A 72,089-nucleotide genomic window follows, 5' to 3' on the forward strand; every position below is an offset into this window, starting at 1 on the left:
TCTTTATAGTATTCTGAAAATATTTAGAAAATCAACAGTATGAAATAACACATGGAATCATGTAGTAACCAAAAAAGTGTTAAACAAATCAAAATCGATTTTATATTTGAGATTCTTCAAATAGCCACCCTCTCAACCAGCTTTATGAGGTAGTCACCTGGAATGCATTTCAGTTAACAGATGTGCCTTGGTAAAAGTTAATTTGTGGAATTTCCTTCTTAATGTGTTTGAGCCAATCAGTTGTGTTTTGACAAGGTAGGGGTGGTATACAGAAGATAGCCCTATTAGGTCAACAACCAAGTCCATATTATGGCAAGAACAGCTCAAATAAGCAAAGAGAAATGACAGTCCATCATTACTTTAAGACATGAAGGTCAGTCAATAAGGAACATTTCAATAACTTTGAAAGTTTCTTCAAGTACAGTCGCAAAAACCATCCAGCGCTATGATGAAACTGACTCTCATAAGGACCGCCACAGGAAAGGAAGACCCAGAGTTACCTTTGCTGCAGAGGACAAGTTCATTAGAGTTACCAGACTCTGCAGCCCATATAAATGCTTCACAGAGATCAAGTAACAGACACATCTCAACACCAACTGTTCAGAGGAGACTGTGTGAATCAGACCTTCATGGTCAAATTACTGCAAAGAAAACGCTACTAAAGGACACCAAAAATAAGAAGAGACTTGCTTGGGCCAAGAAATACAAGCAACGGACATTAGACCGGTGGAAATTTGTCCTTTGGTCTGGAGTTCAAATTGAAGATGTTTGGTTCCAACCGCCATGTCTTTGTGAGATGCAGTGTGGGTGAACAGACGATCTCCGCATGAGTATTTCCCACCAGCATGGAGGAGGTGTTATGGTGTGGGGGTGCTTTGCTGGTGACACTGTCTGTGATTTATTTGGAATTCAAGGCACACTTAACCAGCATGGCTACCACAGCATTCTGCAGCGATACGCCATCCCATCTGATTTGCTTAGTGGGACTATTATTTGTTTTTCAACAGGACAATGACCCAAAACACACCTCCAGGCTGTGTAAGGGCTTTTTGACCAAGAAGGAGAGTGATGGAGTGCTGCATTAGATGACCTGACCTCCACAATCCCTTAACCTCAACCAAATTGAGATGGTTTGGGATGAGTCGGACCTCAGAGTGAAGGAAAAGCAGGTAACAAATGATCAGCATATGTGGGAACTCCTTCAAGACTGTTGGAAAAGCATTCCAGGTGAAACTGGTTGAGAGAATGCCAAGCGTGTGAAAAGCTGTCATCAAGGCAAAGGGTGGCTACTTTGAAGAATATAAAATCTAAAATATATTTTAATTTGTTTTGCACTTTTTTAGTTACTACATGATTCCATATATGCTATTTCATAGTTTTGACGTCTTCACTATTATTCTACAATGTAGAAAATAGTGCAAATAAAGAAAAACCCTTGAATGAGTAGGTGTTCCAAAGCTTTGGACCGGTAGTGTATATGTCTACCTAGTTCTATCAAATAATTAACCCAATATTTAACCCACGTCTGTGAAATTGAGGATGGCTATAGTTCTTGAAAATGTACTTAAAATAATGTGAACATTGTTAAAATATAGATAAAACCTTGTTTTTGTCTTAATATTGTGGGTTATTATGTAGATATGTGCAGGTGCACATATTTTCTATCGATCTCAAACGTTTAGGAAAATTTTTAGTTAAAGCTTCTCAACCTGCCACTGATGTTAGCCTAATAGCACATTCTTTAGGAAGGGTTGCTTCAAAACCCACATGAAGTCACTCCTTGATTAAAAAGCATTCTCAATGTAGAATCTCCATTGGAAGTGTGTGTTAGTTCAGGAATAGGCCTAATCTGGGTCTGGGAGATTTAAGACTGTAGAGTCAGCGTGTATAGACAGAGCAGAAGGTGGACGGCTGCCTCTCCTCCCGACAAACAGTTTTATATGATGTCAGATATTATTACTGAGAAGACGTAGGAAACCCACCTAGAAGCACAACTTCTGACTTTGAAAGTCAATTTTGTTCTATGTTGCCAGGTTGCAATACAATACAATAGTGATTGATGATATCAGTAGACTACAAGAGGGCAGAGCCCCACAATAGGTTATAGACTAACCAACAGCCTGAGGCTATCCTACTCACCTAGCTCATCAGAGCTACAGTATTGTTTTCATTCTATTTTATTTTTCTTCATCATCAAAATTGTCTGTAATGTAAAAATCTGCAATTTACCTGTACCTCAGATTTACTACACCCATTATCATAGTTTGAATGGGATTCTGAGAATGTTGTATAATTTGATTACATCAATATAGGTCTGCTCCATGCAATATCCACTTCAATCATATCATGTTTTGTATCAGTTTTATCAACAGAATAAAGACTTTTCGTCTCAATAATGTAATATGGTATCTGAGTGAAGGTCCCTGGATGATTTATTTATGTGGGTGCCATGTTGAATTGTGTTCTTTATGTGAACTTTATAACACTACTAACCACATGACAGTGGGTAGTGCACTCAGAGATTAGGGGTCAGACACCAGGACGTCTTTCTGAGGTGAATGTTTGGACGCTACAAGGCTCCAGGCAGCAGAAGCAGGCCTTTGTCGCCACTTGAAGACAATGTTTCTTACCGGAAGGAAGGGAGCTAACGTAAATAAACATGTATTTTCCCGCACAGGCAATGAAATTAAAAGGTATTTGTATTTTGCAGAACAATATACAGGCTCTTTACTTTTAAACCAGCCTCTGTGTGGTTTGTTTGACTCCCATGACTCCTGTTTCTGTTCCTCCAGCATCTCACAAACTCCACAGCACCACATTCAGACCGCATCTGATGTACCTGGGCCGTATCCACAAAGCATCTCAAGAGTATGAGTGCTGATCATACTTTGTGTGTTATTACATATAGCCGGGAAGAAGAAGGGTGGGGGTGTATGTTTCATGATTAACTACACATGGTGTGATTGTGATAACATAAAGGAACTCAAGTCCTTTTGTTCACCCGACCTAGAATACCTCACAACCAAATGCCGACCATATTTCTTCCCAAGAGAATTATCTTCGGTTATAGTCACAGCTGTGTATATTCCCCCTGTTACACCTGTTCAGTGTGCATTTACAGGTGATTACAGGCCATTTTAACACTCGTTTACACCTGTCCAGTGTGCATTTACAGGGAATGTTAATGTAGCCTAGTGGGTAGAGCGTTGGACTAGTAACCGAAAGGTTGCAAGATCAAGTCCCCGAGCTGACAATGTAAAAATATGTTCTGCCTCTGAGCAAGGCAGTTAACCCACTGTTCCTAGGCTGTCATTGAAAATAAGGTCACTGTTCCTAGGCTGTCATTGCCTAGTTAAATAAATGTACAAAAATAAATAATAATAAAATGCTCTGACTCAGAGACTCTTGTTCCAGAGACTGGGTGGGCTTACCCCTGGGGACAGCCAGCTCCCTTCCCCAGGGATATGGCGGGAGGAGCCAGAGAGGCTGACCCAGGGAGGGGGGCCCGACCCCTGGAGAGGGGCGCCCACCTCCACTCAGGGACACCAGAGGGCGCCCCTACAGTGCCTTGCAAAAGTATTCATCCCCCTTGGTGTTTTCCCTATTTTGTTGTGTTACAACATGTAATTTAAATGTATTTTTATTTGGATTTCATGTCATGGACATACACAAAATAGTTTTGGTGTAAAAAACATATTTGGTGAAGTGAAATGAAAAAAAAAACTTGTTTAAAAAATAAATAATTTTAAAACGGAAAAGTGGTGCGGGCATATGTATTCACCCCCTTTGCTATGAAGCGCCTAAAAATGATCTGGTGCAACCAATCACCTTCAGAAGTCACAGAAGTTGTGGAGAAGCACAGATCAGGTTTGAGTTATAAAAAAATATCCAAAACTATGAACATCCAACGGAGCACTATTAAATCCATTATTAAAAAAATTGAAAAAATTGGCACCACAACAAACCTGCCAAGAGAGGGCCACCGACCGTAACACACGGACCAGGCAAGGAGGGCATTAATCAGAGAGGCAGCAAAGAGACCAAAGATAACCCTGAAGGAGCTGCAAAGCTCCACAGTGGAGATTGGAGTATCTGGCCATAGGACCACTTTAAGCCGTACACTCCACAGAGCTGGGCTTTACGGAAAAATAGCCAGAAAAAAGCCATTGCTTAAAGAAAAAAATAAGCAAACACGTTTGGTGTTCGCCAAAAGTCATGTGGGAGATTCCCCAAACATATGGAAGAAGGTACTCTGGTCAGATGAGACTAAAATGTAGCTTTTTGGTCATCAAGGAAAACGCTATGTCTGGCAGAAACCCAACACCTCACATCACCCCGAGAACACCATCCCCACAGTGAAGCATGGTGGTGGCAGCATCATTCTGCGGGGATGTTTTTCATTGGCAGGGACTGGGAAACTGGTCAGAATTTAAGGAACGATGGATGGCGCTAAATGCAGGGAAATTCTTGAGGGAAACCTGTTTCAGTCTTCCAGAGATTTGAGACTGGGACAGAGGTTCACCTTCCAGCAGGACAATGATCCTAAGCATTTTGCTAAAGCAACACTCAAATGGTTTAAGGGGAAACATTTAAATGTCTTGGAATGGCCTAGTCAAACCCCAGACCTCAATCCAATTGAGAAGCTGTACTATGACCTAAATATTTCTGTACACCAGCTGAACCCATCTAACTTGAACGAGCTGGAGCAGTTTTGCTTTGAAGAATGGGCAAAAAATCCCATTGGCTAGATGTCCCAAGCTTATGGAAACATACCCCAAGATACTTGCAGCTGTAATTGCTGCAAAAGGTGGGTCTACAAAGTATTGACTTTGGGGGGGGTGAATTGTTATGCATTTTTTTTGTCTAGTTTCTTGTTTGTTTCACAAGAAAAAATATTTTGCATCTTCAAAGTGGTAGGCATGTTGTGTAAATAAAATGATACAACCCCCCAAAAAATCTATTTTAATTCCAGGTTGTAAGGCAACAAAATAGGAAAAATGCCAAGGGGGGTGAATACTTTTGCAAGCCACTGTTGCTCCCTACAGAGGGCCAGAGAGGGATGGGGCCTAACCAGGGAGAGGGGGGCCGAACACTGCCAACAACCTACCCTCGACCCCCTAGGCGGCGTCACTACATCCACCCTGCTCTTTTCACCAGGAAGAAAGGGGGGAGACGGCCAGAGAGGGATGGACAAACCCAGGGAGGGGTGTCCGACCACCGGAGAGAGGTCCCGGCCCCTGCCTGTGGTTCTGTTAAATTCCCCCAGGGAGCCGGAGCCGACCCCTGGACAGGGGCTCCGATCCCCACTGTAGCCACTTCATCCAGCCAGCTCCCTGACCCAAGAAGAAGAGGGCAGAGTGCCCAATGTGGGCCAGCAGGGGGCGCCACTTCATCCATCCAGCTCCCTGTTCTAGCTAGGTCATGTTATAAGCCCGTCTTAACTTCAGACCTTATTTTTGGCGTTTTGTCATATTTCTACCATTATTACATTTACATTTTAGTAATTTAGCAGAGGCTCTGGTAATATTTTACTAAATACATATACTGGGACATCTTTTAGCACTTTCCTCACACTAACACATTTTCAGTCCATTTCAGTCTTATTACACCAACTATTTATTAATTTATGCCCTGAAAATCTATTCAGTTCCTCCACATTGAAATGAATGGCACCAATTTGAAAATAGGCTGTTGTGATTGATTTTACATTAAATCTATGATGACTTTATGAAACTTTTCCAATGGGTCTCCTTGTTCTGTGGGAGGTTTGGTGTAGTTATCCTCTATGGTACGATGTGATAATAAAGCACATTCCAATACTGCTCATTCTGTCTCATCAATATACCACAAAATGCATACAGGTATGACCCTTAACCCCCCAAGGTGGACCCATGGAGATGTCGTTAACATTCCAATTATTTTGTACGTTATTTCATACCTCAAGTTAATAACATCAATTGCCTTATTTTGCAAAGATTGTTCCCTGATAATACAAAATTACATTGCAAATCCTCAATCCTGTTGGTCCAATTAACCAATGCCAGTGATCCACATTTAGCTACCTCCTATGAGTGGTTATCATACCAAAACATAACCCACAGACATGGACCTTAATGACAATTGTCATTAGACTTTGCCATGCCAAAGTGGAACAATTTGTGAAATTTGGCCATCTGGGCCATGGACTAATTTGGGATGCATACTGTGTCTTCAATCATTGTGTAATCAATATTTGGATCTTATTGTGTTTTTTTAATGCTATTTTTATTATGTTACAGTGCCTTGCGAAAGTATTCGGCCCCCTTGAACTTTGCGACCTTTGCCACATTTCAGGCTTCAAACATAAAGATATAAAACTGTATTTTTTTGTGAAGAATCAACAACAAGTGGGACACAATCATGAAGTGGAACAACAATTATTGGATATTTCAAACTTTTTTAACAAATCAAAAACTGAAAAATTGGGCGTGCAAAATTATTCAGCCCCTTTACTTTCAGTGCAGCAAACTCTCTCCAGAAGTTCAGTGAGGATCTCTGAATGATCCAATGTTGACCTAAATGACTAATGATGATAAATACAATCCACCTGTGTGTAATCAAGTCTCCGTATAAATGCACCTGCACTGTGATAGTCTCAGAGGTCCGTTAAAAGCGCAGAGAGCATCATGAAGAACAAGGAACACACCAGGCAGGTCCGAGATACTGTTGTGAAGAAGTTTAAAGCCGGATTTGGATACAAAAATATTTCCCAAGCTTTAAACATCCCAAGGAGCACTGTGCAAGCGATAATATTGAAATGGAAGGAGTATCAGACCACTGCAAATCTACCAAGACCTGGCCGTCCCTCTAAACTTTCAGCTCATACAAGGAGAAGACTGATCAGAGATGCAGCCAAGAGGCCCATGATCACTCTGGATGAACTGCAGAGATCTACAGCTGAGGTGGGAGACTCTGTCCATAGGACAACAATCTTTGTATATTGCACAAATCTGGCCTTTATGGAAGAGTGGCAAGAAGAAAGCCATTTCTTAAAGATATCCATAAAAAGTGTTGTTTAAAGTTTGCCACAAGCCACCTGGGAGACACACCAAACATGTGGAAGAAGGTGCTCTGGTCAGATGAAACCAAAATTCAACTTTTTGGCAACAATGCAAAACGTTATGTTTGGCGTAAAAGCAACACAGCTGAACACACCATCCCCACTGTCAAACATGGTGGTGGCAGCATCATGGTTTGGGCCTGCTTTTCTTCAGCAGGGACAGGGAAGATGGTTAAAATTGATGGGAAGATGGATGGAGCCAAATACAGGACCATTCTGGAAGAAAACCTGATGGAGTCTGCAAAAGACCTGAGACTGGGACGGAGATTTGTCTTCCAACAAGACAATGATCCAAAACATAAAGCAACATCTACAATGGAATGGTTCAAAAATAAACATATCCAGGTGTTAGAATGGCCAAGTCAAAGTCCAGACCTGAATCCAATCGAGAATCTGTGGAAAGAACTGAAAACTGCTGTTCACAAATGCTCTCCATCCAACCTCACTGAGCTCGAGCTGTTTTGCAAGGAGGAATGGGAAAAAATGTCAGTCTCTCGATGTGCAAAACTGATAGAGACATACCCCAAGCGACTTACAGCTGTAATCGCAGCAAAAGGTGGCGCTACAAAGTATTAACTTAAGGGGGCTGAATAATTTTGCACGCCCAATTTTTCAGTTTTTGATTTGTTAAAAAAGTTTGAAATATCCAATAAATGTCGTTCCACTTCATGATTGTGTCCCACTTGTTGTTGATTCTTCACAAAAAAATACAGTTTTATATCTTTATGTTTGAAGCCTGAAATGTGGCAAAAGGTCGCAAAGTTCAAGGGGGCCGAATACTTTCGCAAGGCACTGTATCTCAATGACCTCATTTATATTCCTCATGTCTGTCAAATCAAATCAAATTGTATTGGTCGCATACACATGGTTAGCAGATGTTATAGCGAGTGTAGCGAAATGCTTATGCTTCTAGATCTGACAGTGCAGCAGTATCTAACAGGTAATATCTAACAAATTCCACAACAAAACCTAATACACACAGTCTAGTAAAAGAATGGGATGAGAATATATATGTATAAAATGTGTGGATGAGCAGTGACAGAGCGGCTAAGATGTATTAGAGAGTAAAGAATAGATAGTGAAGGATACAGTATACATTATATACATATGACATGAGTAATGCGAGATATGTAAACATTCTTAAAGTGGCATTATTAAAGTGACTAGTGTTCCATTTCTTAAATTAGCCAATGATATCAAGTCTGTAGGTAGGCAGCCGCCTCTCAGTGCTAGTGGTGGCTGTTTAACAATCTGATAGCCTTACGATATAATCTGTTTATCAATCTCTCGGCCCCAGCTTTGATGCACCTGTACTGACCTCGCCTTCTGGATGGAAGCGGGATGAACAGGCAGTGGCTCGGGTGGTTATTGTCCTTGATGATCTTTTTGGCCTTCCTGTGACATCGGGTGTTGCAGGTGTCCTGGAGAGCAGGTAGTTTGTCCCCGGTGATGCGTTGTGCAGACGGCACCATCCTCTGGAGAGTCTTGCGGTTGTGGGTGGTGCCGTTGCCGTACCAGGCGATTATACAGTCCGACAGGGATACTCTCAATTTTGCTCCTATAAGAGTTAGTGAGGATTTTCAGTGACAAGTCACTTTTTTCCAGCCTCCTGAGGCTGAAAGTCCTGAATAGTAGTAGTAAAGTAGCCTTCCTGAAGTCCACAATCATCTCTTTTGATTTGCTGACATTGAGTGAGAGGTTATTTTCCTGACACCACACTCCGAGTGCCCTCACCTCCTCACTGTAGGCTGTCTCGTCATTCTTGGTAATCAAGCCCATTACTGTTGTGTTGTCTACAAACTTGATGATTGAGTTGGAGGTGTGCATGGCCACGCAGTCATGGGTGAACAGGGAGTACAGGAGGGGGCTGAGAACGCACCCTTGTGGGGCCCCAGTGTTGAGGATCAGCAGAGTGGAGATGTTGTTTCCTACCCTCACCTCCTGGGAGCGGCCCGTCAGAAAGTCCAGGACCCAGTTGCACAGGGCGGGGTGGAGACCCAGGGCCTCCAGCTTAATGACGAGTTTGGAGAGTACTACGGTGTTAAATGCTGAGCTGTAATTGATGAACAGCATTCTTACATAGGTATTCCTCTTGTCCAGATGGGTTAGGGCAGTGTGCAGTGTGATTGTGATTGCGTTGTCTGTGGACCTATTGGGGCTGTAAGCAAATTGGAGTGGGTCTAGGGTGTCAGGTAGGGTGGAGGTGATATGATCCTTGACTAGTCTCTCAAAGCACTTCATGATAACGGAAGTGAGTGCTATGGTGCGTTTAGCTCAGTTACCTTAGATTTCTTGGGAACAGGAACAATGGTGGCCCACTTGAAGCATATGGGAACAACAGACTGGGATAGGGATTGATTGAATATGTCCATAAACACACCAGCCAGCTGGTCTGCGCATGCTCTGAGGGCGCGGCTGGGGATGCCGTCTGGGCCTGCAGCCTTGCGAGGGTTAACAAGTTTAAATGTTTTTTCTCACGTTGGCTGCGGTGAAGGAGAGCCCGCATGTTTTGGTAGTGGGCCATATCAGTGGCACTGTATTGTCCTCAAAGCGAGCAAAGAAGTTGTTTAGTTTGTCTGGGAGCAAGACATCGGTGTCCTCGACGGGGCTGGTTTCCTTTTTGTAATCCGTTGAATTGCGACTCTACTTTGTCTCTATACTGATGCTTAGCTTGTTTGATTGCCTTGCGGAAGGAATAGCTACACTGCTTGTATTCTGCCATGTTTCCGGTCACCTTGCCATGATTAAAAGCAGTGGTTCGTGCTTTCAGTTTTGCACAAATGCTGCCATCAATCCAGTTTCTGGTTGGGGAGGGTTTTAATTGTCACCGTGATTACAAAATCACCTATACACTTGCTAATTAACTCGCTCACCGAACCAGCGTAAACATCAATGTTGTTGTCTGAGGCTATCCGGAACATATCCCAGTCCACGTGATCGAAGCAATCTTGAAGCTGGAATCAGATTGGTCAGACCACAGAGACGTGTCACTGCCCACCAACCTCAAACTGAGGATAAAATGGACTAAGCTGACCTCAGAATACCTCAAAGAGGTGTGTTTCTACAATAACCTATGTCATAAAATAGACCAGGGTAAAACTTGAATCAAACCTCCTTTTCCATCCATATAATGCAAGAATTTTGGTCAGAGTCAGATACTCTACAGGTCTGTTCAAAAGTATTGCAATATGGGGGATAGTCTGTCATAAAAGAGACCAGGAAGTATCCATTGGTGCCAACTGATGACATCAATTACAAATTATTCTTCATCTTGTTCTAGGGGGATGTGTTTGTTGCCATGGGTTTCCACAAGCGGAGTTACGGACATTTCCATGGACGCATCTACTTACAGGACTCGGCTCCTACCGATGCGTCGCTGGTCATCACAGAGCTCACACTGGAGGATTATGGGAGATATAAGTGTGAGGTCATCGACGGGATGGAAAACGGCACGGGTGTGGTGTCTCTGGACCTGCAAGGTAACACATGCTCGTAGACACACACACACACACAGACACTGAAAGTATGCCCTCACACAGCATTTAAAATGCACTCCGATCACTTTTGAGGTATGGAAATGTTTGACTAACTTTGGGAGAACCATCATTTTAAGTGACTGGGCTGTGGTAAAGAGACTGTGTCAACTCCGTAGCAGCCTGTCCTTGTCTAGCTGGCTCAGGGTTCTGGCTATATATAGCACCACGAGCTGAGACTACCCAGGAGGACTGTCAGGGGCACACACACGCGCACAAACACGCACGTGCACACTCACAGGCAAGCGCATGCAGGTGCACACACAAGCACACTCATGCAGAAGCACACACACACACACACACACACAGAGTCAGGCCAGAGTAATGGAGTTCATCAATTATATTTCCATTCCTGGCTCTCCTCCATGGGACAGGGTATAACTCCATACATCACCCAGCCAGACCTGTTTTATTATATATGAGAATGATCAACCATTGCCAATCTAAAGCCTGGAGTTACAGGCCTACAGCCACCACACACAAACACAACACTGGAATAGAAATAGTAGGATTTGATAAAAGGCTATAAGCTAATGGGGTTTTAGCTATTACAGTTCGTTTTTGTTTACAACTACTGTTTTGTTTAAAGAGAGATTAAGTGAAGACATAAAACCCGAAGCAAATTGATGTGTTATTTATTGCTGTTATGGTATTGATTTTTTCCTGTCTCTCCCTCTCTCTCCCTCTCTCTCTTCTCCTCTCTCCTCTCCCTGTTATCATCTACCCCTACTTCCCTCAGCTGGTTCGTTACAACCTGAACTTCTTTGACGCTGAGTGGGCATGTTCCGATCAGGACTCCATCATGCGTCGTTTGACCAGCTGTATGAGGCTTGGCATGGGGGTTTGGACTGGTGCAACGCAGGGTGGGGGAGTGATAGGTAGGTTCTCACACACATTGAGAACCTATTACATTTACAGAGAAAAGAAGGGGGAGGGGGATGTGGGAGAGGAGATAGGAGAGAGGGAGGTCATGTGGAGGAAGTTAGTGGTATCACTAAAACTGTGATGTTTTATTTTTAGATACTGTAAAACACGAGGTGTGAGACAAAATCCATGTTTTTTTGTAATCTGGGACCTGAAATTGTACAGGCATAGTTTACGCCTGTACAATTTAAAGTTAATTTGATTTAATCTGTTATTTCTATGCAGGAACAGAAAGGGAAGATGGATTTGAGGGAGGGAGGGAGGGAGGGAGGGAGGTGATGGCACATATTCCCAAAGTGACATTGTTAGTGGATTATTCATGCCATAGCCCGAAGGACGTGCTTGGACTGAGAACAACCTGGTACAACTTCTGATAATTGGACTGATACCTTTGGACACTTACCCGTTCTGTGGATATAGTAGGTAGATAGGATTCAAGGATATAGTAGGAGTATGGGGTAGAGGATATAGTAGGAGGTGTCATGACGTTGGCCTGTGGGTGAGGTTTATGACCCCTCCCATAAATTATTTTCTCCCTTTCCTCTCTCTTGACTCTACAAAAGGATTCTTGAAATGCCTTTGTTTAACATAGAGAGTCTGGGAACATCAAAAGGTGGGGGGAAAGGAACCATATTTCGGTAATCCAACCAGCTGAAAATATGCGTTTGTACTAAATGAATATGATGCCAGATCAGTTGGCTTCTGAGACATTATTAAAAGGTAATTTACCACCTTCACAAGTGCAGTCTCAGTGCTATGATGGTGTCTAAAACCAGACTGAAGCGTTTTGTATACATTGTTTGTTTTCAGGAAGGTAGTGAGTAGCTACTCAACAGCTTTTTCAAACATTTTTGAGAGGAATGGGAGTTTCAATATAGGCCGATAGTTCTTTATATTTTATGGGTCAAGGTTTGGCTTTTTCGAGATAAGCTTTATTACTGCCACTTTTAGTGAGTTTGGTACACATCCGGTGGATAGAGAGCCGTTTATAATGTTCAACATTGGAGGGCCAAGCACAGGAAGCAGCTCTTTCAGCAGTTTAGTTGGAATAGGGTCCAGTATGCAGCTTGAAGGTTTAGAGGCCATGATTATTTTCATCATTGTGTCAAGAGATATAGTACTAAAACACTTGAGTGTCTCTCTTGATCCTAGGTCCTGGCAGAGTTGTGCAGACTCAGGACAACTGAACTTTGAAGGAATACGCAGATTCAAAGAGGAGTCCGTAATTTGCTTTCTAATGATCATGATATTTTCCTCAAAGAAGTTGATGAATTTATCACTGCTGAAGTGAAAGCCATCCTCTCTTGGGAAATGCTGCTTTCTAGTTAGCTTTGCGACAGTATCAAAAATACATTTTGGATTGTTCTTATTGTTCTTCTTAAATTGAAAACATAGGATGATCGAGCAGCAGTAAGGGCTCTTCAATACTGCACGGTACTGTCTTTCCAAGCTAGACGGAAGACTAGCACAACAGTTTGTTGTGGCGCCATTTCCGTTCCAATGTTCTGGAAGCTTGCTTCAGAGCTCGGGTATTTTCTGTATACCAGGGAGCTAGTTTCTTATGACAAGCATTTTATGTTTTTAGGGGTGTGACTGCATCTAGGTTATTGCGCAAGGTTAAATTGAGTTCCTCAGTTAGGTGGTTAACTGATTTTTGTACTTTGACGTCCTTGGGTAGGCGGAGGTAGTCTGGAAGGGATTCTAGGAATCTTTGGGTTGTCCGAGAATTTATAGCACGACTTTTGATGTTCCTTGGTTGGGGTCTGAGCAGATTATTTGTTGCGATTGCAACCTTAATAAAATGGTGGTCCGATAATGCAGGATTATGAGGAAAAACATTAAGATCCACAACATTTATTCCATGGGACAAAACTAGGTCCAGAGTATGACTGTGACAGTGAGTAGGTTCAGAGACATGTTGGACAAAACCCAATGAGTCGATGATGGCTCCGAAAGCCTTTTGGAGTGGGTCTGTGGACTTTTCCATCTGAATATTAAAGTCACCAAAAATGTGAATATTATCTGCTATGACTACAAGGTCCGATAGGAATTCAGGGAACTCCGTGAGGAACGCTGTATACGGCCCAGGAGGCCTGTAAATAGTAGCTATAAAAATGGATTGAGTAGGCTTCATAGATTTCATGATAGAAAGCTCAAAAGACGAAAACGTAATTTTGGGGGGGGGTAAATTGAAATTTGCTATCATAAATGTTAGCGGTGTAACCAGAAGGTGAGGCCTCATTTAACACAGTAAATTCATCAGGCTTAAGCCATGTTTCAGCCAATCACATCAAGATTATGATCAGTGATTAGATCATTGACCATAACTGCCTTGGAAGTGAGGGATCTAACATTAAGTAGCCCTATTTTGAGATCTAAGGTATCACAATCTCTTACAATAATGGCAGGAATGGAGGGGGTCTTTATTCCAGTGAGATTGCTAAGGCGAACACTGCCATGTTTAGTTTTGCCCAACCTAAGTCGAGGCACAGACACCGTCTCAATGGGGATAGCTGAGCTGACTACACTGACTGTGCTAATGGCATACTCCACTAAGCTGGCAGGCTGGCAGGCTGGCTAACAGCCTGCTGCCTGGCCTGCACCCTATTTCATTGTGGAGCTAGGGGAGTTAAAGCCCTGTCTATGTTCGTAGATAAGATGAGAGCATCCCTCCAGCTAGGATGGAGTCTGTCACACCTCAACAGGCCAGGCTTGGTCCTGTTTGTGGGTGAGTCCCAGAAAGAGGGCCAATTATCTACAAATTCTATCTTTTGGGAGGGGCAGAAAACAGCTTTCAACCAGCAATTGAGTTGTGAGACTGCTGTAGAGCTCATCACTCCCCCTAATTGGGAGGGGGCCAGAGACAATTACTCGACGCCGACACATCTTTCTAGCTGATTTACACGCTGAAGCTATGTTGCACTTGGTGACCTCTGACTGTTTCATCCTAACATTGGTGGTGCCGACGTGGATAACAATATCGCTATACTCTCTACACTCGCCAGTTTTAGCTTTAGCCAGCACCATCTTCAGATTAGCCTTAACGTCGGTAGCCCTGCCCCCTGGTAAACAGTGTAAGTCCAATACTACGGGTAATGGAGTCGCCAATGACTAGCGTTTTCAATTTGTCAGAGCTAATGGTGGGAGGCTTCGGCGTCTCGAAACCCGTAACGGAAGGAGTAGAGACCAGAGAAGGCTCGGCCTCTGACTACGACTTGCTGCTTAATGGGGAGAACCAGTTGAAAGTTTCTGTCGGCTGAATGAGCGACACCAGTTGAGCATTCCTACAGCATTTCCCTACAGAAGCCATGAGAAAGTTGTCCGGCTGCGGGGACTGTGCGAGGTGATTTATACTAACGTTACTATCTGTACTTACTGGTGACACAGACGCTGTTTCATCCTTTCCTACACTGAAATAACCCTTGCCTAACGATTGCGTCTGAATCTGGGCTTGTAGCACAGCTATCCTCGCCGTAGGGTGATCGTTCTCCTGTATATTATGAGTACAGCGACTGCAATTAGATGGCATCATGTTAATGTTACTACTTAGCTTCGGCTGTTGGACGTCCTGACGAACCACGTCCAGATAAAGCGTCCGGAGTGAAAAAGTTGAATGAAAAAAAAGTGGAGTGAGGGAAAAAGCAAAAATATAAACGGTAATTAAAAAGTAAAAACAGTCAAGTTGTCAGGTAGCAGAGTAAGGTTAGCAACAAAACGCACAGCAGCACCTAAACAAGTCTGCAAGTTGTGACCGGAAGTCAAAGATGCGTTCGACAGCGACACCTGGAGGGGGTGTAAGTAAGAGGATGGGGAAGAGGATAAATTAGGAGGACGGGTAGGGTATACAGAAGGAGGGTTAGAGGTAGGGGATATCGTAGTAGGATAGGGAAAAGGATATAGTAGGAGGATAGGGGTAGAGAATATAGTAGGAGGATATGGGTAGAGGATGAAGTAGGAACATAGTGGCAGAGGATATAGTAGGACGATAGGGGTAGAGGATGTAGTAGGAGGATATAGTAGGTGGATAGAGGTAGAGGATATAGTAGGATGATAGAGGTAGAGGATATGGTGTGAGAATAGGGGTAGAGGAAATAGTTGGAAGATGTAGTAGAGGATATAGTAGGAGGATAGGGGTAGAGGATATAGTAGGATGATAGGGGTAGAGGATATAGTAGGATGATAGGGGTAGAGGATATAGTAGGAGGATAAGGGTGGAGGATAGGGGTTGAGGATATGGTAGGATGATAGGGATAGGGGATATGGTAGGAGGATAGGGTTAAAGGATATAGTTGGTGGATAGGGGTAGAGGATATAGTAAGAGGATAGCGATAGATTTAGTCAGAGGATACGGGTAGAGGATATAGTAGGAGGATAGGGTTAGGGGATATAGTAGGAGGATACAGGTAGAGGATATAGTAGGAGGATAGGGTTAGGGGATATAGTAGGAGGATAAGGGTGGAGGATATAGTAGGAGGATAGCGATAGATTTAGTCAGAGGATACGGGTAGAGGATATAGTAGGAGGATAGGGTTAGGGGATATAGTAGGAGGATACAGGTAGAGGATATAGTAAGAGGATAGGGTTAGGGGATATAGTAGGAGGATAACAATATATTTAGTCAGAGGATACGGGTAGAGGATATAGTATCAGGATTGTGGTAGAGGATTTGGTATGAGGATAGGGGTATTGGGTACCAACACACACATGCAGGCCCTCAGTAATGTACGTGTTTCCAAATGTGCGTGTTTTCCTGCCAGTTTGAGGAATTACAGAAGTACACAGGTGTCTTCTCGTGGTATTCCTGTTCTATTCCTTGATCTTGTTACTGAAAAATGTCTTTCAAAGCAGCAGATTGTTTTAGAAGCTGGATGACGTCATGAGGGGGGTTGGTTTGCTGGCAGCGTTTCCTATTTTCATGCTGGTTTCCAGAGCAAAGGGCTATTTTCATGTCCCCCACCCAGCCTTCAGCTGTTACCAGGACATACAGCAGGGCTTGACCGACAGACAGACTGGAAAGAAAGACTCATTCACTCACTTCAGTCACTTATTTGTTCATTCACTTTGTGAGAATACATCATCCCTCTTTAAGCATTAGACATTAGAATGCATCCCCACTCTCTAAAATAAAGTGCAGTGGCTCCCTCTGTTGGTAATCAATACTTATTGCAGGTAAAGGCACTATTTGTATTATTTTCAACACGCTCCAGTGCATGTAATGACTCATCTTCTGCATTGAGATATGAAGCGAGAGAACATTGATACACATGGATAAAATCCGTTATAATATTTTTATTGCACACACAGCAGAAGTTGCGATGGAGCAGAGGATGGTGTATAGGTACATTATTAGTGGGTCTTTGGCGACATACACAACGTAAACATAAGAACAGACAAAGTATTCTCTGATAAATCACATTCCCTCTGCCTCCTCTGATACAGTATCCCCAACACTCCCTGGGTAGAAACAGACATGATAAAAACAGAGCAAACAGAATGTATGAAAGCAGTAAACAAAGAAGACAAATGCTGCAGAATCTTCTAACTGAGGAACAGCGATATTAGCCGATAAACTGTCAATACAGTCTCCTCTTTGTACTGTTGTTCATGCTTAATCAGGAGCAATTGATTTTTACAGATATTTTACAGACGATAGCAACAGGATATACTGAAAAAGTATTTGAGCTATTTTTGGGGGATCAAAAATGTTCCTTACGTAAAAAGGAATCATTTGTATTTCTAAAAGGTCATAGTTCAAGTGTCTTTGAGGTTGTGTTACTCTGCTTAGATGTGCCTGGATAGGTATTTTACGTATCAGCCAACAAATTCATATGTTATAGCAATCTGGCACCTAGTCGATGATCTGGCACGCATCCATTGGTTGATACATGCATTGTCTGAGCAGGGGAACACGACCTGAGTGTTTCTCAAAGTTGGTTCTGTTGAGAGCAGTTTGGGGGGATTCTCGGGTACAGGTCAACCCCCTGCCCAGCACGGTAACAGCTCAGATATCTGGATTGTATAACTTTACTAAACAGGTTGTGTGCAACATAAAGAACTGAAATGAGACATAATGTAAGATACGGGTCTTTCTCTGCAAGGTACAACAAGGCAGATTTTTGTAAACGGCAAAATAAGTCATTGTTGTAAAAATCACTTCAGTTCTCATGATCTTTAACAGTATCACAGTCCATTCATTGGTGTAACATATACAATAAATGAAATGGATATGTCTTAATATATAACTTTTATCCTCTATCTAGTCAGGTCTCTAACCACAGCACACGTTCACCCACATACCTGACATTCATTATACTCTATATTTTCCTCTTTATCATTATCTTCACGATGAAGGTATTACTGATGTTTTTAATATGCTGGAGAGCCACTGCAGGAGGTGACTGTCACAGATATCCCTTCTATGCTCCATATGCTAACAGTCACTTGTCATGAACAACGATTGCACTTCATAGTGACTTTTTAATTGACCAAAGATGGTGATAAACATGTGGCTCATTCTTTTTTTATTTATTTTTAACATAAAATCAATTCACATGACATACTGCCTGTATGCACAATATTGAATCAAGTCTACACTGAGTATACAAAACACTAAGAACACCTGCTCTTTCCATGATATAGACTGACCAGGTAAATCCAGGTGAAAGCTATGGTCCCTTATTGATGTCACCTGTTAAATCCCCTTCAATCAGTGTAGATGAAGGGGAGGAGACAGGTTAAAGAAGGATTTGTAAGCATTGAGGCATGGATTGTGTATGTGTGCCATTCAGTGGATGAATGAGCAAGACAAAAGATTTAAGTGCCTTTGAACAGGGTATGGTAGTAGGTGCCAGGCGCACTGGTTTGTGTCAAGAACTGAAACGCTGTTGGGTTTTTAACACTCAACAGTTTTCTGTATTTATCAGTAATGGTCCACCACCCAAAGGACATCCAGCCAACTTGACACAACTGTGGGAAGCACTGGAGTCAACATGGGCCAGCATCCATGTGGAACACTTTCAACACCTTGTAGAGTCCATGCCACAACGAACTGAAGCTGTTCTGAAGGGGGTTGTATATGAGAACAATAAACTTCTATCTTCCATTCTGTGAGCAGAACATATGGAATGATTCATATAAAACTTCATAACTTGCTGATGTGATTATGTGAATGCTCATTATTCCAAATTATAAACTAGGGTCTCTTTCACTGGAATAATTGCAAACTTGTCACCAGGGCACAGGCAGACATTCTAGTAGTGAGCCAAATATATATTTTATATGTCTTTTCAGTGGATTATTTCTCAGGAAAAAGAAACAGCATAAAGCGGACATTTTCAGAAAGCATTGGATTGAGATGTGTCCCTCTAGAGCAGGCACAGAAAAGCTCTCCTGTTCTAGAGACGGACACTGTTGCTGTGTTAACCATTAAGGCAGTGTGTGTTGTTGTCGGAAGAATCAGACGTGATCTGGGGTGGATTTCACTAAGCAAGATCAAGATCAAGTTAGCCAACTAACTTCAAAAATATTCTGAAACTTCATTTGTCCCTAGTTGAATTTGAAATGGACTCAATACTCTGTGTTACAATGTTTATTAAACCTGTGTTTAATGAGAGTTTATCAGAGTTAGCTTGCTGATTGTGATTATGCCTTGTGAAATACCCCATGGCCCTAGCTATACATATTTATAAATAGTTCTGAAAGTATGTCAACGCGTCTGGCCCTAGCTAACCCCTTGGATCTGATCTGACTCTTGTCTGGGATTAGTACATTACTCAAAATTCCAGAAATCCCCATTGGAAGAGTCCTGGAATCAGGAGGGAATAACAGGAAATTCAGAATCCTCCAACCAGGATTTCTGGAAAACTTTGGAATTTTGGGAAAGTTACTGGAATTTTGCAACCTTATCTGAGCTTTTAAGGACTGACCAGAAATCCGATTAGTGTTGATGTCTCATCTCTCTCTGGCTCTGTTGCTGCTGGTTACGGCTGCCCTGGCGTTGCTAGTTGTAATTCTTCTGTTGGTCTTGGTTGTTTTAATTGTTGTATTGTTGGTTTTGATTGTTGTGATTGTACTGATTCTGGTTATGATTGTGATTATCGGTACGTTGCCGAGAAACGAAAGCCTTCTGGTAGGTAGCGGCTGGAAAAACAAAAGGAGAGATTGTTAATGTCGTTGCATCAAGGCCCTGATTAGTTGGTGGCTGTAGTCAGTTCTGGTAGTCATTGAGACAGCGGAAATGGAAGGTACTCACGGCTCATACAGGTGATCTTGGGGCTGTCCCATTGGCCATTGTCACGACAGCGGATGGTAGGGACATGTCTCTGTATGAAGCCGTTTTTACAGTGGTAACGAACCAGAGTGTTGATCTCATAACGAGGCTTCATAGAACCGAACACACAGGCATCCTTCACCAATGGGGGCTGGCTGCAAGAGACTGGAGGGAGGAGAGAGGACAGGGGTAAGGTGTGTGTGTGTGTGTGTGTGTGTGTGTGTGTGAGAGAGAGAGAGAGAGAGAGAGAGAGAGGGTATGTCTAGGTAGCCATTTGATTAGCTGTCCAGGAGTCTTTTGGCTTGGGGGTGGAAGCTGTTTAGAAGCCTCTTGGACCTAGACTTGGCACTCCGGTACCGCTTGCCGTGCGGTAGTAGAGAGAACAGTCTATGATTGGGGTGCCTGGAGTCTTTGACAATTGTTAGGGACTTTCTCTGACACCGCCTGGTATAGAGGTCCTGGATGGCAGGAAGCTTGGCCCCGGGGATGTACTGGGCCGTACGCACTACCCTCTCTAGTGCCTTGTGGTCGGAGGCCGAGCAGTTGCCATACCAGGCAGTGATGCAACCAGTCAGGAAGCTCTCGATGGAGCAGCTGTAAAACCTTTTGAGGATCTGAGGACCCATTCCAAATCTCTTCAATGTTTTTCAATGAGAAAAATTGAAATTTGGTTTACTTTCTGTATTGACTGGAATTGAACCATTTGTGTTTGTGTTACCTGTGCCCTTCTTGCAGGTGAAGGTGAGGTGGTAGTTGCAGGGTACATCGTTCCACTGTCCTCCCTCATGCCAGATCATCACCACACAGTCCTCTCCAGATTGGAAGAAACTGTCTGGCTGGTTGGGACGCCAGTGCTCATATTGCTGCAAACAAACAATCACACGCTCTCATCATCACCAAAGTGTAGACCTTTTTACTACAGTCATATTCAATAGCAGCTTAACAGCTCCAGTTACCCTGATAGCTCACACAGCCCTTACTGTATAAGATCATCATTCACAGTATACATGACTTGTAAGGTAGTCACTGTATAACACAGGGGAGGAATCTCATTGTAACTTTTTTACCAATCTCATTCATCACTAGCCATTATAGGAACCAGATTACCTTTTAACAAGCCTATCGGTTTACACACAAGTTTCCTTTGTTAACCCTGCTTTTTCTGTAAACTGTCAGAAGCTTTACTTACGAACAGCCTCTAGAGGAGAGAACCCAGTGGAGACTGCTACTGTGACAGAATAGTGCTGAGGTGGAGTTAGCATGTGGCTGTAATGCACAAAGAGGTCATACGGGGGCGCTATTGTTCCATCTCAGTGAGCCAGACCTATAATCTCTACTGTGAAACTGAACCAGATGTTTAGCTAACCCCCGACCACCAGCACCACCCTCTGGCATGGGGACAGGGGGAATTCTCCCCAATTTCCCCCGCCTTCCCCTTCTCTTCTTTAGGATCTTTTTGTTGCAGTGTCCCTGGTCCAAACGGCTACAGCTATGCATCAATGCATGTTAACTCAAACACACACATGTACACTTAGAACTGAACAAGGTTGTGTCTTGCAGCACGGAGCGATAACGCCAGTAAAAAACAACATTGTTTCAACAGTATCATCTGCGTCTCTCTCTTGTGGCTGTGTGTGCGCAGCAACACACACACACACACAAACACACACACACTGTCCTTACTCCATATCTCAGCTAACACTTCATACAGAGAAAACAGCTAGACATTCTCTGCGTAGTATGTGTGTGTGTGTCTTAAAACCATCTGTAACACCCATATCACATCATATCATATCATACACTACATGGCCAAAAGTATGTGGAAGCCTGCTCGTCGAACGTCTCATTCCAAAGTCAAGGGCATTAATGTGGAGTTGGTCCCCCCCTTTGCTGCTATAACAGCCTCTACTCTTCTGGGAAGGCTTTCCACTAGATGTTGGAATATTGCTGTGGGTACTTCCTTCCATTCAGCCCCAGACCATTATTCCTCCTCCACCAAACTTTACAGTTGGCACTCTTTCTCCTGGCATCCGCCAAACCCAGATTCATCCGTCGGACTGCCAGATGGTGAAGCGTGATTCCACTGCTCCAGAGTCCAATGGCGGCGGCGACCATTACACCACTCCAGCCAACGCTTGGCATTGCGCAGGGTGATCTTAGGCTTGTGTGTGGCTGCTCGGGCCATGGCAACCCCTTTCATGAAGCTCCCAACGAACAGTTATTGTGCTGATGTTGCTTCCAAAGGCAGTTTGGAACTCAGTAGTGAGTGTTGCAACCGAGGACAGACGATTTTTACACGCTACACTTTTCAACTCTCGGCGGTCCCGTTCTGTGAGCTTGTGTGGCCAATCACTTTGCGACGTTTCCACTTGACAATAACAGCACTTACAGTTGTCCGGAGCAGCTCTAGCAGGGCAGAGATTTGACGAACTGACTTGTTGGAAAGGTGGCATCCTTTGACGGTGCCACACTGAAAGTTACTGAGCTCTTCAGTATTCTACTGCCAATGTTTGTCTATAGAGATTGCATGGCTCTGTGCTGGATGTTATTCACTTGTCAGCATCGGGTGTGGCTGATATAGCCGAATCCACTCATCTGAAGGGGTGTCCACATACTTTTGACCATGTAGTGAATCGTATCAGGGAATTTTCTCCTGTTCTACCATGATGCTGCCGTCTGTCCAGCGGAAGTCTCTCTCAAACATCTTGTCGTTCAGACCGATCCACTGGTAGTCATGGCCCAGACCTGGGGGTGAGAAACAACAGTTAGGACTGCATCTGTCTAACTCTACAACAGCAAATAACAAATACATTTTAAGATGTTTGAATCACCAGCTTCCTGTTCCCAAAGGCTGCTTTCTAAGCACCAAAACACTGCAGATCTCTCCCTCTTTCCCCCTTTCTAGGTGAATCAATGTTGTTTACACATCATTTCAACCAAAGATTCTATGTGATGACGTTGACTCAATGTGGAAAAGTGATTGGATATTTTTGTATATTTTTGTCACCCAACTTTTAAATCCAATGACATGGTGAAATTGATTTTACGCTGAATTCACATTAACTGACAACTCAACCAAATGTAAATCAAAACTAGACGTTGAGCTGACGTTTGTGCCCAGTGGGTAGTTTGAGGTGTGTGTATGAATGATACAGAACAAATCAGAGGGGGTACTTACTTTACAGTAGGTAAGCAGCCCTAGGGTATGACGTGAGTACCCCCTGCTGTGAACTGTCCCCAATAAACTAGTCAGGAAAAATGTTGTCATGCTGTTACCACAGCCAGAGCTGCATGTTGCACAAACATCCATCTTGTACAGTTTGTTGTGCAGACTCATCAAAACAGTTTCATTATGGAGTCCTGAGTGCTACATATGACACACAATATCTCTACGCTCCATACTCTCTACCCTCTGACCTCTCACCCTAACCTGGACCTGTTACCTGTGACCAATGACAACCTAAGGGAGGCGGGACTTACGGTTGACATACAGCTGCTCCTCCTGTGACAGGACACTGGCTAGGTGGGCTCCTTGGACACGACACTCTCTCTCGGCAGCGTCCCAGGTGCGACGGTGGGTGATGTACTTATAACAATGGCTCTGGAACTTCTGCCAACCATACTCACACACCTCCGTGTCTGGGGGAGAGAGAGGAATCAATGATTAACACATGAATCAATGGCTAACAATATCCACAGAGATGAAACAAATTGCATACAATTAGGGGAGAAGAGAGAGAAACAGAGAGTGAAAGAGATCGAAACAGAGTGAGAGAGTTAGAGAGAGAAACTAAAACGACTGTAAAAGAGAAAGAGCTCCAGCTGGTTTAGAAAGGTCCCTGACTGAATGAGCTCACAGACTCCCAGTTGGAGCTCATTATCCGCTTTGGAAACCCTCACAAGTTTCCCTGTTCTCTAGGCCAAACACACACACACACACAAGCTAGCTCGCTCTCATGCATTCACCCACATTGATCCACCTGTGTAAGTCGAGAATGGAAGAGCATGCTACTGCATTAAGGGACTGTCACTCCATACTGAACCCTCTTTGTAGTTTTGGGACTTTGCAAGATTTGTGTATGTTAGTGGGTCCACAATGCTATGTCAGAAAACCATGATCTGGCATGCTGCTGGCTTGGATGAGCTGTTGTCATAGAATTAGAATTCTGAATAGTTGTTTAGAGTAGTTCCATTCTTCTACAAGTTTATTCTGAGTGTTCTACTGTAGAATGTTGAATGGGTTCAATATGTTATGAAAAGCAACACATCATGCGTTAACATCATTTAATGATGAGACACTTGATACGACAAATGCCAATCTGCAAAAAACCCTTCTCGGGTCTGTTTAGCTTGTTTCCCGTGAGTCTTGTTGCTAAGTTCGTTGCTAGGGAATGACCAGTGTTATTCATATCGTACAGGCTGAACAGGCAGGTGTTTGTTACGTCATCACTTATAATGTCTACAGAAACATGCAAACATTATAAAGGGTGAAAGCAAGACTGGTAGACTAAGCATGTCTGTGATGTGTGTCAGGTGGTGGGTTATGGGCCGGCAGGTGGCCTTGCGGTTAGAGCACTGGGACAGTAACTGAAAGGTTTATCATTTGAATCATTTGAATCCCTGAGCCAACAAGCCAACAATCTGTATTTCTGCCCGTGAGTAAAGCAGGTAACGCCCTCTCAGATTCAGAGGGGATGGGTTAAAGGAGGAAGTTTCAGTTGGACCTTGAGTGCAATTGACAATGAAATGACTTTTAATCAAGGCCTCAAGGTGCATCTATCATCAGCGAGCTTCAGATCACCTTTATTAACTTATCATATCCCCGTCACTGGCTACACACACACACACACACACATACAGGCTCACACACACACACAGATGCTCACACACACACGCGCTTACATACACACATGCTCACACACACAAACACAAACATCCACAAACTTGTCAATGATCAGCGCTGTATTGGATAAAGAGTTGGTTTGGTCCATGCCAGTGGTTAGTACAGCCTGCATTGATCCAGTCCACCACAGCTGCAACATCTTTCTAATAAAATAATGGACTGATTCTGTCCTTGCCCTCTCTCCTCTGGCTCAATAGCATCAGAACACAGCTGTGGCTCACCAGGTGTGGCTGTCAGTGTGCTTGTTTAGCATGATATTTGTGTATGTACTGTTACAGATACAGTACGAGGGTGAATGCACATGTTATTGGGTGTATGCATGTGAGCATGCATGTATGTACAGTATAGTTGCTGAGTAAAAGTAGCAGTACTGGGGATGGTGCTGGAACTAATCTAGTGTGCAGCCAACGCCCAGCGTTAGGGGATATCCAGAGTGCATAGACATGACTCACTGTGTGTGTGTGTGTGTGTGTGTGTGTGTGTGTGTGTGTGTGTGTGTGTGTGTGTGTGTGTGTGTGTGTGTGTGTGTGTGTGTGTGTGTGTGTGTGTGTGTGTGTGTGTGTGTGTGTGTGTGTGTGTGTGTGTGAATGCGTATGTGTCTGTGTGTGTGATGCACCCTATACAAAGCCATAGTCAACCTTGGACAATGGTGTTCTCAGCCTGATCCAGAGAATGGAGTCTGTTTACTGACTAAATATGACCAAGAGCTGGCAGTTCCACTAGAACCATTTAACACTTTTGGACAGAACTGTGAGTTGCCTCTTTCTTGTAAAAGCTTTGATTAGGGTTTTAAAACAGCTGCACTGCTGTGTGTGTGTTACCTTGTTCACAGAGCTGTCCTGCATAGCTGGGCAGACACACACAGCTGAAGGAGTTGACTCCGTCCATACAGGTGGCTCCATTAGCACACGGGTTGGATTGGCACTCATCAACATCTACACAAATGACATAGAATATAATATAACTGTGTGTGTGTGTGTGTGTGTGTGTGTGTGTGTGTGTGTGTGTGTGTGTGCATGCGCGTGCGTGTCTTTCTCTCTTTTTCACTCTCTCTGGAGGACCAAGCTAAGACCAACAGATTATGTTTGTGCAGAATGTGATGTGTTTGCATGTAAACGGGTGTTGCTTGTAAATGGACAGGGGTGATAATGATACAACTTCTCTATTAAAAAAAGACATAAAACACCTAGAAAGCATCCAGAGCTCAACCTCGTCAAGCCACACATGTCCTCAAGGCATGACTGCAAGCAAACACACACACACGCAGCTAAATGAGGTCAGCCCTGAAGTCCTACAGCAGCCAAGGCTTCCTGACATGACAGATCTCAGAGACCCCTCATAGATGTGTCTTGGGTGGTAATCTGGAGACATGAATATATTATGGAGATGTGTGTACCTGTTTGGCAACGCTGTCCGGTGTATCCAGGTGCACATACACAGATGCTGGCGTTGCCTCTCTGGTAGCAAGATGCTTTGTTCAGACACACATTTACCGTGCACTGCTGCAGAGCTGAGAAAAGACACACACATATCCTCATCATCACAGCAGTTATCATTAGCATCATCGCAAAGTTAACATCGTCATCGCTATCATTGTCATCATCATCAGCATCATTGTCATCAAGAACATTATTATCATCATCCTCATCAATAACATTATCATCATCATCATCATCAATAACATTATTATCATCATAAATAACATTATTATCATCATTAATAACATTATTATCATCATCAATAACATTATCAATAACATTATTATTATCATCATCAACAACATTATTTTCATCATCAATTATTATCATCATCAATAACATTTTTATCATCATTAATAACATTATTATCATCATCAATAACATTACGATCATTATTAATAACATTATTATCATCATCAATAACATTATCATCATCAATAACATTATGATCATTATTAATAACATTATTATCATCATCAATTATTATCATCATCAATAACATTATTATCATCATCAATAACATTATGATCATTATTAATTACATTATTATTATCATTAATAACATTATTATCATCATCAATAACATTATTGTCATCATTAATAACATTATTATCATCATTAATAACATTATTATCATCATCAATAACATTATTATTATCATCATCAACAACATTATTTTCATCATCAATTATTATCATCATCAAGAACATTTATCATCATTAATAACATTATTATCATCATCAATAACATTACGATCATTATTAATAACATTATTATCATCATCAATAACATTATTATCATCATTAATAACATTATTATCATCATTAATAACATTATTATCATTATTAATAACATTATTATCATCATCAATAACATTATTATTATCATCAACGTTCAACAACAACTAATGGCCATGATGACGTCATACACCCATCGTTAAACATTGAATAGGCTCTGAGATTTACACCTACGTCTGACATCGACGGTCTGGGCCTCGATGTAGTAGTCAGTTCCTGTTTCAGGCTGATAGATGGACTGGGGTTGCTCAGGAACAGGGGGACTGGCCTCCAGCAGAGGAGAACCATTCACATGGTCATAATCCACAAACTCCTCCCCATCAGGCAGGAGGGTCTGAGTGGTCAGGGCCCAGTCAGGGATGGGGCGGGAGGGGCGAGCAGGAGGTGGAGTGGAGGGGTGGGTGGGAAATGAAGTGGAGGGGTGGGCAGGAGGTGGAGTGGAGGGGTGGGCAGGAGGTGGAGTGGAGGGGTGGGCAGAAGGTGGAGTGGAGGGGTGGGCAGGAGGTGGAGTGGAGGAGTGGGTGGGAGGTGGAGTGGAGGGATGTGCAGAAGGTGGAGTGGAGGAGTGGGTGAGAGGTGGAGTGGAGGAGTGGGTGAGAGGTGGAGTGGAAAGGCGGGTGAGAGGTGGAGTGGAGGGATGTGCAGAAGGTGGAGTGGAAAGGCGGGTGAGAGGTGGAGTGGAGGGATGTGCAGAAGGTGGATTGGAGGGGCGGGTGGGAGGTGGAGTGGAGGGGTGTGCAGGGGGTGTGTGTGTCAGGTTCAGGTGCAGTGTGGTCTTCTGATCAGTGGTAAAGAGGCTGGTTTGCTCCTGGTGGTGGGTGGTAGGGAATCTAGGGTGAGAGGGTTGTTTGGTTTGCTCTTTAGTGTGTGTGAGGTGATCTCTATCGTGTGTTGGATGCTGGGTGGTTTGTGTAGTGGGGTATCTGGTCTGATCCTTAGTGTGTGTGGAGTGATCTCTTACATGTGTTGGATGCTGGGTGGTTTGTGTAGTGAGGTATCTGGTATGATCCTTAGAGTATGTGGAGTGATCTCTATCGTGTGTGGCATGCTGGGTGGTTTGGTCCTTCCGATGTGTAGGTGGGTATCTGGTCTGATCCTTAGTGTGAGTGGAGATATCTTTATCCTGTGTGGTAGGCTGGAGGGGGTAGTCTGTGTGCTGTGTAGAAGAGTCTATGTGATTTGCAGTGCGGTCTCCTACAGTCTCTCCTGCCTGGGCTGGTCTGGCTCCTGGTCTGGCTCCTGGTCTGGCTCCCGGTTCGGGTGTAACAGTCACCTGTCCCTCCACCCCAGGCCCCAACAGGGGAGCCTCAATGGCTCCAGGGCTGCCAGGGCTGGTGAATCTGTGGCCTTCATGTGGGTACACCTCCTGGGCCGAGCCTTCCTCTTCTGTTGACGTAGATCCCTCAAAGTCTCCTACCTCGGTCTGTGAGGGAGTTTGTGTGTCTTTGGTGTAAGTGTAGTGTTTGTGAGATGGAGTGTGTGCGACGCTCTCCGCCCCTCCAATCTCTGTCTCGTCCGTGACCACACCTGGTTGGCTATCTGAGGCTGGGGTGGGCCGGGTATCATCTGCTGAGCCCTCCTGGGTATGACCGCTTGACCACTTCATGTCCTCATAGGGGAAGATGCCATCTGGGGAAGTATCGGGGGAACCAGGGGATGAGGCTGAGACTGGGGAAGAGACAGGGAAAGAGACTGGGGAAGAGACTAGGGAAGAGACTGGGGAAGAGACTAGGGAAGAGACTGGGGAAAAGACTGGGGAAGAGACTGGGGAAGAGACCGGGGAAGAGCCTGGAGAAGAGACTGGGGAAGAGACTGGGGAAGAGACAGGGAAAGAGACTGGGGAAGAGACTGGGGAAGAGACCGGGGAAGAGCCTGGGGAAGAGACTGCGGAAGAGCCTGGGGAAGAGACTGGGGAAGAGCCTGGGGATGTGTGTAGGGAAGAAGGGGTTGTTTCTTTGGAGCTTTCTGTCTTTCCTCCTGTCTGTGTCCTCTCTCTGTCTGTATATCGGTCTGTGACTGAAGTTGTGTGTCTATCTGTGTCTCTGTCTGTGTCTCTGTCTGTATCGCTGTCTGTGTCTGAAGTTGTGTGTCTGTCTGTATCTCTGTCTGTGTCTGAAGTTGTGTGTCTGTCTGTGTCTCTGTATGTGTGTGTGTCTCTGTCTGTGTCTGTAGTTGTGTCTCTGTCTGTAGTTGTGTCTCTGGCTGTGTCTCTGTCTGTAGTTGTGTCTCTGTCTGTAGTTGTGTCTCTGTCTGTGTCTCTGTCTGTAGTTGTGTCTCTGTCTGTGTCTCTGTCTGTAGTAGTGGACTCTCTGGTCTCTCCAGTATGAATGGCTCCATAGTCAAAGGGAGTAAGGCTCTTCTCCTCCTCGTCATGATCCATCTCTTCCCCCAGTTCACTGTGGACTGGTGTGGCCGTCTCAAACTGGTCTCCTCTCGCCTCCTGCTCCTTCCCCGGCAGCTCTGGCTCCAGAGTCACCTAAATGAATGAATTAATTTTCATTTTCCTGTTGTGTCACTTTATGCAACCCATCCTGATGATGATTTTCTACTTCCATTGTCCTTAAAAGAGATGCTGAATATATCTCACAAATCCAGACAACCACAGTAAATCTGACCTGGTGTTTCCCGTTGATGAAGCTGAGTGTTGGGGGGAGAGTGATGGGATGGATACTGTCCTCGCTGCCCTGGATGGCCTCAGTCTGGATGAATGGGAAGGCTGGGATGAGAGGGGACTGGAAATCTCCATTACCCCCTAGAGGCTGGCCAAGGATCTGCAGGATGTGGTCGACTGGAAACACAGGGCAACACAGGGAGAAGTCAGAGTGTGTGTGTGTGTGGGTTGGTTCTATCCTAGTGGGGACCCACAAGGATAGTAAAACAAGAAAAATGCTCCCTTGTGGACATATCCCACGATGTTGATGATGATGTGCTTTCTTGCATGTCATTTGACTGCTACATAAAATACCAGCCCTTCGTAGCACGCTTGGACAGCCTCTGATACACTGTGATACTTATATTTGTCAGTCTCAGCCACATTCATAGGCTTGCAGTATGTGACCTCCAGACCAAAGCAAAACAGTTGACTAGGTACTGCTCTGTTTCAGCTGTTAGAGGCAGCCTAGCTGTTTGGAGGAGGAGGTTTCTTTATCTTTCAGTGTCCATGTATACAAGGACCTTTGAGAGGTTTGGATACCTCTTGAAATCTACATTGTGTGTGTGTGTGTGTGTGTGTGTGTGTGTGTGTGTGTGTGCGTGTGCATCAGGACCTGCAGATTAAGGTCTACCAGAAACACCATGGGGAATCCCTCTTCCACATTGCTGATAAATTATAATTGTTTCAGCATTGCAATACCATCCACAAAGAGTGAATAGTGTCTGCTGTGTGTTGGCTACGACTGGGTCGATCCGAGCCAGACGTATTACTGGAACAAGGCAGGTTTGTGTGTCTTCATTAGGTCTTTATGGTACACATGGAACATATATCGTGGGAACGGGTGCAAGGGGGAAGCACATATGGACAGGCAGCACTAAACCTGAGGTTAGTTATATCTCTGGGGACAAATAAAAACCGTGACGAGATGGTATAAATAAATCATTTTAATCTGTCTGTGTGTGTGTGTGTGTGTGTGTGTGTGTGTGTGTGTGTGTGTGTGTGTGTGTGTGTGTGTGTGTGTGTGTGTGTGTGTGTGTGTGTGTATATATATATATATGTGTATGTATATATATATATCCGGCCTAGCGGTTAAGAGCGTTGGGCCAGTGAACTAAGGGTCACTGGTTCAAATCCCTGAGGCAACTGGGTGAAAGATCTGTCGACATGCCCTTGAGCTCCTGTAAGTCCCTCTGGATAACAGCATCTAATAAATGACTTATGTGTGTGTGTGTGTGCGTCAGACTTACCCGTCTTAATAAAACCCACTCCCAACCTAAAGAGGTGTCCAATTGTGACCCTGAATCAAAAATATCTACTATATGTGAAACAGGATGTGTGAACCATAATACTATATATTTCAATTTCTCAATTTCCTCTAATGTAGAAACAATGGGACTATAACCCACTTAAGAACTGAGCTCTTATTGACGTACTGGGTGAAATGTTACCTAACGTTTTACTACAATATACAATATACCCCTTTAATAATAAACAATAGCCTTTCATAAATGTTATACCTTGGATGGGGGTAGGGGAGCAGTGTCGACTCACGCACATCAAAGGGGAAAGAGGGAGAGGCACGGGGACGGGGGAGTTAGGGGGATGAAGGTTGGAGAAGGAGGGAGTAATTAGTTGTCAATGATTACATCGCTGATTGAGCTACAACAGGCTCTGCCATTTGACCTTGTGTGTGTGTGTGTGTGTGTGTGTGTGTGTGTGTGTGTGTGCGTCTTTCTCTCTTTTTCACTCTCTCTGGAGGACCAAGCTAAGACCAACAGATTCTGTTTGTGCAGAATGTGATGTGTTTGCATGTAAACGGGTGTTGCTTGTAAATGGACAGGGGTGATAATGATACAACTTCTCTATTAAAACAAGACATAAAACACCTAGAAAGCATCCAGAGCTCAACCTCGTCAAGCCACACATTTCTTCAAGGCATGACTGCAAGCAAACACACACACGCAGCTAAATGAGGTCAGCCCTGAATCTAAAAATGCTCCCACAGATCCTGAAGTCCTACAGCAGCCAAGGCTTCCTGATATGACAGATCTCAGAGACCCCTCATAAATGTGTCTTGGGTGGTAATCTGGAGATATGAATATATTATGGAGATGTATCAGGTCAGTTTAGGCCACAGTTGTCCAGCAGTAGTCTGGTTTAAGAGTGGTCACTGTCTCCTTCCTGTCCATGGCACACACACTCTTTAACATTGTGTCCTGTATACTCTCTTTCCATGTGATCTCTCTCTCTCTCTATTCGGTCTGCCTACAGAGCATCAATATAAGCAGGCCACTGTGGGTACAGTGAGTACAGAGTCCTTCAGCACACAGTAACCCACAGAGACTCAGAATATTAGAGTACACAACATTAAAGTCACTTCACAACAAGAGGGCTGAGACACTGCATAGTTTGGTGATACAATCGTGAGGAAAATACCTCTAAACACAGGTGTTACAGTGCGTCTACTTAGCAGTCCTGAGATAAGAGTTAGGCTGGTTGTGAAGTACATTAAACAATATTGTGTTTATCTCCACACCATGTCACTAGAGTCAACAGTAAACTCTCACCTGTTTGGTTCTTGTCATGCACGTTGACAATGATGAGGTGGAAGGGTGGTTTGGTGGGAGATGCCTCATGAGGGATCGCCACCGATTGGTCCACGCTGTATGATTCCATGGCTCCTGCTATGCTATGGGTTGTTTTTCTAGAGCTCTGCCCCTCCTCCTCCTTGTAGACCACAGCAGGCTTCTGTCCTGTCACTCTGTCCCAGCCTGGTTGGCCCTGCTCTGGGGTGACTGACCCTGGACGTCCTGGGTAACCTGGTTGTCCTGGGCGTGAAGGGTCTGATCCCATCCCTGTCTCGGCCATGAAGCCCTGTGTAGGAATCACTACTACCCTGTCCTCCCCCTCACTTCCCCCATCACTACTGCTCCCCTCCCCACTCCCACTGCTCTCCCCTCTGCCTGAGCCTATCTGAGTCTCTCCCTGTCCCACCTGGTCTCCCCCCTGGTTGATGTCGAGGTGGGGGTGGATGGGCTGGGAGCGGGTGGTGGGGAGAGGGGGCAGCTGCATAGGGAACAGGGTATCACCCCTGCTTGGAACTGACTCTACCTTGGTTAGGTCTGGGCCAAAGTCATCCACGTCATACTCAGGTAACAGAGTGGTACCAACAGAGAAGTCTGTCTTTCTGCCTGTAGTTCTGTCTTTGTCTATTGTCGTATAGTCAGTGGTGTGATGTTTGTCTTTGGTGGTGTGTGTTCTGTCAGTAGCTGTGTGATGTCTGTCTGTGCCTGTATAAGCTGTCTCATGTAGTCCACCTGCATGCTGACTTCTGTCTTGCTCTGCAGTAGTCTGGTATGGTCTGTCTGTGGGGTGAGGTTTCTCTGTAACTGTGTGAGTTCTGTTTGTAACTGTGTGGTCAGTTCTGGCTGTGTGAGTTCTGTCGGTAACTGTGTGGTCAGTTCTGGCTGTGTGAGTTGGGTCTGTAACTGTGTGGTCAGTTCTGGCTGTGTGATTTGGTTCTGTAACTGTGTGGTCAGTTCTGGCTGTGTGAGTTGGGTCTGTAACTGTGTGGTCAGTTCTGGCTGTGTGAGTTCTGTCTGTAACTGTGTGGTCAGTTCTGGCTGAGTGAGTTCTGTCCGTAACTGTGTGGTCAGTTCTGGCTGAGTGAATCGGGTCTGTAACTGTGTGGTCAGTTCTGCCTGTGTGGTAGATGGCATCAGGTTTGTCTGGAGCTGTGTCTGTCCTGCGAGCGTCTGTGGTCGTCACAGGTCCAGGAGAGGTGATCTCTGGTTCCTTCCCTGCAGAGACAGAGAGACGGGAGATGCTGAGCTGTGGTCACATCACCTTTAACATGAACATATACCCCCACCTGAGATAACAGTCAAGGTACAGTAATGTTCCAGATGAACCATGGGGGTCAGATGAGGGTTAGATGGGGGTCAGATCACCAGATGAACCATGGGGGTCAGATGAGGGTTAGATGGGGGTCAGATATCCAGATGAACCATGGTGGTCAGATGAGGGTTAGATGGGGGTCAGATATCCAGATGGACCATGGGGGTCAGATGAGGGTTAGATGGGGGTCAGATATCCAGATGAACCATGGTGGTCAGATGAGGGTTAGATGGGGGTCAGATATCCAGATGAACCATGGGGGTCAGATGAGGGTTAGATGGGGGTCAGATATCCAGATGAACCATGGGGGTCAGATGAGGGTTAGATGGGGGTCAGATATCCAGATGAACCATGGGGGTCAGATGAGGGTTAGATGGGGGTCAGATATCCAGATGAACCATGGGGGTCAGATGAGGGTTAGATGGGGGTCAGATATCCAGATGAACCATGGGGGTCAGATGAGGGTTAGATGGGGGTCAGATATCCAGATGAACCATGGGGGTCAGATGAGGGTTAGATTGTGGGTCAGATATCCAGATGAACCATGGGGGTCAGATGAGGGTTAGATGGGGGGTCAGATCACCAGATGAACCATGGGGGTCAGATGAGGGTTAGATGGGGGACAGATATACAGATGAACCATGGGGGTCAGATGAGGGTTAGATGGGGGACAGATATACAGATGAACCATGGGGGTCAGATGGGGTCAGATGTTCGATGCTGTGCCATAGTAAATAAAAAACTAACAAGAATCTCAACGTTAACAGAGAATGCAGAATCAGAACGGGCTGTAAAAGGCAATCCAACTCAGAGAGTTTTATTTTTAAAGAGAGACGTCAGCCGTCAAGAATAAACTAGTGGAAGTGTCAGTGCCAGTGGTGTCAATCTGTTAGCATAATAACCCTCTCTGTCTAACTGCCAGGAGGTCTGTATTTTTAGACAGCATGGTGTCTGAACTGTGTTAAAACGTGCAGTTTTACAACAACTGTACACCTCCAACCTCCTTTTTCCCTTGGGAGATTCTTTGGCATAAGCGCGCACACACACACACAAGCACACACACACACACACACGCACACGCACGCACACGCACACGCACACACACACACACACGCACACGCACACGCACACGCACACACACACACACACACACACACACACACACACATGGGCAGCTGTCGCATGTTAACCTTATTGACACATGGTAATGACATAATTATGTTTAATGTATATATTCCATTTCAGCACCCCACCTCCTCTCAAAATGTTGAGGCCATGTATAGATGAAGAAGCTGGGACCTCCCCCCCCTTACCCCTTCTCACTCCCTCTCTCTCTTTCCCAACCTTTCACTTTCTTTTTCCCTCTCTCTCTCTGTCGTTCACTCCCTCTCCATCACTATATTGTCCTCTCCACCCCCACCCCCCTCTTTCTCTCTCTCTCTGTGTGAGTGTTGGGGGCGTTTATAGCTGGCATTACTCTGAGCAGAGACCCTCAGGGGAGTTAGTTAGCCTGCTCACTCACACTGTGAGGGGAACAGCTCCTGCTTAGCTCCAGTCCAGGTCTGATGTCATGTGTTTGGCTGAGCCAGGCCATCTGGTTGGCTGGGCTGCAGTCTGTCCCCTGTCCCTATAGCCATGTCACATCCACTGTGCATGAGGCAGCTCACATATACTGTATGTTCTGAGCTGTATAAATCACTACCACACTGTCAGAGACCTTACTGTTTCAGGTGATTTACATGGGAATTATGTAATGGATTTCATTTTCTGGTATTTTAGAAACCACTAGATTGCAACAGAATATTTTGTTCCTGGAAAAAGAAGGTTGCAAGTGCGTAAATCTATTCTGATGATGATCATGATGATGATAATGATACTCCTGGGCAAGTATTACTTGCCTGCTCGCTCTCCTACTCAGTATCTCTCTCTCCTTCCTCTTTAGCTTTCTCTCTCGTTACACTCTCTCTCTGGGAAGGGGCCAGCTGTAGTGCATTAGGGACCTGTCCTGTTTCTGTCTTAGAGAGCATGAGTTGGGTTTTCCCCTCGTAAAAAACACACAGCCCCAAATGTGAGGAACAGGAGAGAGATAGAGTTAAACAGAGCCCTATTTCTCTGCAGAACTCATCCACCTTACAACACCACACTATAAACTTGGGTTCCTAACTGTAACTGGGTCTCTGCTGCGACCCACCTACAGTTTTTAAAGTTTTCTAGTGACCCAACAAATCAGAGCCATGTTTCGAGCCAGGATCCAGTCTTAAGCCCTGACCCTTAAAGAATTGGCCTTAACCAACCATGTTGGAGACATTGGGCTAAATCAGCCATGGAGTTGGAGACTGTAAGGTAGAGAGAGGGTTGAAGAGGTAGGGGAGGTTGGAGACTGCAGTATGGCAGGGAAGCAGGGACAAGAAGAGGAGTTTGGAGACTTGGAGACTGCAATAAGGCAGAATAATGGGAGGTAGGAGACTGCAGACAACAGCAAGGCAAGTAGAGGAAGGAGATGTTGCAGACTGCAGATAAGGTAGAGAGAGGATGGAGAGGTTGGTGACTGCAGTAAGGTAGAGAGGATGGAGAGGTTGGTGACTGCAGTAAGGTTGAAAGAAAATGGAGAGGTTGGTGACTGCAGTTAGGTAGAGAGAGGATGGAGAGGTTGGTGAGAGTAAGGTAGAGAGAGGATGGAGAGGTTGGTGACAGCAGTAAGGTAGAGAGAGGATGGAGAGGTTGGTGGCTGCAGTAAGGTAGAGAGAGGATGGAGAGGTTGGTGAGAGTAAGGTAGAGAGAGGATGGAGAGGTTGGAGACTGCAGTAAGGTAGAGAGGATGGAGAGGTTGGTGACTGCAGTAAGGTAGAGAGAGGATGGAGAGGTTGGTGAGAGTAAGGTAGAGAGAGGATGGAGAGGTTGGTGACTGCAGTAAGGTAGAGAGAGGATGGAGAGGTTGGTGACTGCAGTAAGGTAGAGAGAGGATGAGAGGTTGGTGACTGCAGTAAGGTAGAGAGAGGATGGAGAGGTTGGTGACTGCAGTAAGGTAGAGAGAGGATGGAGAGGCTGGTGACTGCAGTAAGGTAGAGAGAGGATGGAGAGGTTGGTGAGAGTAAGGTAGAGAGAGGATGGAGAGGTTGGTGACTGCAGTAAGGTAGAGAGAGGATGGAGAGGTTGGTGACAGTAAGGCAGAGAGAGGATGGAGGTGTTGGTGACAGTAAGGTAGAGAGAGGATGGAGAGGTTGGTGAGAGTAAGGTAGAGAGAGGATGAGAGGTTGGTGAGAGTAAGGTAGAGAGAGGATGGAGAGGTTGGTGAGAGTAAGGTAGAGAGAGGATGAGAGGTTGGTGACTGCAGTAAGGTAGAGAGAGGATGGAGAGGTTGGTGACTACAGTAAGGTAGAGAGGATGGAGAGGTTGGTGACTGCAGTAAGGTAGAGAGAGGATGGAGAGGTTGGTGTCTACAGTAAGGTAGAGAGGATGGAGAGGTTGGTGACTGCAGTAAGGTAGAGAGAGGATGGAGAGGCTGGTGACTGCAGTAAGGTAGAGAGAGGATGGAGAGGTTGGTGACAGTAAGGTAGAGAGAGGATGGAGAGGTTGGTGGCTGCAGTAAGGTAGAGAGAGGATGGAGAGGTTGGTGACAGTAAGGTAGAGAGAGGATGGAGAGGTTGGTGAGAGTAAGGTAGAGAGAGGATGGAGAGGTTGGTGAGAGTAAGGTAGAGAGAGGATGAGAGGTTGGTGACAGTAAGGTAGAGAGAGGATGGAGAGGTTGGTGAGAGTAAGGTAGAGAGAGGATGAGAGGTTGGTGACTGCAGTAAGGTAGAGAGAGGATGGAGAGGTTGGTGACTACAGTAAGGTAGAGAGGATGGAGAGGTTGGTGACTGCAGTAAGGTAGAGAGAGGATGGAGAGGTTGGCGACTGCAGTAAGGTAGAGAGAGGATGGAGAGGTTGGTGACAGTAAGGTAGAGAGAGGATGGAGAGGTTGGTGAGAGTAAGGTAGAGAGAGGATGGAGAGGTTGGTGAGAGTAAGGTAGAGAGAGGATGAGAGGTTGGTGACAGTAAGGTAGAGAGAGGATGGAGAGGTTGGTGAGAGTAAGGTAGAGAGAGGATGAGAGGTTGGGGACTGCAGTAAGGTAGAGAGAGGATGGAGAGGTTGGTGACTACAGTAAGGTAGAGAGGATGGAGAGGTTGGTGACTGCAGTAAGGTAGAGAGAGGATGGAGAGGCTGGTGACTGCAGTAAGGTAGAGAGAGGATGGAGAGGTTGGTGACAGTAAGGTAGAGAGAGGATGGAGAGGTTGGTGGCTGCAGTAAGGTAGAGAGAGGATGGAGAGGTTGGTGACAGTAAGGTAGAGAGAGGATGGAGAGGTTGGTGAGAGTAAGGTAGAGAGAGGATGGAGAGGTTGGTGAGAGTAAGGTAGAGAGAGGATGAGAGGTTGGTGACAGTAAGGTAGAGAGAGGATGGAGAGGTTGGTGAGAGTAAGGTAGAGAGAGGATGAGAGGTTGGTGACTGCAGTAAGGTAGAGAGAGGATGGAGAGGTTGGTGACTACAGTAAGGTAGAGAGGATGGAGAGGTTGGTGACTGCAGTAAGGTAGAGAGAGGATGGAGAGGTTGGCGACTGCAGTAAGGTAGAGAGAGGATGGAGAGGTTGGTGACAGTAAGGTAGAGAGAGGATGGAGAGGTTGGTGAGAGTAAGGTAGAGAGAGGATGGAGAGGTTGGTGAGAGTAAGGTAGAGAGAGGATGAGAGGTTGGTGACAGTAAGGTAGAGAGAGGATGGAGAGGTTGGTGAGAGTAAGGTAGAGAGAGGATGAGAGGTTGGTGACTGCAGTAAGGTAGAGAGAGGATGGAGAGGTTGGTGACTACAGTAAGGTAGAGAGGATGGAGAGGTTGGTGACTGCAGTAAGGTAGAGAGAGGATGGAGAGGTTGGCGACTGCAGTAAGGTAGAGAGAGGATGGAGAGGTTGGTGACTGCAGTAAGGTAGAGAGGATGGAGAGGTTGGTGACTGCAGTAAGGTAGAGAGAGGATGGAGAGGTTGGCGACTGCAGTAAGGTAGAGAGAGGATGGAGAGGTTGGTGACTGCAGTAAGGTAGAGTGAGGATGGAGAGGTTGGTGACTGCAGTAAGGTAGAGAGAGGATGGAGAGGTTGGTGACTGCAGTAAGGTAGAGAAGGATGGAGAGGTTGGTGACTGCAGTAAGGTAGAGATGATGGAGATGTTGATGACTACAGTAAGGTAGAGAGAATGGAGGTGTTGCAGACTACAGTAAGGTAGAGAGAGGATGGAGAGGTTGGTGACTGCAGTAAGGTAGAGAGAGGATGGAGAGGTTGGTGACTGCAGTAAGGTAGAGAGAGGATGGAGAGGCTGGTGACTGCAGTAAGGTAGAGAAGGATGGAGAGGTTGGTGACTGCAGTAAGGTAGAGAGAGGATGGAGATGTTGGTGACTGCAGTAAGGTAGAGAAGGATGGAGAGGTTGGTGACTGCAGTAAGGTAGAGAGAGGATGAGAGGTTGGTGACTGCAGTAAGGTAGAGAGAGGATGGAGAGGTTGGTGACTGCAGTAAGGGGGTGATACAGTAAGTCAGGGAGTATGGGGTGATACAGTAAGTCAGGGAGTATGGGGTGATACAGTAAGTCAGGGAGTATGGGGTGATACAGTAAGTCAGGGAGTATGGGGTGATACAGAAAGTCAGGGTGTATGGGGTGATACAGTACATCTGGGAGTATGGGGTGATACAGAAAGTCTGGGAGTATGGGGTGATACAGAAAGTCTGGGAGTATGGGGTGATACAGCAAGTCTGGGAGTATGGGGTGATACAGCAAGTCTGGGAGTATGGGGTGATACAGTAAGTCTGGGAGTATGGGGTGATACAGTAAGTCAGGGAGTATGGGGTGATACAGTAAGTCTGGGAGTATGGGGTGATACAGAAAGTCTGGGAGTATGGGGTGATACAGTACATCTGGGAGTATGGGGTGATACAGTAAGTCTGGGAGTATGGGGTGATACAGTAAGTCAGGGAGTATGGGGTGATACAGTAAGTCAGGGAGTATGGGGTGATACAGTAAGTCAGGGAGTATGGGGTGATACAGTAAGTCAGGGAGTATGGGGTGATACAGTAAGTCTGGGAGTATGGGGTGATACAGAAAGTCTGGGAGTATGGGGTGATACAGTAAGTCTGGGAGTATGGGGTGATACAGTAAGTCTGGGAGTATGGGGTGATACAGTAAGTCTGGGAGTATGGGGTGATACAGTAAGTCTGGGAGTATGGGGTGATACAGTAAGTCTGGGAGTATGGGGTGATACAGTAAGTCTGGGAGTATGGGGTGATACAGAAAGTCTGGGAGTATGGGGTGATACAGTAAGTCTGGGAGTATGGGGTGATACAGTAAGTCTGGGAGTATGGGGTGATACAGAAAGTCTGGGAGTATGGGGTGATACAGTAAGTCAGGGAGTATGGGGTGATACAGTAAGTCTGGGAGTATGGGGTGATACAGTAAGTCTGGGAGTATGGGGTGATACAGTAAGTCAGGGAGTATGGGGTGATACAGAAAGTCTGGGAGTATGGGGTGATACAGTAAGTCTGGGAGTATGGGGTGATACAGAAAGTCTGGGAGTATGGGGTGATACAGAAAGTCTGGGAGTATGGGGTGATACAGTAAGTCTGGGAGTATGGGGTGATACAGTAAGTCAGGGAGTATGGGGTGATACAGAAAGTCTGGGAGTATGGGGTGATACAGAAAGTCTGGGAGTATGGGGTGATACAGTAAGTCTGGGAGTATGGGGTGATACAGTAAGTCTGGGAGTATGGGGTGATACAGAAAGTCTGGGAGTATGGGGTGATACAGTAAGTCTGGGAGTATGGGGTGATACAGTAAGTCTGGGAGTATGGGGTGATACAGAAAGTCTGGGAGTATGGGGTGATACAGTAAGTCAGGGAGTATGGGGTGATACAGTAAGTCTGGGAGTATGGGGTGATACAGTAAGTCTGGGAGTATGGGGTGATACAGTAAGTCAGGGAGTATGGGGTGATACAGAAAGTCTGGGAGTATGGGGTGATACAGTAAGTCTGGGAGTATGGGGTGATACAGAAAGTCTGGGAGTATGGGGTGATACAGAAAGTCTGGGAGTATGGGGTGATACAGTAAGTCTGGGAGTATGGGGTGATACAGTAAGTCAGGGAGTATGGGGTGATACAGAAAGTCTGGGAGTATGGGGTGATACAGAAAGTCTGGGAGTATGGTGTGATACAGTAAGTCTGGGAGTATGGGGTGATACAGTAAGTCTGGGAGTATGGGGTGATACAGTAAGTCTGGGAGTATGGGGTGATACAGTAAGTCAGGGAGTATGGGGTGATACAGTAAGTCTGGGAGTATGGGGTGATACAGTAAGTCTGGGAGTATGGGGTGATACAGAAAGTCTGGGAGTATGGGGTGATACAGTAAGTCTGGGAGTATGGGGTGATACAGTAAGTCTGGGAGTATGGGGTGATACAGAAAGTCTGGGAGTATGGGGTGATACAGTAAGTCTGGGAGTATGGGGTGATACAGAAAGTCTGGGAGTATGGGGTGATACAGTAAGTCTGGGAGTATGGGGTGATACAGAAAGTCTGGGAGTATGGGGTGATACAGTAAGTCTGGGAGTATGGGGTGATACAGTAAGTCTGGGAGTATGGGGTGATACAGTAAGTCTGGGAGTATGGGGTGATACAGTAAGTCGGGGAGTATTGGGTGTACAGAGTATTGGGTGTACAGTAGGTCTGGGAGAGGAAGGGAGTGGGCCATTGTCTTTCCAGATGTGATATAAAGTAAACGCTCAGTGCGTAAACAGACATGTCCAACATGATAACACAATAAAAGCTTTGAACACTTAGTGGGCCAGATCCTAATGTAGAACACATGCCCGTAACTTTAACTATTACATAAATCATGCATTGATATCAACGGGAGATGTAGGAATAAATGTGGGTTACAAGCATATTTCTTAAGTCTTTTGCTAAAAAAGGACTTTCACGTAACACTGCCATCCTCCTCTCTCCCCTTTTTGTCTCTCTCGCTCTTTCTCAATCTACTCCTCCCTCATTCCCTCCATACCTCACTTTCTCTCTCCCCATCCCCTCCTCGCTCTCTCTACTGAGATGTGATCTGTCCCCCCAGGCTTGGCCATTTAGACAACCCTCAGCAGGAAGTGAAAACAGGGTGAGAGTTCTTCCTCACACAGGACGGGTCATAACTCATTGAGCCTGAGAGAAACTCAAGCTGCATAAATATCCCTGGTGATACTCCCCTGCCAAGTCTGCCTGTCTGTTACTACAATAGAGGATCAACTCTCTCACTTTTCCTCTGTCTTTTCTCTCTCTCTCTCTCTCTCTCAAGGTGTAACGAGAGAGAGAGAGAGAGAGAGAGAGAGAGAGAGAGAGGGAGAGAGAGAGGGTGAGAGAGAGAGAGAGAGAGAGAGAGAGAGCATGTCTCCTCTCTCCCCCTTTCTCCTTCTACTCCTCTCTTTCTCATAATCCTCCTCCTCTTCATTTTCTCCCTCCTCGTCCTCCTCCTCTTCCTTCCTATCCTCATTAGCATAAATGTAATTGCCATTGTCATCATTTTCTTAGCAGCAGCGACAGCAACTTCAGTAACAGTGGTGGTAATAGTATTACAGTAGTCTTACCCTTGAAACAGAAAGCTCCATGTCTGTCAATAGGGTTGGGGAAGCCTGACTGGTTGGGGAATCGGTACAGGGTCCGGACCCCCAGCAGCCCTCCTCCACACTGGGGCCTGGGGACAGAGATTGGGTAGCGGGCGCTGCCATCTGACAGCCAGCCGTAATCACAGCGATCCAGTCCTCCACGCCACGCAGCGAACAGGTTACCAGGGGAGGCGAGCACCGCCCCCTGCCTCTCACACTCATGCTTGGCCTGGCGAAGGGTCAGCTTGTAGCTGACAGGAGTGTAGAACACCTCGCCTACAGTACAGGGGAGATATACACACACTTTACCCAAAGAGGCACAGGCTGACATAGATTTAGCTCACTATCATGAAACACCAACAATAACACTCCCTCACCGTGTAGTTTATCTACATAGCAGTAGACGTCATAGGTCTCTTTAGGGTCTCTGAGCCCATACGTCCTGATCCCAGGTCTGTGCTTCATATCGCCCATGCAACCAGGACGGGGCTTCGTGATTGGGTATCTACAGGGAAGCGAGAGGGAGCATAGGAAATGTAGTCTTCAATACAAACTCTGACAGGATGGAGGTATCCCTGAGATGGGTATATCAGTTGAAAGCTCAGGTAACATACACACCTGACAGTCTGGTCAGCTATCCAGCCGGCGTCACACTGGTCCAGTCCGTCCTCGAAGGCGGCGGTCAGCTGTTCGGCTGTAGCGATGGTGGCCCCGGCAGCGAGACACGCTTCAATGGCCCCAGGGAAGGACAAGGTGTAACGACTAGAGTTAGACCTGTAGTGAAACACCACACCTGGAGAGACAAAGACAGGAGGTCAGTGTGTGTGTGTGTGTGTGTGTGTGTGTGTGTGTGTGTGTGTGTGTGTGTGTGTGTGTGTGTGTGTGTGTGTGTGTGTGTGTGTAGTTTTGGATCCACTGTTATCCAGATCCACTTACTGTACAAAAGGTGCATTCAAATAAGGAAACTGCGACAACCAAGTAACACGACTATGGTTCTGTAGAGGAATCAGACCCCTATTTTCCAAGTTCATAAGAGTTTAATATTTTTCCCTCTAGGAAGCTGGCTCCAGTTATAGAGTTGACTGAGTAGATTGACATGCAGTAAAAGGACAGTTGTTAGTCTGATAGAACAGTCTCTGTCTGTTGCCTAGTGAACAGAGACTGAACAGAGGCTGTATCTACACACACACAAAGGCTGTACTATATCAACAGGCTGTTGTTCATCTCTAATGTGGAATCTATGATAATCTGGGCTATTTAGGGGGTCTCTCCTTTTAGATACCCAGCTTGAATGCCACACAGAGTAGTACATTGTAACCCCCACCACCCCCCAAATGAGATACATAACACAATGTATAGGACAAATCTATCAGAGCAGAATATTTGGAACACAGGTTTGTATGTTTAGTGAACAATACTACAGGTGTAGAGCCAGCTGACACCAGCATGCTACCCAGAAAGACTCCCAGAGAGACCTGCAGACAATCTGTGGTTTTGTTTACTCTGGCACAGCTAATGGACACTTGATGGACACTTGACTGCCGTGCTGTGAAACATGGTGATACTAGCTACTGTAGACTACTGATGAATTTGTCACATGAGGGATACATTTCTAGGTTAAGAGCAGACAGCCTCTACCTTATCCTCAGAACACCTACACCAGCCCTGTAGGTCTGCACAGATCAGACCCAGCATGAGGTAATGTGTTACAACCAGAGTAACATAGCAGTACTCCCAGGGCAGAATACACAATAATGTTTCTCCATCTACGTATGCAGACCTGCTAAATGTTTCAGCCAGCCATCTGCTCTGCCTCACACATCACAGTCCCAGTCTGAATCTCCTGCCATCTGAGCAGGTAATGATGAAGCTGAGTCACTAACACCAGTCTTCAGGTCTCATGATGTACAAGACCGTCCCCCTCCTGGAGTCCTACAACACCACTGTCTGCCAGTTACTTCCTCCGTCTAGCGATGATGACTTGGCCTGCTGCTCAGCTCTGCTGTCCAAGAAATCTAACTGCACTATTCCACCATAATAAGGCTGATACATGACCACACCGTGGAACCTTTACAGACTAACTAAAGGCTCCCTATGGACCAGCATGTCTGAGTGGGAATAACAGGAAACAGTTAGTATTAGAGAGTTTCACATTATTTATATTACCCAACAACTACTGGAACTAATGACAAAAGCGCATGGACCACCCATATGTAAAATGTATGCACGCATGACTGTAAGTCACTTTGGATAAAAGATTCTGCTAAATGGCGTATATTATGTTATTTACACATTCTAATGGGCAAAATGTGTGTGTGAGTGTGTGCTACTGTGTGTGTCTGCTACCGTGTGTGTGTCCACTCACCACTGACATTGAGATGAACAGTATCCTGGGTGTCCTCCATCCCATGCATGACTTCGCAGCGATAGAGCCCAGCGTCGCTAGCCCTCAGGTGGACAACGATCAGCGAAGCATCCCCTACTGCCTGGGGGTGGCTGGGCACAGACACCCTTCCCTTGTACTCCTGCCCCACCTTGATCACTCCTCCATGGGCCACCAGCACCACACGCTCCCCATCTCCCTCCACCTTGCTCCACTTGATCCTCAGCTGGTCCTCTGGGCCCTGGGTGCTAGGGGTGAGTGTGGGGGTGTGTGTGGTGGGGGTGATGGAGAAGTGGCATGGTAGCACCACCCTGCCAGCCAGAGAACCACTAACGGGGGCAGCCTTCTCTACCGTCATCCTCCATGATGGATCTAAAGACAGAGAAAGAGGGAGTTACTATCTAGGCATGAAAGTAAGGACACAAGTGTCTATATTATCAAAACTGATGAGCAAGTATATGAGGTTTGGATTCATGGCTAGGGATCCGGGTTAAAGGTCATAAAGTGAGGGTCTAGGTCAGGGCTTAATAGTTAAAATGACTACAGAATGAGCATGTACAGTTATATCAGGTCAGATAGCACACAGGGTGGATGGGTGTAATTCAGGACAGATCGCCTGCAAGTCACTAAATGACAAAGAGCAGACAGATACACAGAGCATGGGTTTAGTTTGTGAATGGGTTTAGTTTGTGAATGGGTTTAGTTTGTGAATGGGTTTAGTTTGTGAATGGGTTTAGTTTGTGAATGGGTTTAGTTTGTGAATGGATTTAATTTGTGAATGGGTTCAGTTTGTGAATGGGTTTAGTTTGTGAATGGGTTCAGTTTGTGAATGGGTTTAGTTTGGGAATGGGTTTAGTTTGTGAATGGGTTTAGTTTGTGAATGGATTTAGTTTGTGAATGGGTTTAGTTTGTGAATGGGTTTAGTTTGTGAATGGATTTAGTTTGTGAATGGGTTCAGTTTGTGAATGGGTTTAGTTTGTGAATGGGTTCAGTTTGTGAATGGGTTTAGTTTGTGAATGGGTTTACTTTGTGAATGGGTTTAGTTTGTGAATGGGTTTAGTTTGTGAATGGGTTTAGTTTGTGAATGGATTTAGTTTGTGAATGGGTTTAGTTTGTGAATGGGTTTAGTTTGTGAATGGGTTTAGTTTGTGAATGGGTTTAGTTTGTGAATGGGTTTAGTTTGTGAATGGGTTCAGTTTGTGAATGGGTTTAGTTTGTGAATGGGTTTAGTTTGTGAATGGATTTAGTTTGTGAATGGGTTTAGTTTGTGAATGGGTTTAGTTTGTGAATGGGTTTAGTTTGTGAATGGGTTTAGTTTGTGAATGGGTTTAGTTTGTGAATGGATTTAGTTTGTGAATGAGTTCAGTTTGTGAATGGGTTTAGTTTGTGAATGGGTTTAGTTTGTGAATGGGTTTAGTTTGTGAATGGGTTTAGTTTGTGAATGGGTTTAGTTTGTGAATGGATTTAGTTTGTGAATGGGTTTAGTTTGTGAATGGATTTAGTTTGTGAATGGGTTTAGTTTGTGAATGGGTTTAGTTTGTGAATGGGCTTAGTTTGTGAATGGATTTAGTTTGTGAATGGGTTCAGTTTGTGAATGGGTTTAGTTTGTGAATGGGTTTAGTTTGTGAATGGGTTTAGTTTGTGAATGGATTTAGTTTGTGAATGGGTTTAGTTTGTGAATGGGTTTAGTTTGTGAATGGGTTTAGTTTGTGAATGGATTTAGTTTGTGAATGGGTTTAGTTTGTGAATGGGTTTAGTTTGTGAATGGGTTTAGTTTGTGAATGGGCTTAGTTTGTGAATGGATTTAGTTTGTGAATGGGTTCAGTTTGTCAATGGGTTTAGTTTGTGAATGGGTTTAGTTTGTGAATGGGTTTAGTTTGTGAATGGGTTTAGTTTGTGAATGGGTTTAGTTTGTGAATGGGTTTAGTTTGTGAATGGATTTAGTTTGTGAATGGGTTTAGTTTGTGAATGGGTTTAGTTTGTGAATGGGCTTAGTTTGTGAATGGATTTAGTTTGTGAATGGGTTCAGTTTGTGAATGGGTTTAGTTTGTGAATGGGTTTAGTTTGTGAATGGGTTTAGTTTGTGAATGGATTTAGTTTGTGAATGGGTTTAGTTTGTGAATGGGTTTAGTTTGTGAATGGGTTTAGTTTGTGAATGGATTTAGTTTGTGAATGGGTTTAGTTTGTGAATGGGTTTAGTTTGTGAATGGGTTTAGTTTGTGAATGGGTTTAGTTTGTGAATGGGTTTAGTTTGTGAATGGGTTTAGTTTGTGAATGGGTTTAGTTTGTGAATGGGTTTAGTTTGTGAATGGGTTTAGTTTGTGAATGGGTTTAGTTTCTTAATGGGCTTAGTTTGTGATGGATCATTTTTGTCTTCTTCTAATGCCTCTTAAAGGGAAAGTAATCAGAAAGTAATCAGATTACGTTACTGAGTTTGGGTAATGCAAACATTACGTTAATGATTACAATTTTGGACAGTTAACTAGTAACTAACAGATTACATTTAGAAAGTTACTTAACCAACCCTGTGTGCATGTGTCTTGAGGATTGAGAAAGATGAATGGAGCTGCGTGAATGTCTCTTTCTGCTTTTGTGTAAAACTAATGACCTGTTTCCAGTTTGTCAGTGAAAAAACACCCACACACATACACACACACACACATACACACACACACACACACAGCAAGACTCACCTTTTTCAGCTAAAGCAGAACAGAGAGACATCAGCCAGAGCAGGTGTCCGAGATGTAACATTTCTATAGAACCTGTGGAACCAATACACACTGAGTTCATTATATCAAAATGATCATGAATGACATACAGTATATACCTACTTTAACATAAACTGTAGCGATTGAGGGGGGAAATCCAGAGTGGGACCTAAACTAGTGACTCTACCTGTGCACACATGCACACACTCCAGGGCCCTCACCTTGCATGGCCCTATTGGAACAGCTATGCACAGTCAGTTTTTACTACAAGTATTGACCAAGTCTGAGTAAGTGACATACTGTCGGCTGATGTAAGTAATCAAATCAAAGTTTATTTGTCACGTGCGCCTGATACAACCTTAGACAGTGAAATGCTTACTTACAGGCTCTAACCAATAGTGCGAACAAAAGGAGTGTGTGTGTGTGTGTGTGTGTGTGTGTGTGTGTGTTTGTGTGTAGGTAAGTAAAGAAATAAAACAACAGTAAAAAGACATTTGAAAATAACAGTAGCAAGGCTATATACAGACACCTGTTAGTCAGGCTTATTGAGGTAGTATGTACATGTAGATATGGTTAAAGTGTCTATGCACATATGATGAACAGAGAGTAGCAGAAGCGTAAAAAGAGGGGTTGGCGGGTGGTGGGTGGTGGGACACAATGCAGATAGTCCGCGAATTGAGGTAGTATTTACATTAATGTATAGTTAAAGTGACTATGCCTATATGATAAACAGAGAGTAGCAGCAGCGTAAAAGAGGGGTTGGGGGGGGGGAACACAATGCAAATAGTTTGGGTAACCATTTGGTTACCTGTTCAGGAGTCTTATGTCTTTTGGGTAAAAACTGTTGAGAAGCCTTTTTGTCCTAGACTTGGCACTCCAGTACCGTTTGCCATGCGGTAGTAGAGACAACAGTCTATGACTGGGGTGGCTGGGGTCTTTAACAATTTTTAGGGCCTTCCTCTGACCTCTGATGGCAGGCAGCTTTGCCCCAGTGATGTACTGGGCCGTACGCACTACCCTCTGAAGTGCCTTGCGGTCGGAGGCCAAGCAATTGCTGTACCAGGCAGTGATGCAACCGGTCAGGATGCTCTCGATGTTGCAGCTGTAGAACTTTTTGAGGATCTCAGGACCCATGCCAAATAGTTTTAGTTTCCTGAGGGGGAATAGGCTTTGTCGTGCCCTCTTCTTGACTGTCTTGGTGTGTTTGGGCCATTCTAGTTTGTTGTTGATGTGGACACCAAGGAACTTGAAACTCTCAACCTGCTCCAGTACAGCCCCATCGATGAGAATGGGGGTGTCCTCGGTCCTCCTTTTCCTGTAGTCCACAATCATCTCTTTAGTCTTGGTTACGTTGAGGGAGAGGTTGTTATTCTGGCACCACCCAGCCAGGTCTCTGACCTCCTCCTATAGGCTGTCTCGTCATTGTCGTTGATCAGGCCTACCACTGTTGTGTCATCTGCTAACTTGATGATGATGTTGGAGTCGTGCCTGGCCATGCAGTTGTGGGTGAACAGGGAGTACAGGAGGGGGCTGAGTGTTGAAGATCAGTGTGGCAGATGTGTTGCTACCTAACCTCACCACCCGGTGGCGGCCCGTCAGGAAGTCCAGGATCCAGTTGCAGAGGGAGGTGTTTAGTCCCAGGTTCCTTAGCGTAGTGATGAGCTTTGAGGGTACTATGGTGTTGAACGCTGAGCTGTAGTCAATGAATAGCATTGTCGCATAGGTGTTCCTTTTGTTCAGGTGGGAAAGGGCAGTGTGGAGTGCAATACACATTGCATCATCTGTGGATCTGTTTGGGTGGTATGCAAATTGGAGTGGGTCTAGGGTTTCTGGGATAATGGTGTTGATGTGAGCCATTACAAGCCTTTCAGTAGTCTATGTACTTAACATGATTCTTTTTGTTTAGCCTTTGTGTTGAAATGCCTACATGCTAAATGTACTACAACCTACTTCACTTCACTGTGATGTTGAAAGGTAAAAACACAGAGCTAGGAGCCCTATTGTCTGACAATAGAGAGTGGTGCTGTTCTGGAACAGGGGAACCAATGGACAAGAGACTCATGACTATAAAAGCTACAGCCACTAAGTAGGATAATGGAACTAATAAAAACCTTGTTGGGACACTGCGTTGAGTCGTATTGGAACAATCAGTGAAATTACACACTGAAAACAGCTTTGACAAGCAGGGACATCTCTCCAGCAGCTCCGTGGAAAATGGCTAAACATACACACACACCTGGCTGAAGCTGAGGGCAATGGAGACAACTTCACACCAGATGTTCCTTCGCGCAATTGGACAACTGTGACGTGAGCCACTCAGAGGCGTCCCGAAACAGAAATGATAAATTCGCTTGCCTCTCTATCGTCTACAGCAGCAGCTGTGCTGAAAAGGTTATATGTTGTCGATCACTGTAAATGGCCTGGCCATTAAAGCGCTAACCCCTGGTGTGAGGTCTGTTAATGGAGCTGTTGTAGGCTATAGGTCCTCGATCATTGAGAACATTCCTCAACCTGACCACCCAAACACCACTCTCTTTGAATGCCCGTGGATATACAGTATAGACGGTGATAAATCACAGCAAGCAAAGCGTGAAAAATGTCAATGAGCAGACATCAATGTGAACCATCATCTACAACTGAGGCCTTGTTACAAAGACGTCCACTGCAAATCTACTCATTTGCGACGGAGAAAACGGCAGTTTATTAAAAAGTAATAATAAGACTACCCTTACTTAGCCTATGATAAATGACAACAGGCATACATAAAAAAGCAATTCAATCAAGCAACGATAATATCCTACCTTGGGTCCAGATATCCAGATAAGTTTTCGATCAAGTTTCCAAAGATCCCGGATTCTAGTTCCAGAACCAGACTAATATGCGTTCTAGTTCCCGCTGTATAGAGCTCTCTTTCTCTCCTCAGAGCGCAGTCTACTCGGACATCAGTTAGGAGTCTCCTCCAATCTGCCCCGGCTTCAAGTTCAAATCCACCTCACACCCACTACTATTATCCGTCACCAGCTAGAGGAGGGGCGCACATGCCCTACACACAAATGTCTATACCGCCCCGTAAACATAAAACACAAGGGGAGAGAGAGAGAGAGAGAGAGAGAGAGATGGGGTTGCCTAAAACAATTTATGCTCCATAAGTTAAAATGACTCAGTAGCGCACCCAGGCAGAATCCCAACAAAATAAGTTACCGGTAATCATTTCACAATGTTTTCAATGTCCTCCGGGATGCGATATAAAGGATGCCATATAAGATAACTGTCTTTCCATCATTGTCTGTGTGTAGCCCCCCCCAAAACAGATCATTATCAAACCACAGTTAACATACTAGAGAACACAACAGCCCTTGTTATATTTTATCTTAGCCTTCACTTTATTTTATTACACTGTATTAGAGTTTCATACACATATAGCATTACATAAGGAACTGACACTTTTGTTCATCATCTTAAAATGAGCACCCTGAGCTTTAGTTCATGTTCCTCCATCTTGAGGATACAAACATCCCTTACATTATTATAAATGATCCTATTGGTAAACAATGGTACAGTATAAAAATAATTCTTCACTTCTGTCCATTTAACAGTCTATTTGGCATCCTCTGTAATTCTGTTCAGTAGTTTCAGTGATAGAGGATGGCACAGGATTGAGTGGTCGGGGAGTTCTATACAGCTGGAACTAGAACGTCTTGATAGGCGGAGAGATGGAGGATAGAGCAAGGGTGGCCAACCCTTTTCTCTAGAGCTAGTGGGCTTTAGTTCCAGCCCTGCCATTACACCTGATTCAGCTTGCCAAGGTCCTTATGATGAGCAGCTGATTAGTACCAGGTGTTGGCCACACCTGTGTAGAGGGATAGAGAGACAGAGAAAGCAAGCGATGGAGGATAGAGAGGGAAAATAGTGAGTGATAGAATATCCCAATGTGCTCCCTACCCCTTCCCCTTGGCCCTAACCCTTTGATGTTTGCAGATGTGGAAGGAATGTGGTGGAAGCTCCATCACTACACTGCTTATACCTATCCAGATCTTGTAGATTTACAAACATAGAAGGGTAAATTAGGGCTAAGGGGTAGGGGTAGGGAGCGAGCTGGGACCAGCTGATAGAGTGACAGAGAAGTAAGTGATGGAGGATAGAAAGATAAATGGAGTGAGGGATAGACAGAATGTGATGGAGGAGTGAAAGATCAGTACTCAGAAGTCCTTAAACAGGTCTTCAGAGTCAGGACTGACATCAGTAGAACGCTGGAGAGCCTGATCCTCATTGGTTGCAGCCTTGGACGATGACGGGGATCCCTCCATTCCAACACACACACTAAAACGTCAGTATAATCCAAACAGTAAAACAATGTACTGGTATTTATTGCATGTACTGCATCAGAGCAATGAGAGTGTGCTGGGTTCTTTTTTTTCTCGCACCATGGCTGTATACCTGTATGAAAACCACATTGGAATGTATGCTACTGAGATTCAAACCAATGTCTGTATACCTGTATGAAAAACCACATTGGAATGTATGCTACTGAGATTCAAACCAATGTCTGTATACCTGTATGAAAAACCACATTGGAATGTATGCTACTGAGATTCAAACCAATGTCTGTATACCTGTATGAAAAACCACATTGGAATGTATGCTACTGAGATTCAAGTGCAAGGAAGGAGGGGGAACAGGTCATTGGGCTAATGAAGCAGGTTTACAGCCTGGTCTCCATGTGGAAACAGGAAGTGTGTATCAGGTGGCCTGTTAGGCAGGACTGGAAACACATGGGCTTGTTGAATACCTGTGTGTGTGTGTGTGTGTGTGTCTGTCAGGGAAAGCGGGGGAAAATCAAACATCAGCTTCACTCACCCGCTGAACGACCTACATCAGACAGAAGACAGTAGTGTGATTGACTACAGTCGGTCGGACACCACAGGTTGGCTTGTTAAAGGGTTCAACTTTTATACATTTTTACCAATTTATATCAGGTTTTCACTACATTTAGTATAGTATAGCATAGTGTTACTCATCCTGAAACACTCAAAGACTCATATCAACCCTGGAGGCAACACTCACAGGGAGAGATGGACTTCAATATAGAGTTTATGACACGCACACACACATGCATATGCACACGCACGCACGCACACACACACACACACACACACACACACACACACACACACACTGCACAGATGCACACATACACACACTGCACAGATGCACACATACACACACACTCAAACCATTAACACCCCCCCCAAAAGTTCAAACAAAACATGTGAACCATTTTCACACACTTTGAGCTCTCTCCTGTGTGGAAACAGTGTGTCAGTAGTTGGGAGCAGTTTAAACTGTGTGTGTGTGTGTGTACTCATCTGAAAACTGAGTCACTCCACTGTAACATACTACAGTGACTGCTAATGAGTAAACAGGTTTGATACACACCACTTTAACAGAGATATTAGTTATAATGCTGAACTAACAGCAGAACCTAACATCACTATCACAACAAACTCCTCACTTCCTTCACCATCTAACAGTCCCCTTGTACCAATGGCAATGTTGTGTGTGTGTGTGTGTGTGTGTGTGTGTAGTGTATGAAGAGAGCAAAGCCATTCAACTTGTTATAAATCATTATCACCAATATGAACACATTTAAACTCCTGAAAGGAGTTAGGCAAGGTGAGATCACACAGGCATAGGGGAGTGCATGGAGAGATGAGAACAGTAGACTACGGATGGACACACACATACGGGTGGTCCTGTGACACATCAGTAACCCCCTCCATGGTAATGTTTCTGTATGAAACAGAAGGTAGGACTGACTGATGTAAACACAGGTCCGTCTCTGAGCCTCAGATGGAGGAGATTAGTGTGTGTGTGTGTGTGTGCCAGGTATTGTTTACAAATCCAGTCACATGCAACCACACACATGGAGTACACACACAGAGCTGTATCAATACCAGGTCTAGTAGCGATTATAAGCGATTATCGTTTGCAGAGCTTGTTTGTGTGTGTGTGTGTGTGTGTGTGTGTATATGTGTGTACGTGTGTGTGTGTGTGTACGTGTGTGTGTGTGTGTGTGTGTGTGTTTGTGTGCGTGTGTGTGTGTGTGTGTGTGTGTGTGTGTGTGTGTGTGTGTGTGTGTGTGTGTGTGTGTGTGTGTGTGTGTGTGTGTGTATATGTGTACGTGTGTGTGTGTGTGTGTGTGTGTGTGTGTGTGTGTGTACTGCAGTCTATCTTAAAACAGAGAGGGCCAGTTTGTCATGGGAAAATCAGCCAATGCACAGCAGAACTGTAAACTGACAAATGCATTCTCTTGAACTAGTATAAAGCCTTTAACACAAGGACATGACAATAATACCATGTTTTACATAATCATTATTATGAGAGCTACCAGTGGACTGTCAGTCTGCTCAACCTCCTTTGCTTTACCCAGAATCGACCAGGTGAATCCAGGTGAAAGTTATGATCCCTTATTGATGTCACTTATTAAATCCACTTCAGTGTAGATGAAGGGGAGGAGACAGGTTAAAGATGGATGTTTAAGCCTTGAGACAAATGAGATATGGATTGTGTAGGAGTGCCATTCAGAGGGTGAATGGGAAAGACAACACATTTAAGTGCCTTTGAACGCGGTATGGTAGTAGTTGGCAGGCTCAGCCACACCGGTTTGAGTCAAGAACTTCAACGCTGCTGGTTTTTCACGTTCAACAGTTTCCCATGTGCATCAGTAATGGTCCACCACCAAAAGGACATCCAGCCAACTTGACACAACTGTGGGAAGCATTGGAGCCAACATGGGCAAGCATCCTTGTGGAACGCTTTCGACACCTTGTAGAGTCCATGCCACAACGAATTTATTCTGTTCTGAGAGCAAAAGGGGGGTGTTCCTAATGTTTGGTATACTCAGCGTACACTACCGTTCCCGCTACAATAGTCATTTACAACATTAACAATGTCTACACTGTATTTCTGATCAATTTGATGTTATTTTAATGGACACAAAAATGTGATTTTCTTTCAAAAACAAGGAAATGTTTAAGTGACCCCAAATCTTTGAACGGTAGTATATGTGTAAACCTCTAAATAATGCATGTGTCACACCCTGACCATAGAGAGCCCTTGTTTCTGTATGGTGTAGTAGGTCAGGGCGTGACTAGGGGGTATTCTAGTTTATAATTTCTATGTTGTGTTCTAGTTTATATTTTCTATGTTGGTGTTTTGTATGATTCCCAATTAGAGGCAGCTGGTAATCATTGTCTCCAATTGGGGATCATATTTAAGTAGATATTTCTCCCACCTGTGTTTGTGGGATATTGTTTTGTGTTTGTGCCTGTGCACCACGTACACACGTTTAGTTGTTCGTTTATTGATTTATTGTTTATTCTTTAAGTTTCTCTTTACAATAAATATGTGGAACTCAACATCCGCTGCGCCTTGGTCCTGTTCTTACGACAACTGTGACAGCATGGGACTAGACCCGTAAAACAAGGGCACAATAACATGCAGCATGGAAGCCGATACAACAGCACAGGTACTCACAGGACCAACGGACATTATAACAACAACCGACAAGGACAATGGGGAACATATATGTGCCCTCTGTTCCCCATTGTCCTTGTCGGTTGTTGTTATAATGTCCGTTGGTCCTGTGAGTACCTGTGCTGTTGTATCGGCTTCCACGCTGCGTGTTATTGTGCCCTTGTTTTACAGGTCTCGTCCCGAGTATTTTTTAGAGGTTTACACCTCACTATTTTGTTTGGGTGGGGAAAATATTACGTATTCTGGCGCCTGTCTCCAATCATTATACAATGTGACATATAGATTACATTTGATTACTGCTACTGTGCTATTTGGGTTGCTAAATAAATTTGTCCCACCGTTCTTGATTTCTTGCCTTTTTCCCCCTATACATTTGAATTGTTTGACATTTTGCTGCATTGTTAGGAGCTAGTAACACAAGCATTTTGCTGCACCCGCTATTACACCTGCTAAACTGTGTATAAGACCAATAAACTCTCATGTGATTTTCTAACCAACAGACATACAGGATGACTAGACCAGCTGTTATATCAACACCAGACTGCCAGGCTGAGAAATCAATCAGAGCAGAGAGCAGCAGTTAAAACATGGCTGCTTCAGGTCTTATTGTGCTAACAGTTATTTCTCCTGGGGTACCAGCCTCCTCATGACCAGCTGGACCACCTGAAGCTACCGTGTGTGTGTGTGTGTGTGTGTGTGTGTGTGTGTGTGTGTGTGTGTGTGTGTGTGTGTGTGTGTGTGTGTGTGTGTGTGTGTGTGTGTGTGTGTGTGTGTGTGTGCGAGTATGTGTGCGAGTATGTGTGCGAGTATGTGTGAGTCTGTGTGTTCCAGTCTAAAACACAATCAGCATTACCATAAAGCCAGAGAGCCTGCAGGAGAGCAGGTGTTTTCTACAGGTTGTCCTCCCCCATACTGCAGGAGACCAGGTGTTTTCTACAGGTTGTCCTCCACCATACTGCAGGAGACCAGGTGTTTTCTACAGGTTGTCCTCCCCCATACTGCAGGAGACCAGGTGTTTTCTACAGGTTGTCCTCCACCATACTGCAGGAGACCAGGTGTTTTCTACAGGTTGTCCTCCACCATACTGCAGGAGACCAGGTGTTTTCTACAGGTTGTCCTCCCCCATACTGTAGGAGACCAGGTGTTTTCTACAGGTTGTCCTCCCCCATACTGCAGGAGACCAGGTGTTTTCTACAGGTTGTCCTCCACCATACTACAGGAGACCAGGTGTTTTCTACAGGTTGTCCTCCACCATACTGCAGGAGACCAGGTGTTTTCTACAGGTTGTCCTCCAACATACAGCAGGAGACCAGGTGTTTTCTACAGGTTGTCCTCCCCCATACTGCAGGAGACCAGGTGTTTTCTACAGGTTGTCCTCCACCATAGTTCAGGAACAGCCGAGCGAGCAGCTACAACATGGAGAGACTATGGACCATTAAAAACACTGTTCTTGTAAGGGCGTTCGTCTGTAGGAGGAAGAGAAGCGGACCAAAGCGCAGCGTGGTGGTTATTCATGTTTTAATAAATCGCTACACATGAACAAACTAACAAAAACAAGAAATGTGAAAACGCAAAACAGTCCTATCCTGTGACACCAAACACAGTGACAGGAACAATCACCCACAAACACACAGTGAAACCCAGGCTACCTAAGTATGGTTCTCAATCAGAGACAACTAATGACACCTGCCTCTGATTGAGAACCATACTAGGCCGAAAACATAGAAATGCCCCAAAACACAGAAAAACAAACATAGACTGCCCACCCAACTCACGCCCTGACCATACTAAATAAATACAAAACAACAGAAATAGAGGTCAGAACGTGACAGTACCCCCCCCCAAAGGTGCGGACTCCGGCCGCAAACCTTGACCTATAGGGGAGGGTCTGGGTGGGCGTCTGTCCGCGGTGGCGGCTCTGGCGCGGGACGCGGACCCCACTTCACCATTGTCTTAGTCCGCCTTATTGTCCGCCTCCCTGGCTTACTCACCATGACCACCCCTCTCAATGACCCCACTGGACAGAGGGGCTGCTCGGGACAGAGGGGCAGCTCGGGACAGAGGTGAAGCAGCTGCTCGGGACAGAGGGACAGCTGCTCGGGACAGAGGGGCGATAGCAGCTCGGGACAGAGGGGCGATAGCAGTTCGGGACAGAGGGGCGATAGCAGCTCGGGACAGAGGGGCGGCAGCTGCTCGGGACAGAGGGGCAGCTGCTCGGGACAGAGGGACAGCTGCTCGGGACAGAGGGACAGCTGCTCGGGACAGAGGGGCGGCAGCAGCTTGGGACAGAGGGGCGACAGCTGCTCTGGACAGAGGGGCAGCTGCTCGGGCGGCCCCTGGCTGACTGACGGCACTGGCGGCCCCTGGCTTACTGGCGGCACTGGCGGCCCCTGGCTTACTGGCGGCCCCTGGCCGACTGGCGGCCCCTGGCTTACTGGCGGCACTGGCGGCCCCTGGCTGACTGGCGGCACTGGCGGCCCCTGGCTGACTGGCGGCACTGGCGGCCCCTGGCTGACTGGCGGCACTGGCGGCCCCTGGCTGACTGGCGGCACTGGCGGCCCCTGGCTGACTGGCGGCACTGGCGGCCCCTGGCTGACTGGCGGCACTGGCGGCCCCTGGCTGACTGGCGGCACTGGCGGCCCCTGGCTGACTGGCGGCACTGGCGGCCCCTGGCTGACTGGCGGCACTGGCGGCCCCTGGCTGACGGGCGGCACTGGCGGCCCCTGGCTGACGGGCGGCACTGGCGGCCCCTGGCAGACGGGCGGCACTGGCGGCCCCTGGCAGACGGGCGGCACTGGCGGCTCCTGGCAGACGGGCGGCACTGGCGGCGCTGGGCAGACGGGCGGCACTGGCGGCGCTGGGCAGACGGGCGGCGTTGGCGGCGCTGGGCAGACGGGCGGCGTTGGCGGCGCTGGGCAGACGGGAGGCTCAGCTGGTGCTGGGCAGACGGGAAGCTCAGCTGGCGCTGGGCAGACGGGAAGCTCAGCTGGCGCTGGGCAGACGGGAAGCTCCGGCAACGCTGGAGAAAAGGAAGGCCCTGGTAGCGCCGGACAGGCGGGAGGCTCCGGCAGCGGCGCCGGACAGGCGGGAGGCTCCGGCAGCGCTGGAGAGGAGAGAGCCCCTGCAAGGATGGGCCGGAGAGACAGCCTGGTACGGGGAGCTGCCACCGGAGGGCTGGTGCGTGGAGGTGGTGACGGATAGACCGGGCCGTGCAGGCGCACTGGAGCTCTTGAGCACCGAGCCTGCCCAACCTTACCCGGTTGGATGGTCCCGGTCGCCCTGCCAGTGCGGCGAGGTGGAATAGCCCGCACTGGGCTATGCAGGCGAACCGGGGACACCGTGCGCAAGGCTGGTGCCATGTAAGCCGGCCCAAGGAGACGCACTGGAGACCAGATGCGTAGAGCCGGCTTCATGGCACTTGGCTCGATGCCCACTCTAGCCCGGCCGATACGCGGAGCTGGAATGTACCGCACCGGGCTGTGCACCCGCGCTGGGGACACCGTGCCCACAGCATAACACGGTGCCTGCCCGGTCTCTCTAGCCCCCCGGTAACCACAGGAAGTTGGCTCAGGTCTCCTACCTGGCGTAGCCATACTCCCTGTTAGCCCCCCCCCAAGAAATTTTTGGGGCTGACTCCCGGGCTTCCTTGCCAACCGTGTTCCCTCATATCGCCGGCTCCTCTCTCCGGCTGCCTCTGCTCTCCTCGCTGCCTCCACCTGTTCCCATGGAAGGCGATCCTTTCCCGCCAGGATCTCCTCCCATGTGTAGCAACCCTTGCCGTCCAACACATCATCCCAAGTCCATTCCTCCTTGTGCCGCTGTTGCCCGTTACCACGCCGCTTGGTCCTGTTGCGGTGGGTGATTCTGTAAGGGCGTTCGTCTGTAGGAGGAAGAGAAGCGGACCAAAGCGCAGCGTGGTGGTTATTCATGTTTTAATAAATCACTACACATGAACAAACTAACAAAAACAAGAAATGTGAAAACGCAAAACAGTCCTATCCTGTGACAACAAACACAGTGACAGGAACAATCACCCACAAACACACCGTGAAACCCAGGCTACCTAAGTATGGTTCTCAATCAGAGACAACTAATGACACCTGCCTCTGATTGAGAACCATACTAGGCCGAAAACATAGAAATGCCCCAAAACACAGAAAAACAAACATAGACTGCCCACCCAACTCACGCCCTGACCATACTAAATAAATACAAAACAACAGAAATAGAGGTCAGAACGTGACAGTTCTGTTCTGTTGAATCTCCTCTCCTTCTCCCCTCCTCAGAACTAGGAGGCAGTGTCATTATGTCTTCTTCATCTGTCACTGCATGACAGCCACAAGCAGATCCATGACACCAGGAACGATGTCACACAGTTAAGTGCGTGGTGACAGAATGACGAATAAGAGATCCTTAAGAGCTAGCCTCTTTAATGACACTTGGAATTTATTAGGATCCCCATTAGCCACCGCAAAAGCATCAGCTACTCTTCCTGGGTCCACATGAACATGAACAAATAGATAGTACAGAACATTATTAGCCAAGGACTGAAATATATACATTTTTTAAAATCACACAGTGTACATATCAGTACATACACACAATACTGTATATAGGTCTAATACTGTATATAGGTCTAATACAGTAAAGTGCAAATTACAATACAATATATATAAAATGGCTATGTCTCTTCCCAGTCCCTTTTGTGCATTAATGTGTTTTTAATGTGTTTTGTAAACTGGTTTAATGCTATCTTGAGTTACCTGGGGTGGCAGAGAGGTCCATGAAGTCATGGCTCTATTTAATACTGTGCGTTTCCTAGCCTCTGTTCTGGACCTGGGGACTGTGTCTTGTGTTGTACCGATGAGTGTCCGAACTGTGTGCCAACTGATTGAACAGACAGTTTGGCACCTTCAACACATCAATACCTTGCACAAAGACCAATAGTGAGGAAGTCAATCTCTCTTCAACTTTGAGCCAGGAGAGACTGACATGCATGTTACTGACACTTTCTCTCTGTGTACATCTACAGCTGAAGTATACACTTAGGTTGTAAGTCATTAAAACTTGTTTTTCACTACCACTCCACACATTTCTTGTTAACAAACTATAGTTTTGGCAAATACTTTGTGCATGACACAAGTAATTTTTCCAACAATTGTTTACACAATTGTTTAACTTAAAATTCACTGTATCACAATTCCAGTGGGTCAGAAGTTTACATACACTAAGTTGACTGTGCCTTTAAGCAGCTTGGAAAATTCCAGGAAATTATGTCATGGCTTTAGAAGCTTCTGATAGGCTAATTGACATAAATTGAGTCATTGGAGGTGTACCTGTGGATGTATTTCAAGGTCTACCTTCAAACTCAGTGCCTCTTTGCTTGACATCATGGGAAAATCAAAAGAAATCAGCCAAGACCTCAGGGGGGAAAACATTGTAGACCTCCACAAGTCTGGTTCATCCTTGGAAGAAAATTCCAAATGCCTGAAGGTACCACGTTCATCTGTACAAACAATAGTACACAAGTGTAAACACCATGGGACCACGCGACTGTCATACCGTTCAGGAAGGAGACGCGTTCTGTCTTCTAGAGAGGAATGTTCTTTGGTGTGAAAAGGGCAAATCAATCCCAGAACAACAGCAAAGGACCTTGTGAAGATGCAGGAGGAAACAGGTACAAAAGTATCTATATCCACAGTAAAACGCGTCCTATATCGACATAACCTGAAAGGCTGCTCAGCAAGGAAGAAGCCACTACTCCAAAACCACCATAAAAAAAGCCAGACTACGGTTTGCAACTGCACATGGGGACAAAGATCGTACTTTTTGTAGAAATGTCCTCTGGTCTGATTAAACAAAAATAGAACTGTTTGGCCATAATGACCATCGATATGTTTGGAGGAAAAAGGGGGAGGCTTGCAAGCCGAAGAACACCATCCCAACCGTGAAGCACGGGGGTGGCAGCATCATGTTGTGGGGGGTGCTTTGCTGCAGGAGGGACTGGTGCACTTCACAAAATAGATGGCATCTTGAGGAAGGAAAATTATGTGGATATATTGAAGCAACCTCTCAAGACATCAGTCAGGAAGTTAAAGCTTGGTTGCAAATGAGTCTTCCAAATGGACAATGACCCCAAGCATACTTCCAAATTTGTGGCAAAATGGCTTAAGGACAACAAATTCAAGGTATTGGAGTGGCCATCAAAAAGCCCAGACCTCAATCCCATAGAAAATGTGTTGGTAGAACTGAAAAAGTGTGTGTGAGCAAGGAGGCCTACACACCTGACTCAGTTACACCAGCTCTGTCAGGAGGAATGAGCCAAAATTCACCCAACTTATTGTGGGAAGCTTGTGGAAGGCTACCCAAAACGTTTGACCCAGGTTAAACAATTAAAGGCAATGCTATCAAATACTAATTGAGTGTATGTCTATATCTTCTGACTCACCGGGAATGTGATGAAAGAAATAAAAGCTGAAATAAATAATTATCTCTACTATTATTCTGACATTTCACATTATTGAAATAAAGTGGTGATCCTTACTGACCTGACAGGGAATTTTTACTATGATTAAATGTCAGAAATTGTAAAAACTGAGTTTAAATGTATTTGGCTAAGGTGTGTGTAAACTTCTGACTTCAACTGTAAGTGCGATATGTGCTGCTTTGTTCTGGACCAACTGCAATTTACCTGTGACCTGTCTGGTAGACTGAGATGTCAAGAAGGCAGAGCTTCCTGGCCTATCATGGACAGACCTCTTCCCCTTTTAGCAACCATTGAGTCTATATGTTTTGACCATGACAGCTTGCTATCTATGGTTACACCCAGCCGTTTCGTCTCCTCAACTTGCTTAATAGCCACATTATTCAATTTTAGATCTAAACGAGGTTTAGTGTTGAGAGAGTGATTTTCCCCGAAAATGTTGCTTTTAGTTTTTGAGATATTTATCACCAGCCTATTGCTAGTTACCCATTCTTAAACTGACTGGAGCTCTATGTTAAGTGTCTCAGTTATTTATTTTTTGTCACAATGTATTCCGCTACCAACCTCAGCAATTTACCATCCAGGTTGTCGGTACCAGGTGGTTTGTCCTTATTTATAGATAGCAAAAAGAAATTAACCTCTTCCACACACACTTCGTGAAACTCAAAACTACAGTCGTGGCCAAAAGTTTTGAGAATGACACAAATTTTAATTTCCACAAAGTTTGCTGCTTCAGTGTCTTTAGGTATTTTTTTTCAGATGTTACTATGGAATACTGAAGTATAATTACAAGCATTTCATAAGTGTCAAAGGCTTTTATTGACAATTACATGAAGTTGATGCAAAGAGTCCATATTTGCAGTGTTGAGCCTTCTTTTTCAAGACCTCTGCAATCCGCCCTGGTATGCAGTCAATTAACTTCTGGGCCACATCCTGACTGATGGCAGCCCATTCTTGCATAATCAATGCTTGGAGTCTTCTCCGGACAAGCTTTTTTCCGGATGCCCCAAACAATCGGAAAGGGGATTCATCAGAGAAAAGGACTTTACCCCAGTCCTCAGCAGTCCAATCCCTGTACCTTTTGCAGAATATCAGTCTGTCCTAATGTTTTTCCTGGAGAGAAGTGGCTTCTTTGCTGCCCTTCTTGACACCAGGCCATCCTCCAAAAGTCTTCGCCTCACTGTGCGTGCAGATGCACTCACACCTGCCTGCTGCCATTCCTGAGCAAGCTCTGTACTGGTGTTGCCCCGATCCCGCAGCTGAATAAACTTCAGGAGATGGTCCTGGCGCTTGCTGGACTTTCTTGGGCGCCCTGAAGCCTTCTTCACAACAATTGAACCGCTCTCCTTGAAGTTCTTGATGATCCAATAAATGGTTGATTTAGGTGCAATCTTACTGGCAGCAATATCCTTGCACAAAGCAATGATGATGGCACGTGTTTCCTTGCAGGTAACCATGTTTGACAGAGGAAGAACAATGATTCCAAGCACCACCCTCCTTTTGAAGCTTCCAGTCTGTTATTCGAACTCAATCAGCATGACAGAGTGATCTCCAGCCTTGTCCTCGTCAACCCTCACACCTGTGTTAACGAGAGAATCACTGACACGATGTCAGCTGGTCCTTTTGTGGCAGGGCTGAAATGCAGGGGAAATGTTTTTGGGGGGATTCAGTTCATTTGCATGGCAAAGAGGGACTTTGCAATTAATTGCAATTCATCTGATCACTCTTCATAGCATTCTGGAGTATATGCAAATTGCCATCATACAAACTGAGGCAGCAGACTTTGTGAAAATTAATATTTGTGTCAATCTCAAAACTTTTAGCCACGACTGCTTGACTTTCATTATTTGGTCAATTATGCATGAATATGAAGGATCAGCATTTGTTGTTTGTATGTCATACCTATGTTTGCTAATCTTGTCAACAAAAAGTTATTAAAGTGGTTGGAAATATCAAAGGGTTTCGTTATGAACATGATCCTCTTTTTGTCACCTCTCCTCTCGTCTTGTCTCCTCCTCTCCTCTTCTGTCCTGTCTTCTCCTCTCCTCTCCTCCCATCTCCTGTCTCCTCCTCTATAAACCAACAGTGATGAGTTAATTGCGACAGACCAGGAGCATTGTTGGATTCATCTAATGTTGCATCATACACCATGTTTGTTTGCTATGCCAAGCTACTGTCTGTAGGTTATAGGGTGTTTTTATTTATAGGGATTATTTAAGGTACTTTTAAAAGTCAGGCTCTTCCAAGACCCTCTGAGTCGGTCCAAGAGTGACTTAACTTCAGTCAGTCAGCCAAAAGTTTGAGCTCTTTAGCTCTCACAGTAAACATAGACTGCTGGCCTGGTGATGAAATGTTTTCACTGCCTGTCATGTGTGACTCCTGGACAAGAGCAGGGAGAGAGGCTCTGTCACATGTTTATACACGCACTCGCACTGACTCACACACACATTCCAGTGTGCACGTGTGCACAAGCGCACACACACACTCTGTCTGAGAGATGTTGTCACCAATGTGAAGTGGCCAGTGGACCAGTTTATGACAGCTACCATGTAAATCCCATTCGCCATTTGGCTCAAATATTTTGGTTTTCAAAGGTACAGTATGTCCCTATGTTGTGGCTATTAAAGAGGCAGTCTAGTTTGAGAGCTCATCTGAAGCTAGGAGTGTAAAGCTGAACCATCCATAAACACAGACAGAAACAGACTTCCAGTGGAAAAGCCTTTTACATGTCTCTGGCAAAGTTTCAGACAGTGAGAGAGGAGGGGTGGGAGGGAGAGAGAGAGGCAGAGAAGTGTGTGTGTGGGGGGAGGGCGGGGGCAACGAAGTAACATGTCTATTTCAGAGAAGAGGAATACAGGGAAAGACCAAATCCCAGTGGATGTGTGTTTGGCAGACTGGAAACAAGCTTTCAGGAGACCATGTTGGGAAACTCATCATCACGTCACCCCTCTGTTTCTCAGCCACCTTTTCCTCTATTTGTGTCTGTGAGTGCGTGTGTGTGTGTGTGTGGGGGGGGGGGTGGCACCCTCACTAGGTAGACCCATTTGAGGATTACCTAATGATTTACAGTTTGGCAGTACACATATCTGAGAAGGAAACATGGAGAGACTTTACCGCAGAGAGAGAGAGAGAGAGAGAGAGAGAGAGAGAGAGAGAGAGAGAGAGAGAGAGAGAGAGAGAGAGAGAGAGAGAGAGAGAGAGAGAGAGAGAGAGAGAGAGAGAGAGAGAGAGAGAGAGAGAGAGAGAGAGAGAGAGAGAGAGAGAGAGAGAGAGAGAGAGAGAGAGAGAGAGAGAGAGAGAGAGAGAGAGAGAGAGAGAGAGAGAGAGAGAGGTGTTTACTGTTATTTTTTACTGTTTATTTCACTTTTGTTTATTATCTATTTCACTTGCTTTGGCATGCCAATAAAGCCCTTTGAATTGAATTGAGAGAGAGAGTGTGCGAGAGGGAGAGTGTGAGTGAGTGAGGCTGTGTGTGTGTGTGTGCGTTGTATCAGTATGTCTGTTTCTGCGCTGGCTCTGGGGTTGGTCTCTTAGCAACCGTGTCAGGAGGTTGCAGGTGACGGAAGTGGCGTTTACGGCAGGGCACCATGTCTGTGATGTCATTCAGACTGTCGTCCAATGGGCTTCGGCTACGCAATGTCCCTGAGGAGAGAACGTGCAGGAGTCAGTACAGAGGTTAAATATATGAACTTAACCTTTGAGCTACTGAGTCACATAGAGTCAATACGGAGTCCAATTGTAAGATTGGTTTCAGACCAATCGTCTACAACAGAATGTTTGACTCTACTATAGAATATGTTAAAAACTTCCACTACATAGCTACATGTGTCTCAGCTTCTTAAACAGACTTGTTGTATGTTTCTCCTTTCCTTTCCTCTAACCCCCCCCCCCCCCCCCCCCTTCTCTGTCTCAGAGAGAACAGGTGTCTTCCTTCCTTAAACGGGTCAGCATGTTTGACTGATGGGAAGATAGGGAAACGTGCCCAAAGAGACAAGTGGAGGGAGGAATGGAGGGAGGAGGAGAGCGGGAAACAGGCACATGAATGGAGGATAGGAGAAGAGGAAGAGATGACACATCACCATCATCAAAATGGTTGCTTGCTTATGATTCCATTAAACCAATTACAGGTCATATTCCTGTTTTAGCAGTATTACTAATATACTGTAGTATGTCACATAGACTAGTAGAGTCCTATTCAGTGTGTAACAGCAACATGAGTCTCAAGGTCACTCAGGCTGGCGGTCTGTAAAAACACTGTGTTAAGGTAAATGACTTCATTCATCACATCAGGCAAGCAGGCAAGCAGCTGGTAGCCAGGCAGGCAGGTATATATACCATAACAAGCTAACAACTGCAGTGGGTGAGACATTGGGTATATGTGGTCAGTCTATGTGACACCTAGGTCATGATAAACCCTGTCACACACAGACACACAGTCGTGCACACACACACACACACACACACACACACACACACACACACACACACACACACACACACACACACACACTGTATTTCTCAAACTCTTAGTGAAAACAACCACTTTTCCCTATCCCCTCTGCCCTTCCTGGCAACACACCAACAAACTGACTCATTGTCGTAGCAACCAAAGCAACACAAGAACCTGTGAATAGTCATTGAATAGAGCACACCAGCTTGTAGTGCTAAAAGACGGAAATGAGTTACCTCTGGTTCGTTCAGCCATTCCTATGGGAAACATTAACGGAGAAAGAAAAGGGTTTGGGAATAATCACCAAAAATAAGGTCTGAGGTTAACACAGGCTTAGGAGATCTTATACGTTTGCTTCCATGAGATAATGTCATTCAGTTAACATGACCTTTATGAATAATGAAGCCTTTAAGTTCTTTATGTGCTTGTTTTATTATATACATTTGTCAAAATTCACAAAAAGTGACGTTAGCTGATGAAGATTATCTCATAGAACAAAACATATATTACCTCCTAACCATTCTTTTCTGCATTTATCCAAAACCCTACAAAAACACTATTTATTTTTTCCCATAGGCTTTGTCCAACGAATCATGGCAGAGTTAGTGCCTATAAAAAGACTACCACTATCCATTACCTACCTTCCAACCAAATGCCCATGATGCAACTCTAATCCACCACCTCAATAACAGCACACAGCTGGGAGAGACCAATAGGGATCATACCTACCATTACAAGCCTCAAATATAAGAAAAGTAAGTAAACCTTGTCTCAGTCAGAACGGCCAACATAACTGACTATACACCCCTACTACAGCACTTATCTACCATCTCAACCACAACACACTATACCAGCCAAATGTACTATACCCACTATACCAGCCTAGTGTGCAATACCCACTATACCAGCATAGTGTACTATACCCACTATACCAGCCTAGTGTAATATACCCACTATACCAGCCTAGTGTACTATACCCACTATACCCACTATACCAGCCTAGTGTACTATACCAGCCTAGTGTACTTTACCCACTATGCCAGCCAAATGTACTATACCCACTATACCAGCCTAGTGTGCAATACCCACTATACCAGCATAGTGTACTATACCCACTATACCAGCCTAGTGTAATATACCCACTATACCAGCCTAGTGTACTATACCCACTATACCAGCCTAGTGTAATATACCCACTATACCAGCCTAGTGTACTATACCAGCCTAGTGTACTTTACCCACTATACAAGCCTAGTGTACTATACCAGCCTAGTGTACTATACCCACTATACCAGCCTAGTGTACTATACCCACTATACCAGCCTAGTGTACAATACCCACTATACCAGCCTAGTGTACTATACCCACTATACCAGCCTAGTGTACTATACCCACTATACCAGCCAAGTGTACTATACCCACTATACCAGCCTAGTGTACAATACCCACTATACCAGCCCAGTGTACAATACCCACTATACCAGCCTAGTGTAATATACCCACTATACCAGCCTAGTGTACTATACCCACTATACCAGCCAAGTGTACTATACCCACTATACCAGCCTAGTGTACAATACCCACTATACCAGCCCAGTGTACAATGCCCACTATACCAGCCTAGTGTAATATACCCACTATACCAGCCTAGGGTACTATACCCACTATACCAGCCTAGTGTGCAATACCCACTATACCAGCCAAGTGTAATATACCCACTATACCAGCCTAGTGTACTATACCCACTATACCAGCCTCGTGTACTATACCCACTATACCAGCCAAGTGTAATATACCCACTATACCAGCCTAGCGTACTATACCCACTATACCAGCCTCATGTACTACACCCACTATACCAGCTTAGTGTACTATACCCACTATATCAGCCTAGTGTACTATACCAGCCTAGTGTACTATACCCACCATACCAGCCTCGTGTACTATACCCACTATACCAGCCCAATGTACTATACCCACTATACCAGCATAGTGTAATATACCCACTATACCAGCCTCGTGTACTATACCCACTATACCAGCCTAGTGTACTATACCAGCCTAGTGTACAATACCCACTGTACCAACCTAGTGTACTTCACCCACTATACCAGCCCCGTGTACTATACCCACTATACCAGCCTAGTGTACAATACCCACTATACCAGCCCAGTGTACAATACCCACTATACCAGCCAAGTGTACTATACCCACTATACCAGCCTAGTGTACAATACCCACTATACCAGTCTAGTGTAATGTAACCACTATACAAGCTTAGTGTACTATACCCACTATATCAGCCTAGTGTACTATACCAGCCTAGTGTACAATACCCACTATACCAGCCTAGTGTAATATACCCACTATACCAGCCTAGTGTAATATACCCACTATACCAGCCTCGTGTACTATACCCACTATACCAGCCTAGTGTACTATACCAGCCTAGTGTACAATACCCACTGTACCAACCTAGTGTACTTCACCCACTATACCAGCCCCGTGTACTATACCCACTATACCAGCCTAGTGTACAATACCCACTATACCAGCCCAGTGTACAATACCCACTATACCAGCCAAGTGTACTATACCCACTATACCAGCCTAGTGTACAATACCCACTATACCAGTCTAGTGTAATGTAACCACTATACAAGCTTAGTGTACTATACCCACTATATCAGCCTAGTGTACTATACCAGCCTAGTGTACAATACCCACTATACCAGCCTAGTGTAATATACCCACTATACCAGCCTAGTGTAATATACCCACTATACCAGCCTAGTGTACTATACCCACTATACCAGCCTCGTGTACTATACCCACTATACCAGCCAAGTGTAATATACCCACTATACCAGCCTAGTGTAATATACCCACTATACCAGCCAAGTGTACTATACCCACTATACCAGCCTAGTGTACAATTCCCACTATACCAGCCTAGTGTAATATACCCACTATACCAGCCTAGTGTACCATACCCACTATACCAGCCTAGTGTAATATACCCACTATACCAGCCTAGTGTACTATACACACTATACCAGCCTAGTGTAATATACCCACTATACCAGCCTAGTGTAATATACCCACTATACCAGCCTAGTGTAATATACCCACTATACCAGCCTAGTGTACTATACACACTATACCAGCCTAGTGTAATATACCCACTATACCAGCCTAGTGTAATATACCCACTATACCAGCCTAGTGTAATATACCCACTATACCAGCCTAGTGTACTATACACAATATACCAGCCTAGTGTACTATACCCACTATACCAGCCTAGTGTAATATATCCACTATACCAGCCTAGTGTAATATACCCACTATACCAGCCTAGTGTACCATACCCACTATACCAGCCTAGTGTAATATACCCACTATACCAGCCTAGTGTAATATACCCACTATACCAGCCTAGTGTACTATACACACTATACCAGCCTAGTGTAATATACCCACTATACCAGCCTAGTGTACTATACACACTATACCAGCCTAGTGTAATATACCCACTATACCAGCCTAGTGTAATATACCCACTATACCAGCCTAGTGTAATATACCCACTATACCAGCCTAGTGTAATACACCCACTATACCAGCCTAGTGTAATATACCCACTATACCAGCCTAGTGTACCATACACACTATACCAGCCTAGTGTAATATACCCACTATACCAGCCTAGTGTAATATACCCACTATACCAGCCTAGTGTACCATACACACTATACCAGCCTAGTTTACTATACCCACTATACCAGCCTAGTGTACAATACCCACTATACCAGCCTAGTGTAATATACCCACTATACCAGCCTAGTGTACCATACACACCATACCAGCCTAGTGTAATATACCCACTATACCAGCCTAGTGTAATATACCCACTATACCAGCCTAGTGTAATATACCCACTATACCAGCCTAGTGTACCATACACACTATACCAGCCTAGTGTAATATACCCACTATACCAGCCTAGTGTAATATACCCACTATACCAGCCTAGTGTACCATACACACTATACCAGCCTAGTTTACTATACACACTATACCAGCCTAGTTTACTATACCAGCCTAGTGTAATATACCCACTATACCAGCCTAGTGTACTATACCCACTATACCAGCCTAGTGTAATATACCCACTATACCAGCCTAGTGTACCATACACACTATACCAGCCTAGTTTACTATACACACTATACCAGCCTAGTGTAATATACCCACTATACCAGCCTAGTGTAATATACCCACTATACCAGCCTAGTGTACCATACACACTATACCAGCCTAGTTTACTATACACACTATACCAGCCTAGTTTACTATACCAGCCTAGTGTAATATACCCACTATACCAGCCTAGTGTACTAAACATCTCTAACTGTTTCCCCTCTATTACTTGAAGATAAGACCAGGCTGCTCTGTATAACAAATAACTTCCTTTCCTGTTTACAACTACTATGGTGATAATAAATGTGTGTGTGTATATATATATATACCCTGGGTAGGTGCTGTTGAGGCAGGCTGTGACTGCCTAGGGTAGGGGGGTCTTGTAATCAGTTTATATTGAACAGTATGGTTTTGGATAAATCACACCTTCCATACTAGCATGTGCAACCAGATTAACAACATCATGATATCACAAGGTGTTACCACATTCTATAGATGATGAATATATGACAGGAGACATATATTCAGAGGGGTGTGGACATCAAGCATTTCGCTACACTCGCATTAACATCTGCTAACCATGTGTATGTGACAAATAAAATTTGATTTGATTTGATTATATGAGCGGTTCCTCACGTGCAGACAAACCCCTATGGGGTAACGTTAGGTTAGGTCATAGATGGGGGATGTGTGTGTACTATGTACCTGGTCTCCTGCAGGTGTGTGGTGTTCTCCTGTAGACTGTGTATCTTGGCTTTCTTGTCATTCAACACCAGGAAAAAGCGAGAGTACAGCTCTGACTCTAGTCTCCTTACCACTGATGTACCACTGCAACCCCCGCCCCAACTTATCAGAGCCAGAACAGGAGAGCAGGGTTAGAGTTGGTTAGAGTTAGTTATCAGGAGATGGAAGAAAATGCAGCAACACTGTGACTGGGATATTTATATCCTTAGATAACCTTGTGATAACCTAAGGGGACATAATCGAATAGCCCAGCCCTGACACAGCCACTAGCCACCAGCCACCCCTTCCCTCTGAATACAGGCAGGGTTTGGGTCTGTTGCGTCTGGTATTGGTTGCCAAGGAACCTAGACAAGGTTTTTTTCCCCCCATCCGAAACCCAATCCCTCTATTTTCTATTGAGAATCAGAGAAACTACAGCAGTGAGATGATCAGAAACACATGGACTCACTCTACGTGATGGGAGCTGCACTCAACAATCACTTGGGAGGGATTCCCTCATACTTTGTGTGTGTGTGTGTATGTGTGTGTGTTTGATCTTTGTCTCTGTGTTGAGCTCTGTAGTCTGTGCGTCATTGAGGCCCCCTTTCAGCGCTCTTTTCCAGTCTCAGCAGCCACGCGCACACACACGGCACGCACGCATGTGACATCAGGCCCTAGACAATGTGACGTGCAGTGGCGGCCCCACCCTGTAGATTTATGGGGATAGGATAATGACCCCTAGAAAGAAGGGAAGTGAGCTGTGTGTGTGTGTGTGTTCTTACTCAGCATTGATGTTTTGTAGCTCATGTCTGAGTCTGTGGTTCAAATCAAATCAAACTTTATTTGTCACATGCGCCGAATACAACAAGTGTAGACTTTGATGTGAAATGCTTATTGTTGTGGGACTTTTATGAATAATGACTAAATTATGTATACATTTAACTTCGAACTATAACTAAACAGAATACTACTCTGTTACTGTATGAATGTATGAATCTTATTATAATCATAATACTGAATATAATGTGTGTAGTTTTAGTCAAGAATTTGAACAAGGACTTTCTGTTCCTTGTTAGAAATGAATGGAGCTCTCATCAGACCGGCTGGAATACTGTGTTCCTTACAGGACATTCTGTCCCCACCCAGGAGAGACCTTGGGCTTGTAGTAGATTGTTTAACAGGTGGCAGACAATGTGAGAAGAACTTGTGAACTATATCGCCATAGTATCTGAGAGGAGGAGGGACATTTATGACGAAATGTGAGGTATATAGACCAATGTACCGGAAATTATAGGGAGAACGTTCCCGTGAATAAACATTTAACTATTGTACTATTGTAGACTGGGCCTCTGTCTGTCTTCCTTTCTATCAGTATCCTACAAATCCTGATATAGC

At 45.1% G+C, this 72,089-nt stretch overlaps 2 protein-coding genes and 1 pseudogene across 5 annotated transcripts in view; 2 read left to right on the plus strand and 1 right to left on the minus strand.

The window, feature by feature from the left end:
- The window catches only part of LOC110523415 (myocyte-specific enhancer factor 2C), a 14,848-nt gene extending 14,688 nt beyond the window's left edge, over positions 1-160 (plus strand). For all 4 annotated transcript variants that reach the window (XM_036977042.1, XM_036977043.1, XM_036977044.1 and 1 more), the window contains one exon: positions 1-160. This exon is cut by the window's left edge and continues 1,716 nt beyond it. The gene's annotated coding sequence lies outside the window, so the exon portion shown is untranslated.
- A 4,899-nt stretch (positions 161-5,059) lies between these two features.
- LOC110522823 lies at positions 5,060-11,514 on the plus strand (annotated as a pseudogene).
- Positions 11,515-19,571: 8,057 nt separating this feature from the next.
- Positions 19,572-50,298, minus strand: LOC110523418 (versican core protein). The gene is made up of 19 exons (XM_036976543.1): positions 50,100-50,298; positions 47,281-47,352; positions 44,570-44,959; positions 42,823-42,997; positions 42,582-42,709; positions 42,187-42,480; positions 32,224-33,456; positions 29,619-29,791; positions 29,201-29,479; positions 28,865-28,923; positions 28,757-28,815; positions 27,178-28,671; positions 26,125-26,238; positions 25,550-25,663; positions 23,306-23,464; positions 22,488-22,570; positions 20,544-20,688; positions 19,808-19,990; positions 19,572-19,695 (listed from the first exon to the last, which is right to left on the minus strand). The coding sequence occupies exons 2-19, from the start codon at positions 47,339-47,341 to the stop codon at positions 19,589-19,591; spliced, it is 5,250 nt and encodes a 1,749-aa protein (XP_036832438.1). The 5' UTR covers positions 47,342-47,352; positions 50,100-50,298; the 3' UTR covers positions 19,572-19,588.
- Between the last annotated feature and the right edge of the window lie 21,791 nt (positions 50,299-72,089).

Source organism: Oncorhynchus mykiss, chromosome 5 (genome assembly GCF_013265735.2).
Source record: "Oncorhynchus mykiss isolate Arlee chromosome 5, USDA_OmykA_1.1, whole genome shotgun sequence".
Taxonomy (NCBI): domain Eukaryota; kingdom Metazoa; phylum Chordata; class Actinopteri; order Salmoniformes; family Salmonidae; genus Oncorhynchus; species Oncorhynchus mykiss.

Bases quoted from the DNA above. Each gene is read 5' to 3' on its own strand.
- LOC110523418 (XM_036976543.1), bottom strand. From the start codon at position 47,341: ATGTTACATCTCGGACACCTGCTCTGGCTGATGTCTCTCTGTTCTGCT. The intron at 28,672-28,756 runs GTCTTTTCCCCA...TCTCTTCCCCAG, and splicing joins CTTCCCCAGTCTCTTCCCCA to TCTCAGCCTCATCCCCTGGT. The intron at 22,571-23,305 runs GTAAGTCCCGCC...TCTCACCCCCAG, and splicing joins GGAGCAGCTGTATGTCAACC to GTCTGGGCCATGACTACCAG.